The following is a 72,089-nucleotide window of genomic DNA, read 5'->3' as shown; positions in this document are numbered from 1 at the left end:
ATGTCCATGTTTGCATTCCATGTTTTCAAAATATATGGATTGTAGTCATTATTATACTTTGACTGTTCTGATATTTTTAAGTTGTACATATTCTTCAGAGATTTCAGACTTATTGTATGCCTTGCCGCAGACATAAAAGAATTTACTCTTCATTTAGAAATTACTGGACGTGGGAATCCAAACCTACACTTGGTATAAAAGTTTCCTTTAGACTTGTATTTTCTTTTTTAAATTTTTTTATTGAGAGTTCAAATATAGCAATACAATACAATTGAAATCCAATTAATACAGTACGAGGAAGGAGAATACTGAAAACATTCATACAATTTGTAATTTTAACATTTAAATTATGAAGTGCAAGGTTGTGTAAAAGCAAACAATTAATAGACTGATGCGGATAACAAAAAGATTTTGTTAGAATTGAAAGAGTACGTAGCATACAAATGTAATAAGCGTCTTCACAGTTAATATTCCAAGGCTGAATTCTAAAGTGCAGCGTGCGGAGGCAAAACCGTCATAATAGACTAATAAATATTTTCAATAAAGTGTAAATCAGTTTAAGTAATAGCAAGACGAACCTAAACATCAAACACACTCCAATATTTAGCATATTTTTTGAGAGCCCCTGATCTAAGGGCATATTTTCTTCAAAGTTAAAACCTACATGTCTTTCTATTAGAATGGAAACTCCTCTCTGGGCCATCCCGGCAGGAGCAGATATGTTATAGCCCGCCCAGTTTTTAAAGAGTTTAGCTGACTCTGCCTGATCTCTGTGGTGGGTTTCTTGCAAATAGATGACATCAGGTATCAGATTTTTTAACCAGCACTCAATAGCGTTCCTTTTACGAATGTTATTCAGACCATTAACCTTTAGCGAAATAAATTTCACCATGTCATTTGATGTTCAAGATATTGGACGTAGCCCTCAACTAAAGTGCAAGTGTGCAGAATGAGCAAATATGCAAACAGCAGCAACAACATAAATAACTGATAAATAATACAAATATATGACAATGAAGAACAAAAGTAGCAGATATTCATGGAAATTATCATGAAAAAGCTAAATTTCAATGTGCAAATATGCAAGCGAGCAGCAAAAAAGTGTAAAGTGCTATTTGAGGACACCTATCATTCATTGCACAAGACATTGAGATAGATGGCACATTATAAAAACTTATCTAATGTGTAAGAAAAAAAAATAGACCATGTAGAGATATAATATATCATCAGATAGAAAAATAGAATACCATTGTCTGTGCAAATATGCAAATGAGCAGCCAAGTAGTACAAAAATAGCAGCTCGGACTTGAAAGTTTAGATGTTCAAGATATTGGACGTAGCCCCCAGTTAAAGTGCAAGTGTGCAGAATGAGCAAGCGTATAAGCAGTGGCAACAACATAGATAAATGATAAATAATAAAAATATATAACAATGAAAAGCAATAGCAGCAGATATGCATAGAGATTTTCATAAAAAATCAGAATTTCAATGTGCAAATATGCAAGCGAGCGGCAAAAGTGGAAAGTGATATATGAGGAGACATATCAATTATTGTGCAAGTCATGGAGATAGATAACGCATTGTAAAATCTTATCTTATATGTAAAAAAAAATAGACCGTATAGATATATAATAACATCTGATACAAATAGAATACTCTTGTCTGTGCAAATATGCAAATAAGCAGCCAAATAATAAAAAAATAGCAGTTCGGACTTGAAAGTTTAGAGCACCTCCTAGTGCAAAATGGGCAGCTATGCTTATATGGTCTTGTCAACTTATCATTATCCAAAATGTCAAGAAGTGACATGTGCGAGAAATCAATGAATAACCTTGCTCATACCGTAATCATGAAAGTATGAAAAAACATATTGCATTTGAACTCTCTTTTTTCCCCCATGCAACACCCCCCTTCACCCCCCTTCCCTCCCCCCTTGAGTAGAGGGAGACCCCAGTGTCCCACTTCCGTCCTTCTCTGTTGCTTCTTCTTTTTGGATGCCATCTCATTGCATCCTTGTGTGCTTCCTGTTTCCAACAAGTATCCGCCGTGCATTAGTGGTAGATTCAGCAGAATTCATCAACTTGATTTGTTATCCACCGAGGCCATCAAGAAGTGTCTGGGCTTCATGTAGGGCCGTGAATATTAAGAATTTTCCTTTAGCCAAAACTTTAAGTTTTGATTGCTGCACTATCATGGCTTGGGCTCTCTTGCTCTTAAAGGAGTCTATGAGCTTCACAAAGTCTTTGCGTCTGTGAGCAGATGCAGCCGACATGTCACCAAAAATCCTGAAATTATTCACCCCCTCTACATTAAAAGTTCTTTTAGAAAATGCGGTATTTAGGATTTTTTCTTTTACCCTAAAGTCTGAAAAGTTGAGGAGGATTGTACGGGGGTATTTCAAATTATTAGGTTTATGTGCAGGGACTCTGTGCGCCCTTGTTATAGTCAAGTCACCTTGTAGCTCAGGGATAGTTTTTTTCAATAAAGAATCTGACCAGCTAACTACATCCTTGTCTTCAAGCCCCTCTGGTATGCCTACTAGCCGTAGATTCAATCTCCTTTTGTAATTCTCAAGGTCCTGGAGCTTTTCCTCTAAATGGGATTTCTCTCTATTAGGCTCCGCAAGATTTTTCTGAATTGTAATCTAGAGTCCTCTAGAGATGATATCCGAACTTCGGTTTCAGAGACCCTCAGAGGAATGTTCCCAAGGCACTCCTCCATCTTCGTGAGCCTGCTGTGCAAAAGTGAGATTTCCTGAGCCTGAGATAATTTGAAATCTCTTAGTTCCTGGAGAATCGTAACTAAGATATCTTCCATCGTATTTGCTTTTGCAGCACTCGGGAGAGCAAGCAAGACGTCATCCTGGGAGGTCAAGGAGGCCTCTAAACTTAGGGCTTGACTTGGAGCTGTCGTAGTTTGCTTATTGCCTGGGGCTGAACTAGAGCTTGCGCTTGTGGTTGGCAACAACAGGGGGTGCAAGGGATGGGCTGCATCTGAAGAGATGGCGGAAACCGTTGGTGTGGGTAATGCTGCTACTCCTTCTAGCCTTGTTGCCCCTGCGATGTTTGGCGCCAGAGTCTTCTCTGGTGACTTTTGCGTTGTGGGACTGCTTGCTTTCCCTACCGTGTTGGAGACCACCTGTTCTGAAGTGCTACTTGTGCCCCCTTGTTTTCTCTCCCCTCGTGTAGGAGTGCTCGAAAGTTGTCCCTGCTGCAAAAGGGGTTTTGAAAAGAGAGGGTATTGTTTGGGAGTGGATCGACTCTCAGGACGCGAAGAAGGGGACGTATTAGCAGCCATAACCTGTTTGTCCAAGTTGACAACATTTCCCTCCCCCTGGTCCGTTTTTGTTCCCTTAACTTTCCCATCCTCCTCACCCTTGTTGCCAACAGCAAGCAAGCTCAATTCTGCTGACAGTTCAAACAAAGTCAGGCTCTCTGCCTCTTCATCCTCTTCGCCCTCTTCTTGTTCATTGTCCTCGTTGATATCATTATCTTCCTCCATCTGTTTCCTTAGTACATTATACTTATTTTTTCTAATTTGATCATTAAGTTCCATTGCTTTCTGTTTTAGAGCTTCTTTTTGTTGATTTTTCCTTTTGTTTTTTCTCTCTCCCCTTATAGTTGATGGAGAGCTGATCGGAATAGGGAGTTTCACCTCCTTTCATAGTTCTGGCTTGGGCTGTTTGCCCCTCCCTCTTGCCACCATCAGGATTCGTAGTTCGCAACGTGGGTTTTTTAAGGCGCACTGGACTTTGCTCTAAGAAAGTAGAAATTTGAACAAGAGGATTTTTCTCAGCAATAAGTCAATGACCAGCCCCCCTCAATACAAATGTAAGGGTGTAGGGAAATCACAATATTACAGAAGCCAGCCTAGCTCCTTTACGCTCCTTTACGCCTTCAAAAGCTCAAAAGTTCAAAGAATAAAACTCAGCTAACTCGCAGATCTGCGAGTAAAAGGATATAGAATAGGATGTTTTTTTTCCCAGCAGCGCGCTGGTTGATAAAGGGTCGCCGGGGACGCGGTACAAACAAAGAGAGTGCGAGCTGGGTAGAGCCCTGCCCAGCGCGCCTTACCTCGCAGAGCAGATCAGACCAGCGATCCCCCCGATTCCCGGTACCTCGCCTTCCATTGTGCGGGACCCCAGCGGCATTTGCGGGTGCTCTGGCTCACTTCCGGATATTCCAAATGCTGAGCGGGCTAAGTCAGGTCACCGGGCTGCACTCTTTCCTGCCCATGGCGCTTGGAGGCTCTTGCCGCAACCTCCGCAGCACTTTCCACCCCTTCAGGCGCCGGGGGTGGTATCTCGGTCCAGCGTGCTCCTCCTTCCGTAAGTTCCAGGGTCTCAGTTAGCGGCTGCCCCGCTGTTGCGGGGAAAGCAGGGGAAGCCCGCGCACCTCTCTGTGCGGAGCCCAGGCAGTGTAAGAGTCAGCGTTGCTACAGCCCGGTATGCCTTGCGGAATCCCCGGAAGCGCCGAAAATCATGAGGCAGCTAGCGAAGACGCATCGGGAGCGGCAGCGTTGCGGCTTGCAAGGGCGTGTCTGGGGACGGAAATCAAAAACAGGAAACAGGAAGCACAGCGGCGGCGCGGGTGGGTCCGTGTCAGCCGTTCATCCCACCTTTAGACTTGTATTTTTGTCAACAGTACTTTCCACAACGGTGACTTAGGAAACATAAAACTTGTTGTCTCATGCTTTTTTCTCCTTCTCTTGGAATCTCACAGGTAAAATACAGTTCGATGAACGTCAATTCTATTTCATCAGTATTCGTTCCAAATTTTGGAGCACTCCTCCTCCGTAATAGCATGTGTATATGTGGAGCACCTCTCGCTTGATACTCCTTTCGCCCAAAAAAATCACTAACAATTATTTTTATTGCAGATAAAAGAAATCATAGCTTGAAACCTATGATTAAAATACCTGCACACATTTACAGGATCCAAAGAACACAGTTCTCCAGGTGTCTTCATTTCAATATTTTTGTATATTGGAATTTGCTTTTCGTAGAAATTCAAGTAACTTTTCCCATGCATACTCCGCACAGTGTTACAAACCATGTTAGCGTACCTAAGTTTCTTAACATACACTTAAGTTCACCATGACGATGAAACCAATATTCATCGGTTCCATGTTGACATGCCATCAAATTAATTACCTGTGCTTCTAAATTTGTATCTGTTGGTTGAACTTTGTCCATGAATTCTTTGGCTGATACAAGTGATTGATGAACTCCCATTTTAAGTATGTGGTTTACTGCATACGAAAGAGACGACAATTCACTTTCAAACAAAAGGTGAAATATATATGGACTGCTCTGGCGAAATCTAGGATCTTCAGAGTATAATCTTGTTGAGTTATATTCTGAAGCTAGAATCCATACAGGTCGATCATCAAATCATCCACCTTGTCCAGAGGGTGAACAGCTGTGGGAAACAACGAGCTTCTAAACTTTACTCCCATACACTCATTGGAGCTCCCTTTGTTTTTTTATTTAAAATAACTCAATGCTGTTTCCTATTACTTCTTTTGAATGTAGAGGACCTATTGTGTAATGTTCATAAATCTCTTCACTCCTCGGCTTGTCCACTTTCTCTATTGACGATTTGAAATTTCTGATTTATCTTCTAAGATTATTACCTGTTCATCAACATTTACAGTTTTATAATAAATATTGTTCTGTACAAGATATACTGTGGCCTTTTGAAGTTTATTAACATCGACACACTCTTGCCATATTTTCTGACTCTTTGTTGGTACACTGTTTACTAGAATAACTACTGGCTCATTTTCCTCTGTCTCCACCAACAGTTTCAAAATCTAAAAGTAAGTGCACAACTCTTCCTTTCAGACCGCTTTGTAAGCCTCTTGGTGGCGGTTTACCTGTTTTAGGCTCCATGTGAATTATAGCTTGAAATGGGTGAACAGATTGAAGAAGAACTGACTCATATGTATTAAAATCTGCCAGTTCCTCTGGAATAGGTACTAATTCTAAATTGGTATGTACTCCTCTAACTGGCATTTTATTCTCTTCTAATTTGTTGTAGCAACATTTAAAAATAAGTTGATCAATACCCAACTCAAATAGACCTTCTACGAACAAGTAACCTCCAAATCGTTGCCTCCAATCATTGTGCTCCTTTTCACTTTTTAAATATAAATTAACATTCCTAGTTTGACTTTAATAATAAGTACGTCAACAACAAATTCAAAAAAAGTTTGGTTTTTCAGAACACACTATCTTAAACTTTCCAATTTCTTCTTCAAAATGATCAATGCTAATCTCTTTTCCATGCTCTTCAACATCTGCAGAAGTCAAGCTCTCAGTTTCTGCACACTGCTGTTCTGAACCAAAAAAACTAAATTCTATTTCATCACACATTTTTTCTACATCTGATACACAACCGTTTAAAAGAGCTGTGTTCAGTTCACTTAAACATAATGCAGGAGTCTTTACATAATACACTTTTCTTACAAACTTCTGCATTCCTGAGTGGTATACTGCTAACTTTCTTAAGTGATGAAAAGTACTTTTACACACTTTTCTTGAAAGACAAGCCAGAGAATGTCCGTGCTTCTTAGTATATTGTCTTACATTACATGGATCTAGTCCTTGTAACAACCTAATCTTCTGTTTAACATTTTTCTGTGCATATTGTCGTAAAACATTTCGCATTATGTCAATAGATTCCTGTTGAATACCGCAAATACTGGTATTATCCCAATTATATACAGGAGCTTGTGTGCTTTTCCCTTGCACTTCTTCAGCTATTATTTCTTTTGCATTCATAACAACTATTTCTTCTTTTGAAGTGTGACAACCATTCCGAACTTTGTAACAGCCACCTCGAGTATCAACTGCAAATGTTATATTATTTTCTTGAAAGTAGCTTTCTTCATTAAAGAAAGGCTCACTAGTAGAAGTGTGTTTCCATTCACCACTGAAACGTTTACAAAAAGTTAGTTCTATTAACAAGTCTTTTTCTTCTGCATTTGTCTTTCAGAAACTTCATTATTTTTTTTAAAGATTTCATTCTTTTTAAAATCAAAATAAATCTTTTTCGTTTCAACTTAAAAGCAGTATCAACTGCAGTTTCAATCTGCTGCTTCTGTGTGTAAACTAGTAATCTTTTATACTTCTTACAAAGTTTAAATAATTTCTGAATTACTCTACTTCAAAAGAGTTGTTGTCGAATCTCTTGAAATTGTTTTTGTCTTTGTGTAACTTGTGTTTTTTCCTTATTTCTTTTTTTCCATTTGAAGTGCAATTCTCCTTCTCCTTTGTTGAAAAACGCTTCTTCTTCCTTTCATTCCTATTGTTCTCATATAATTTCTCCACAACTTTTTAAGAAACTGTTTAGTGGTCTTACCTAAACAAACTTCATCCTTTGTAACATTCTCATTTGTTTCTAACACATTTTGTTTCTTTTTATTTAAGTAGATCACTTTTTTTGTTTCTTTTCATCTTGTCTTGCCGTCTAAAATTTGTGATACAAACAAAATAATTTTCTGAAAAACAAAGAACAGTTTCCATAATTTCTTACATCTATTTTTTATTTTTAAATAATTACATATGATATCTAATATTAACTTATTTTATGGATTTCAAATTTCAAAACACTACTCATTCCACTTAAATATATAGTGCGTACTTCAACAATACCTTTCCAAATACTTATATAAAGTACCATATTCACAAATTCCTTTCCTATCATGCCTTAAACCTCATTTGCATCATGCATCTCACTACTCAGCAACTACTAACAATGTTGGGCCTACCAAAATGCAAACCAGAAAACCTTTCCATGTCACAGTTGAAAGTCTCACCATAATATTGAAAGGATGCATGCATCTCCCTGTCCCTTTTCCTAGTGGCATCATACTTAAAACAAACGTACAAATAGATCTATACCTGTGTTTTATAGGTATCAGATATTCCTATACATAACTTGTGTGAAAATACATGTTGAAGCATAGACATGCCTCAGCAAAGTTAAACTATTAAGACAAATCATTGAGCAATGTAAATTGGGGCGCTATTTAAGTTGCAATCATGTGCGTTTTTTTCTATAGCATAGAAGTCCATTCCGACTTTCTCTGTGCTCGTCACATGTCCCCAGAAGGCCAGTGAGGGTCAACACAGACGGGCGTCTGTTACCTTCCTTTTACAAACAAGTGGAGAGGTACTATAAGAGACTGTGATCACAGAGGACGGGGGTCAAGGGATGTGTCAATCCCAGTCTCTCTATCTGCTGCCCCTGTGATATAGGCAGCTTCAGCATGAGCAGGAAGCCTGACAATTACCTTAACATATATTCACCTGTGCTTCACCAGTGTGTGCAAACCCTTGCACCAAGTGTGCAGGCAACATTTCATTTTTTCATCTCCCTGAAGTTATCATGTCCCTGTTAAAGCCCCTCCCCAGTATTTTCGCACAAGGTTCAATCTGCAGAAGACCATTTCTTGTACATTTCCCTGGCCGATTTTGCACCCCAATTCATCCCTGTACCTTTATCACAAGACCATGTAGTCCTTGCAACATGATACGCAGCACTTGTGTAGCATTCAACCGATTGTGACTTTCTCTGTGCTGTACAGATGGCACCAACAGGTCAGTGAAGGTGTAAGTGCTATTTTTCACGGTAGATGGGCCTCTCTTACCTTCCTTTTACAAACAACGGGAGAAGAACCATTAGAGAGCGGGACAAAGGAAGGGGGGCTCAAGGGGTGTGTCACTGCCGGTCTCTCGATCTGTCACCCCTGTGATGTACACATGTTTAGCATGAACAGGAAGCTTGACAGAACCTTAACTTAAATTCATGTGTACATCACAACTGTGCACAAACCAATGCAAGAAGTGTGCAAACACCAGTCCATTTCTTTCATCTCACTGAAGTTAATAAAGCATGTCTGAGTTAAAGCCTCCCCACCAGTATTTTCCCACAAGATTCAATCTGCAGAAGGAAATTTCTTGTACATTACCCCAACCGAATATTGACCCCTATTCATCCCTGTACCTTGGACACAAGACCATGTAACCCTTGCACCATCATACACTACATTTGTGTAGCACTGAAACCGATTAAATCTTTCTCTGCTCTGTACAGATGCTACCAACAAGCCAGTGAAGGTCTAAGTGCTTCAGCGGGACGAAGGAAGGGGGGCTCAAGGGATGTGTCACTGCCAGTCTCTAGATCTGTCACCCCTGTGATGTACGCAGGTTTAGCATGAACAGGAAGCTTGACAGTACCTTAATATATTCACATGTACTTCACAACTATGCACAAACCAATGCAAGAAATGTGCAAACAACATTCCATTTCTTTCATCTCACTGAAGTTAATAAAGCATAAAGCATGTCTGAGTTAAAGCCTCCCCACCAGTATTTTCCCACAAGATTCAAACTGCAGAAGAAAATTTCTTGTACACTACCCCGGCTGATTATTTACCCCTATTCATCCCTGTACCTTAGACACAAGACCATGTAACCCTTGCACCATCATACACTACACTTGTGTAGCACTGAAACCGATTAAATCTTTCTCTGTTCTGTACAGATGCCACCAACAAGCCAGTGAAGGTCTAAGTGCTATTTTTCATGGTAGATGGGCCTCTCGATGGGCCTATCTTACCTTTCTTTTACAAATGATGGGCGAAGAAACGTTAGAGAGTGGGAGGAAGGAGGGGCTCAAGGGATGTGTCATTCCCAGTCTTTCGATTGGTCGCCCCTGTGATGTACGCAGGTTCAGCATGAGCAGGACGCTTGACAATACCTTAACTTATATTCACATGCGCTTCACAAGTGTGCAAAAACCAATGCACGAAGTGTGCAAACAGCATTTCTTTTTTTTCATCTCACTGAAGTTAATAAAGCATGTCTGTGTTAAAGCCCCCGCAGTATTTTCCCACAAGCTTCAATCTGAAGAAGTCAATTTCTTGTACATTATCCCCGTCAATTTTGAACCCTAATTTTTCCCTGTACCTTAGACACAAGACCACGTAACCCTTGCAACATCACACACCGCACTCATAGACCACTGAAACTGAATGCAACTTTCTCTGCATTGTACAGATGCCACCAAAAAGTCAGTGAAGGTCTAAGTGCTATTTTTCACGGTAGATGGGCCTCTGTTACCTTCCTTTTACAAATGATGGGAGAAGAACCGTTAGAGAGCCGGAGGAAGGAGGAGAGGCTAAAGGGACGTGTAAATCCCAGTCTCTCGATCTGCTGCCCCTGTGATGTACGCAGGTTCAGCACAAGCAGAAAGCTTGACAATACCTTAACTTTTATTCATGTGTGCTTCACAAGTGTGCACAAACCAATGCATGAAGTGTGCAAACACATTTTATTTTTTCCATGTCACTGAAGTTAACAAAGCATGTCCGTGTTAAAGCCCCCCGTATTTTCCACAAGCTTCAATCTGCAGAAGGTCGTTTCTTGTACATTGCCCTGGCCGATTTTGGACCCGAATTCATTCCTGTATCTTAGACACAGGACCATGTATGCCTTGCAACATCACACAATGCTCTTGTGTACCACTGAAACACATTTGAATTTTCTGATGTACAGATGCCACCAACAAGCAAGTGAAGGTCTAAGTGCTATTTTTAATGGTAGATGGGCCTCTTTTACCTTTCTTTTACAAACGGCTGTAGAAGAGCCGTTAGAGAGCAGGAAGAAGGAGGAGGAGTCAAGGGACATGTCATTCCCACACCCTTGATCTGCCGGCCCTCTAACATATGCAGATTCAGCACAGGGAAAGACGCTGACAATACCCTCCATTTATATTCACATGTACTTCACCAGTGTGAACAAATTCATACTCAAAATATGCTCAGAACATTTCCATTTCTTTTTTATCTCTCACACATTCATAAAACATATATCTTATAAACAAACAACCCCCACCTGTATTAACCAACAAGGCACAATCTAGAAACATCCCTATTTCTCTTACATTGACCGGACCAATTTTCAATATTAATTCAATCCTGTACCTTACTCGCAAACCATGCAGACCTTTGAACATAAGGGACTGCATTCCTAATTTCACTAAACCATTTTTATATATACAGCACACTTCAACAATACCTTCCCAAACACTCATACTAAGTACCATAATCACTAATCCCTTAACCGCCATATATTTCACCTCGTCTGTCTTTACATTCTTCACTACTCAGCAACTAATAACAGTGTTGATTCTATACAAATGCAAAGCATAAACCCTTTCCATATCACAGTTGACAGTGTCACCATATCACTGAAAGCATGCGTACATGGAGCTGTATCTTTTCCTAGTAGCACATACTAAAAAGAAACATAGAAATTGATATATACCACTGATATATAGTTATCAAATTTTCCGATGCATAACACGTGTAAGAATACATATTGAAAGGGACGTGTCATTCTTTGTTTCTCAATCTGCCGACCTTCTAATTGTCAGCATTCCATCCAACATTTGTTTGCTGTAACACTTTTCGCCGTAAGTGGGATGGGTTTGCCCAGACATTGGTCCCTTGCTCACTGTGCCACTGGTTTCAAGCTAGCCTGGCTGAAGAAGAGTGACATACCCTGAAACCGGTCCCAGGATACTTGTTTCTGGTCCAGGGAGGACCTGGCCTGGCAGTTTGGTCTGGACTGTTTCCATGGGGCACAGGGTCAAGACTGATTTGCATATGGCTCGATCCAAACTGGGGGGCGTAGTGGGCAACAGAACGATGGATTTAACTCAGATCTTCTGACTGGGGGAGAATGTTTGCATTATCAGCATTCCGTCCATCATTTGTTTGCTGTAACGCTATTTGCCCTAGGTGGGATGGGTATGCCCATACTTGGGTCCCTTGCTCACTGTGCCACTGGATTTTGCTAGCCTGGCTGAAGAAGGGTGACATACTCTGAAACCGGTCCCCGGATGCTTGTTTCCAGTCCAGGGAGGACCTGGCCTGGCAGTTCGGTCTGGACTGTTCCCATGGGGAACATGGTCAAGACTGTTTTGATTATGGCTGGGTACAAACTGGGGTGGCATAGTGGGCAAAAGAACATTGGTTTAACCCACATCCTTTGACTGGGGGAGAATGTTTCCATTATCAGCATTCCGTCCAACATTTGCTTGCTGTAACACTTTTCGCCCTAAGTGTCATGGGGATGCCCAGATGTGGGACCCTTGCTCACTGTGCCACTGGATTCAAACTAGCCTGGCTGAAGCATTCTGTCCAACATTTGTTTGCTGTAACGGTTCCCTGATATCTGCACATTCAGCACGGCCAGGGACTGTGACAGTTGCCTACATCTGCATGCAACATTTTTTGTTTTGTTATTTCCCTCAAGTTAATAAAAGATGCCTCTTCTAATACCCCACCACTATTTTTCAACAAGTAACAATGTGCAGAAATGCCACATTTTCTTTATGTTGCCCGACTCCATTTTGGAACCCAAATTAACCGTGTACCTCACTTTCAAAACCATATACTCCTATATACATGGCAAACTACACTTCTTCTTCGTCGAAAAACTCCTAAATATATATGGGGACTTGTTCACTAATTACTCACACTCTATGCACATTTCGTAACAAATGAGAAACAGCACACTTCGGCAACACTATGGGGCATATTATCAAGACAGGCAATAAAATTACTGCCACTAAAGCGACAGAAAACTGCTTCTAAAACGGCGATAATTTGCTTGATAATATGCTCTATAGAATTCCAATTGAAGCCCGTGTTAGACATGAAGGACATGGACTTCACTTGGAAATCCATAGAGCATATTATCAAGCCCATTATTGCCGTTTTAGCAGCCGTTTGTTGCCGCTAAAGCGACGATAATTTTATCGCCTGTCTTGATAATATGCCCCCAAATTATTTTAAAAGTAATATTTTCAAACTTAAAAATATCGCCTCAAAGACTTAACCACTACTACACAATATATAACACACTTTAATAATTTGTAACTCACCTCTTTAGTTGGTATGCTGATTTCGAATTTCACAAACGCATGCAATATTTTCCTTCTCAGACAATAAAGGTAATTCTAGACTCTATAACAAATTCAAATCCTTCCTATTGATTACTCATATTACCCTCTCTAACTCTCTTTTAAAACGCCCCAAACTGGTTGTCTTAGTTTGTGGATTGGACAATCCCCCACACGGCTGCATCGCCATACAGCCCCGCACTCTTACAACAATTCAGAAGCCTATATCTAATATTACTGCACATTTTAAAGAACACACTTCTTCTAGACATACTACTCATTTTCAAAAATTAACTTTAATAGCTTACCAGTTGTAAATAGTTTTGCATTTCATATTGTAATACCACAGTTATTTCTACTCCTCCCCCAATCGCCTTTTCGCCAATTTCCATACCAACAGTTTCAGCAACATTCAACGAAAGGCTGCAGGTCACAAGTTCACCAAATTTCATCCTAACAGTTTCTGCAACATTCAACGCCATGTGCAGGTCATAAGCTCACCATACTTCATCCTAACAGTTTCTGGAACATTCAACAGCAGGTGCAGGTCACAAGTTCACCCTTTTTTTAAGTACAGAACACTACCTTCCAAATGAAAATAGCAGGTGTGGTTGCGCTCTGCACGTCTGATTGTATCCTATGTAGTGTATATTTCAAAGATTTTTTATTAACCAATCAGACACATACTTTTTCACGAAAGTAACATCCACCCTAGTTTTCACTACACAATGTTCTTCATCACCTAATCAGTTATTGTCTTCTAAAAAAAAGCTTCTTCTCCACCTTTCAACATATCTCTCATTCTACCAATGGACTACATGAGCTACAAATATATTTTGTTTCCATCCAACTACCTTTAAAATGCTATTATGGATCGTAGGACATAGCTATGTTTTCTGGTGCAAAATGTATGCTGAACACAGACGTATTGACAAAGACCTAGGTCTACAAAATGTGGGCATTAAATGGTTTACACAGAGAGAATTAAAGTGGCACCAATTGTTGCCGTTGGTTAAAAACTCTTTTCATTTCCAACCCCCTGACCTCATGATTGTGCACTGTGGTGGCAATCACCTAGGCACATTGACTGGGGTGGTAGGTAAATGGTCATGAAGGATACCTTTGGACAATTGATGTTGCTTTTGCCTCATACTGTCTTTGTATACTCCAATATATGCCAAAGAGAGAAGTGGAAATGGTCAACTCAATTCTGTCCTCAGATTGAGAAAGCTAGGAAGAATGTCAATAAATCTGTGTCTGCATACCTCAGAGATCACACTTGAATTTTACGTATACCTCCAAACACATGCTGCTCCTCGGAGCAGAGAGGGAGGGAAGACGCCTATCCCCCGTATCATTATATTTGCTCCTAGAAAGTGGTGGTCCACATGACAGAAGTAAACCCTTCATCATAACTAAACATTACTCCTGGGAAATGGGCCACATGGGGGCCTAATTAAACGAAGCAGTCAACACCATGCTTCGTTTTTCTTTTTCCCGCTGTGATTTCCAGTCCCTATGTGAATCCCGCTGAAAACATATACATTGCTGCTCCTCTGAGCTGAGAGGAAGAGAAGACGCATCCCCCCATATAATTATATTAGCTCCAAGGAAGTGCCGGTCCCTGTGACAGAAGTAAACCCTGCATCATAACTAAACATTGCTCCCAGGGACTGGCCCACCGGGGGCCTAATTAAACGAAGCACTCAACACCGTTCTTCGTTTTTCTTCTTCCCGCCGTGATTTCCAGTCCCTTCGCAAAACCCGCCAAAACATATAAAAATGTTTCTTTATGTTCTGACTCCCTGTGACACCCCATGAGCACCCTAGGAAGGTCACAGTGTACCTACCCTACCCTCTTCTACTTTTTCTGCCTTTTCCCCCAATTCGTTTCAACCGACAAAATGGCTGCCAACGCTTCCTACTTTGAAGAGTTAGCAGCCAGGCAATCTCGTGCTCTGAACGCCTTAGCCAATCAGATCTCAAAATTCTCAAATATTGAGATATGAAAATCTTTAAATATCTCAAAAACAACTGAATGGATTTTTACCATATAAACAAAAGCATGCTTTCTGGACCAAGAGTTATCTCTCTGCCGAATTTGGTGTAATTCCGTTCAGCAGTTTGGGGCTGTAGCAGTGTCTAAAGTTTCCTATGGAAATTAACATGGAGAACACACGTTTTGTGACCCCCACCTATTTTCTCAGCCCCCCTTGATGAATCAAGACAGGAGCTGACCTGACAGAACAATTCGTTTTGAGAATTTCGTGAAGATTCGTCAAACGGCGCCTAAATTATTGGCAAAACAAAAAACGCTTTTCATATGGAAACAAGGTTCTAACTATAACTACCTACATGTGGCTGCCAGTAGGTTTTTGTGTATATATCTAGATTGCTTTGTGAGGCAATCTTCGTGTGGATATTTTGCGCGCTAGCCCCTGGCGCACTTTGGGGGACCCGCCTCAAGATGTGGCCGGAGCGTCATGGGCAAATGCTTCACAGCTAATTCGTCTCCAAGGTATTGGAAAAGCTCTGGCCCCGCATCCCAAAGACAGTGATTTACTGCTGTACAATCAGTCCGTGACTTCACGCAGAGGCAAACTCACTGCAGAAACGTCTCCAGTATCACAGAACTTTGGATAATGACGGTGAGGCGGACGGGGGCCAGCGAGAAGAATTCTGCACAACAGGGAAACCGAGACAGTTTAACTGCACCCATTCACGTTTTGTCACGATCACCAGCACTCACTTTGGGGATTTAATAAGTCGATCACGTACGCTTACCTGGCCAGCTGTGATGATGCTTGCTGGGAAACGTAGTCTAAAGATGTAGGCTGCGTTATGCACGTGACTAATAGACTTTGCTGGACTTCCACCAATGGAAGAAGATGGATCAGGTGAAAAGCGGCTGGTGTTGGTTTCCGGTAAAAGGCATATGATTAAGGCACTCCAGCCGAAACGCGTCATGCCCTCCATGTTGCTAATAAATGATTCTTCCTGGCTCCCTGCTGTGTCCCTCTGGTTCCTTGCTTTGTGAGGCAATCTTCATGTGGATATTGTGCGCGCTAGCCCCTGGCGCGCTTTGGGGGACCCGCCTCAAGATGTGGCCGGAGCGTCATGGGCAAATGCTTCACAGCTAATTCGTCTCCAAGGTATTGGAAAAGCTCTGGCCCCCGCATCCCAAAGACAGTGATTTACTGCTGTACAATCAGTCCGTGACTTCACGCAGAGGCAAACTCACTGCAGAAACGTCTCCAGTATCACAGAACTTTGGATAATGACGGTGAGGCGGACGGGGGCCAGGGAGAAGAATTCTGCACAACAGGGAAACCGAGACATTTTAACTGCACCCATTCACGTTTTGTCACGCTCACCAGCACTCACTTTGGGGATTTAATAAGTCGATCATGTACGCTTACCTGGCCAGCTGTGATGATGCTTGCTGGGAAACGTAGTCTAAAGATGTAGGCTGCGTTATGCACGTGACTAATAGACTTTGCTGGACTTCCACCAATGGAAGAAGATGGATCAGGTGAAAAGCGGCTGGTGTTGGTTTCCGGTAAAAGGCATATGATTAAGGCACTCCAGCCGAAACGCGTCATGCCCTCCATGTTGCTAATAAATGATTCTTCCTGGCTCCCTGCTGTGTCCCTCTGGTTCCTTGCTTTGTGAGGCAATCTTCGTGTGGATATATATATATATATATATATATATATATATATATATATATATATAAGAATCCACGATCCTGAAGCGCCGAAACAGCAAACGGACACAGCCAGGTACAGACCACAAACCAAGGATTTTAGAAGAAAATAATGTGCTTTATTCCATCAATGGGGATGGCAGCATGACGCGTTTCGTCCGGGAAACCAGGACTTGATCACATGACAAGACCCAGAGACATAAGTGGTTAAATACTGGTAGACAAACGAAACTCCTCCCACAAAATAATAGACATAAAGGAACTATCCTTCAGTATATAAAGCGGACAATCCAAATGCAATGTACAGTGCAATTAAGTGCATGAATGCAACAATATTAAATTCACTATACAATTCTAACAATTTAAAAAATTAAATCTGTTGAAAGCATGAAGGGCAAGTGCCCAATGGATGACCACAGTATTAAAATGTATATTGTAACTGAACAATATAAACCAGTGTCAGTGGGACATGTTATCTAACCAGTAAATTGATGTCAAAACCACAAATAGAATTATAGTGCAACAAAGAAAAGTGCAGGGTGCATAATCCCAGAAGTTGGGAGCAAACATGGTATATCCAGGTAAAAACCTGGAGCAGAATGAAAATTTAGTGATAAAGTGCAAAGTGCCAAAAAAGTGCAAAAATGCGGCAGTGCATATATCTAAATTGGGGGGAGAAAAAGGCAATCACACCTTATTGGATTCATATATAGCAGCAAGTAATCGGGCATACCCATAATTTCATAATAATACAGCTGGATAATGGGTAAAAAGTATAGAAATCAATAGTATCAATAAATTGATTATCAGAGTAAACAATGTAAATCTTCATAGACCATCCTCAACATGGATAAATAGATTAAAACCATATAAATAGGTATAAAATCCATTATAAAAAAAGTCATGCATATGATGGAATAACATATTTACAAAAAGTTATTAAGATCTTCTCCCATGTTCAGGCCATTAGGGATCTTACTGTTTAACCTCAAAATGTATTGACTTTCCAATTGTCTAAGTCTCTTCTCTCTGTCTCCACCCCTTTTGTTCGGGAGGACTGCGTCAATAACAAAGTATTGCAGGTCATTAAGATTGTTATTGTGCACCAGCTTGAAATGGCGTGCCACTGGATAATTAGGGTCAGAATTACCAATGGCACGGAGATGCTGTAAGATTCGATTATATACCTGCAACTTAGTGCTGCCAACATATTGTAACTCGCACGTACATTTGAGAACATAGACCGCATGGTCAGTTTTGCAAGTATACACATTCTTAATAGGAATCACAGCATCCGTTAGACCCTCAACAAACTCGCTGGTGTTCACACCAAATTTGCATGCCCGGCATGAACTACACTTCCGGAAACCTGTTTTGTTAGAGAACCAGTTAGATTTAGTAATGGTTTCAGGGCTAGTTTTAACCAGAGCATCCCTCATGGAGGGTGCTCGTCGGAAAGTAATATTGGACATGTCTCCCAACAAAGGGCCCACCACAATGTCTGTTTTTAAGATGGGCCAGTTAGATTTAATGATTTGCCTCATCTTTTTGTGTTGATTGTTAAAAGTGGTGATTAGGCCAATGGAAGATTTTTCAGTTGTAGCAACAGCCTCTTCTGGAGTAACTGAAGCAGGTTGTTCTACCATTGCAACTGTTTGAGTTGATAAAGCCCTTTTAAGAGAGTTAGTGAGGTTAATAACTTCATAGCCTCTTCGTAAGAATCTCTGGTAAGATCCATTCAAACAATTCATGAGGTCAATCTCATTGTTGCATATGCGTCTAATTCTTAAAAACTCCCCATAAGGGATGCTTTTAATAAGATGATGTGGATGGTTACTCTGGGCATGTAAAATTGAATTTCCAGCTGTGGACTTTCTGTACATCCTAGTCATGATCTCGTTATTTTTAATGTAGACCTCCACATCTAAGAGGTTGACACTTACATTGCTAATGTTGGCACAAAATTCTAGATTAAGAGAATTGTTGTTGATGTTACTAACAAATTCTTCAGCTGATGATCTACACCCTTGCCAGATTATAAAAACATCATCAATGAAGCGCCACATCTTTACAATGCCAGTTTCATCCTCCTCCAAACAACTGCGGATCCCACCCAGGGCGTGCCTCTCCCACCAGCCCACGTGTAAACACGCGTAGCTGGGGGAGAAGCACGCACCCATGGCGACACCACGCAGCTGCTGGACGACTTCATTATTGAAAAGAAAAAAGTTATTTTTAAGGCACAAATCAATCATGCTGATGAGCATTTTACTATGTTCATAATACTTGATGTCTCTAGTAGACAAGAAGTATTCAATCGCATTTAAACCATCAACATGATTAATAGAGGTGTACAATGATGTAATATCCATGACTAGAAAGAGATAGTTAGGTTTCCACACAACTTCTTTCAATTTCATCAAAAAGTCACCAGTGTCTTTTAGGTAACTAGGCAAGGCCTCCATATATTCATGTAAATAGAAATCAACGTATTTGGAGAGGGGTTCCAATAGGCTATTTTGGGCGGAAATATTTGGTCGCCCTGGTATCGGTGTTGTGCCTTTATGGATCTTTGGTAAAAGATACAACGTCGGAGTAATGGGAAAATCCTTTTTCAAGAAATCAAATTCCTTCTTGCTAATCAGTCCTTCCCTCTTCCAAGATGCCAGATTAGAATGTACAAGAGTTTTTATTTTGTTGAGTTCATTAAAAGAGGCCTTCCTGTAACAAGCTGGGTCATTTAATTGTCTTTCTGCTTCCTCTAGATACAAAGTACGTGGCCACAAGACAATATTTCCACCTTTGTCCGCTTTATTGACAATGATGTCGCCTTTTGACTTGATTTTTCGCATAAGCAGAGAATATTGTTAGTCTCTAAAGCTTCTTCTTTTCTTGTTCTTAGCCACAGTTTTATTCAATTCTTTTAAGTCTTCCACAACCCTATCATTAAAGATGTCGATGGCATCCCGAGGCATCACCGGGACAAACGTAGATTTAGGACAAAAAGGACTATTACCAGCACTGCCACTACTGATTCCCATAGCACCTAATACATCCTGGGTGTTATTTGGGGCATCGTCATCATTGGCAAGAGAATGAGCAGTCTTAAGAGCCAATGTGTCAGCAATGTTATTGGTGGTGTGGAATTTCAGAAGCTTCAGTTTCCTTATAAATTTAAAGGTGTCTATTCTGGCTTGTACATACTTGAATCTATTATTAGGGCAGTAGGAGAGACCCAATGAAAGAAGCTGAGTTTCTGCTGCAGTAAGATCAAGTTCCGTCAGATTGATCACCGTATTTTCTACATCGGAGTTGCCTGAATGGCAAATAGTACTCATAGGATTTTTATCTTTTTCTTGTGAGATTTTTCTTTAGTGTTTTTTTCTTCTTTTTCTTTTTTTTTTCATTTATATTGTATTCATGTGCTGCGATTTTTACATTTTTATCATAATTGTTATCGGTTTCCATAGATAACATTGAATCATCACACGATGATGTGGTGGGTAATTTCAACAAATTGCTTATCATTTCTTTTGGGCATTCCCCCTTCCTCTTTTCTTTTTCCCGTAGCTGTTGGCGTTTCCTCCTCTCTTTGCGGGATTTGTTTCACCTCTTCCTCCTGTTGGCTGTGTCCCTCTCGACCTCAGGGTGTTCCGCCGATCTTCCACCATAAAAACCGATTCCTCAGATGGAGTGAAACTGCTGGTCCCAAGATGCTGCACATTTGTTTCATCGTCAGACCCCCCACTGCTGTAGATGGAGCTCATGTCGGTGTCTGATCCCTCAGGGACTCCCACTTGTTGGTTTTGAGAAGTTTGCGATGTTATTGCTGACACTGGCACAGATGTAGTTAAAGCTTGCCTTTTAGCAGATTCAAATTTCCTTGAGAAGGTAAAAATTCTGCCATTTTCATAGTCAGCCTTGTCTCTGGCAAATTTGAAGGCTTTACGGGTTTTTATGGTCTCTTCGTACTTGTCAAGACGTTTTTTAATATCTTCCCGCCCTTTGATAATTGCCTCTTGTTGTTCCATGGCATTCAACTCGAGATTAAGTTTCTCAATCTGAGTCATTAGTTCGACTCTATCGATCACGGCGTATTTAATTAATATGCATACCATGCCCATGGATGCATCGAGGTTGTGCTGAGCCCATTCTTTCAGCATCAGGGGATTGGGATTTTCGAAAGATGGGGCTATTAAGACTCTTAAGCCTCGAGGAACCCTTTTGGCTTCCTTGTATTTTTCAAGGCTCTTTTGTTCCCACCATTTAGTAAGCTCCGTCCAGAGCAGTTTTTCCAGTTTTTTAAGTTTTATTTAACATCGACTCCTTCAGTAGTTTGTTCTTTGCGTTTCTCCCCTAAATTAGCAACTGCCGGCAAATTAAAAAAAAGAGCATCTGCTGCTTGCTCCCTGTCTCGGAAAATGTCAGCTGCCATCGCAATTATGATTACGGAAAGTCAATGATACTTAGCACAAGTTCAAAAAGTCTTTTTCACGTGTAATGTTAACCACGTCTGTAAAAAGGATGAACGATAATATCCTCGTATCTCGTCAAACCCACGTGTCTCCCAACGGTAGCCTCAAACGTCAAGGGCTCACCTTAATTCACCGCCAGCGAGGAAAGATTCGGGTCCTCCGAGCCAAATGATTCCTCACGGAAACCAGCAAACCGTCGGTGGGCCGCGACGCGAAGCAATTCCGTGTAGACTTCCGGTCGTGGGGGGCTGGCAACGCTGTACTCCTTCCGGGTAGAAACAATCGCCGAAGGCGAGGGCGGCCAAAACTGCAAACCAGCCACAATGTGATAGACGACTGGGTTTGTAGAAGACGAATTCAGCCAATTCGCCAAATGAATAAGAATCCACGATCCTGAAGCGCCGAAACAGCAAACGGACACAGCCAGGTACAGACCACAAACCAAGGATTTTAGAAGAAAATAATGTGCTTTATTCCATCAATGGGGATGGCAGCATGACGCGTTTCGTCCGGGAAACCCGGACTTGATCACATGACAAGACCCAGAGACATAAGTGGTTAAATACTGGTAGACAAATGAAACTCCTCCCACAAAATAATAGACATAAAGGAAATATCCTTCAGTATATAAAGCGGACAATCCAAATGCAATGTACAGTGCAATTAAGTGCATGAATGCAACAATATTAAATTCACTATACAATTCTAACAATTTAAAAAATTAAATCTGTTGTAAGCATGAAGGGCAAGTGCCCAATGGATGACCACAATATTAAAATGTATATTGTAACTGAACAATATAAACCAGTGTCAGTGGGACATGTTATCTAACCAGTAAATTGATGTCAAAACCAGAAATAGAATTATAGTGCAACAAAGAAAAGTGCAGGGTGCATAATCCCAGAAGTTGGGAGCAAACATGGTATATCCAGGTAAAAACCTGGAGCAGAATGAAAATTTAGTGATAAAGTGCAAAGTGCCAAAAAAGTGCAAAAATGCGGCAGTGCATATATCTAAATTGGGGGGAGAAAAAGGCAATCACACCTTATTGGATTCATATATAGCAGCAAGTAATCGGGCATACCCATAATTTCATAATAATACAGCTGGATAATGGGTAAAAAGTATAGAAATCAATAGTATCAATAAATTGATTATCAGAGTAAACAATGTAAATCTTCATAGACCATCCTCAACATGGATAAATAGATTAAAACCATATAAATAGGAATAAAATCCATTATAAAAAAAGTCATGCATATGATGAAATAAAATATTTACAAAAAGGTATTAAGATCTTCTCCCATGTTCAGGCCATTAGGGATCTTACTGTTTAACCTCAAAATGTATTGACTTTCCAATTGTCTAAGTCTCTTCTCTCTGTCTCCACCCCTTTTGTTCGGGGGGACTGCGTCAATAACAAAGTATTGCAGGTCATTAAGATTGTTATTGTGCACCAGCTTGAAATGGCGTGCCACTGGATAATTAGGGTCAGAATTAACAATGGCACGGAGATGCTGTAAGATTCGATTATATACCTGTAACTTAGTGCTGCCAACATATTGTAACTCGCACATACATTTGAGAACATAGACCGCATGGTCAGTTTTGCAAGTATACACATTCTTAATAGGAATCACAGCATCCGTTAGACCCTCAACAAACTCGCTGGTGTTCACACCAAATTTGCATGCCCGGCATGAACTACACTTCCGGAAACCTGTTTTGTTAGAGAACCAGTTAGATTTAGTAATGGTTTCAGGGCTAGTTTTAACCAGAGCATCCCTCATGGTCACCTTCTCTCAAGGAAACCCAGGGACTCAGCCGAGTACTTGTTGGAAGCTTTTAATCACCAAACCAAACAGCATGATGCATTTCAGCTGTTTTGCCTTCCTCAGATGCTGTATCGTTCGTGGGTGTCACCTCCTCCCTCCTTTACAATTGCCAGGGCATTCCTATTGGTGGGAGCTCAGCTGATCCTGCCGCCTGGGAATGCTGCAGTACGGAAAACAACTACAACTCCCAACATGCACCAGTTCTAATCCATCTGGCAGCTGGATCCGATGTTGCTCGCATGAGTGCTGAGATGTGCCTCGCATAGGGGGGCCGTGTAGCAGCTGGTGGCCCCATAGTTCAAGTGTATAAAGCTCCCTCGGGTCCCCAATGTCCAAAGCATCAAGAAAAAGGAACCAAGCCGGGCCGTGAGGCAGGAGTGCATCAACCCACCTCCCGGTAAAGTTACAAGCTGCCGTTTGACAGCGGCCACTTGCAATGGCCCGTTCCCGAGGCGGTCCTGGAAACCATCAGTACCTTGATGAAAGAACCAAATTGCCAGAAAATTCCAGGACCCTTGCTTGGGCGGGTCCTTGTATCGCGCTCCTGGCAAGCACAAAATATATACCACACGATCACCTTCTCTCAAGGAAATCCAAGGACTCAGCGTGGTACTTGTTGGAAGCTTTTAATCATCAAACCAAACAGCATGATGCATTTTGGCTGTTTTGCCTTCCTCAGATGCTGTATCGTTCGTGGGTGTCACCTCCTCTCCCCTTTATAATTGCCAGAGCACTCCCATTGGTGGGAGCTCAGCTGATCCTGACGCCTGGGAATGCTGCAATATGGTAAACAACTACAGCTCGCAGCATGCACCAGTTTTAATCCATCTGGCAGCTGGTTCCGATGTTGCTGCTCCGAGGATTTGGCGGTAAATTACTTTATCGAAGATAAATAAATTTTGGGTAAGGCATTTGATGTGATATGATGTACAAATGCCTTACCCAAAATGTATTTATCTTTGATAAAGTAATTTACCTCCAAATCCTCGGAACAGCAATGGGGACCTGCTTCACCCCTAGCTTCCCGGGTCTCTAACTGGGCTGATGCGAGGAGCAGATCGCCACCGCAATGCCCACGTACCAAGAAAATGTTGTTCAGTGGGTAAGATATATAGACAACATTTTCTGTGTTTGGAAAGGCACATATGAACAGGCCACTCAATTTGTAGACACTCTTAACATTAATTCCTTTAATCTTAAGTCATAAAGTAGCCAACAGTCCACAAACTGCAGGACCACATTGCACACATACACAACTAGAGAATATGATGGCCAAGATTCCTCCAAGGAACGTTAAGATCTTCCATCCCCAAGCTGACAATATTCCCCAAAACCATCCCATAAAAGACTAATCTCCTTTGTCCTGATGAATCGACTCGGAGACTGTGTGCAATTTGAAAATGGCTTGGTATACTGCCGGAGCGTCGTCTGGAATATAAATGCAGCAACTAGATCAGATCAATCTACAGACACCGCCTCGGTCTGCTAAGATCACGTCTAATGCAATTCAATTTTGCAACGTCATGAGACGGTCAGCCTGAAGCTCCGCTGTAATGTTACCTATCGCACCTGCAGTAACATTAATAGTGGTCTCAACCACTCGAACCAGTTGCCTAATATGTCTGCTGTTAATCATCGGGCCCCAAAAGAGAAGGAATCCTTTAAGAAAGTCTCCTCCCTCTTGTTCTGCCGTATCTTTGGCATCAATTACACCTCTGCTATGCCTAAATCTGAGATGGTCTGACAGAGCCGTATATGTAGGGGGAGGGAGGAAAGCAATGTAACAAGTTCCGGAAAACTTGGAAGGGAGCCAAGTATGAGCTCGGTCATTCCAGACAAAATATGTTCCTTGAGACGAAACCAATGGAGGATAATCAAGGGACGAAAAGAAGTATGTGTATGCACATTTCTGCTGCACGTCAGCTTTATTGCTATTCACTTGGAGACAAAAATTACCTTGATGGGGCACAGTCCATACTGGGGAAGACTCACCCTTCTTAGTTGTGTCACCAAGAATAGAGATATAGTGGGTAACACTCCCTCCGTCGTAAGATCCCTTCTCATCTAATGGAATCTTATTCTTCTATACGATTTTAGCCATTATCACTATGCCTTTTATCAGAGAGCTATGACTGAAATCTAGTCCATTCCCAGAAGTTCTTACAGGGCTTCTAAGTCTGTTGTGGTATGCAGCTGAGAACATCGTCAGATAAGCCCAAACGGAACCTTCATATGAGAAGGGAAGAACCAGATATGGCATTCCCTTTTGCGCATTATGTGGCATAAGACCGCACTCCCAACAGTCAGTCATGTTAATAGCCAACTGATGTTGGTGCAATAATCGAATGAACGTATTGTTCATATACTCGGCTCTCCTTATATGCTCATGAGGGGGTAGAGCATGCATTTTATGTGAAAAGACAGAAAGACGAGAAGGCAAAGAAGATGTAGAATTAGCAACATTTCTTGTTTGCAAAACATGTACGATCCATCCTGTGCAAGCTAATAAAATACACAAAACCGTCAAAGCACACAAAGTTACGCCAAATCGACTACGCAGTAATTTACAATACTTTGATCTCATTTCCTGCTTCCTATTTTCCCTACCTATGGTTGTGCCATCCATCTTTGTCTAAAAAAAATGTCGCTCACGGCAATCTTCCTTAATCACTCAGCTACTTACTTCTGTATATCCTGAGGCACTAGCCACTTACTAAAGGATCAAAAATCAGGTTACAGTCTTAGACTCCTACTGTGACCCTGCGACGGAGACAGATGGCACATCTAAAACTAAAATTGTATCCAAGGAATCAAAAAGAGTTCAAAAAGAAATGTCTTTAAGTAGAAAATGTTCAAAAAATTGTAGTTCTCTTTATTTCTTCTTGGTCTTAAATTGTAACGTGTTTTCCTTGGCACGGTCTGGTCCTGGAATAGAGCTTTTGGATTTGTAGTGTCTATCCGACGATGCAAATGCACAGCGGCTTGAAGAATATCATCATCCACTTTTTCAGACTGAGTCCCATAGATTTGAGCGTCACTGAAAGGAACGAAACAAGGAATCGCTGCAGTGTCCGATTCTCTCACACCACTACGAATCCACTGGTCAAAGGGCAATGGCAGTGGCACTTTTTTACAGTGCACGCCGTGGACCCAATTGCGCTTGCCCACCATCTTTACAGCCGTGCGAGTGACGAGCAAAACTTGCGTAGGCGTAGACTAGCGATGCTCCAGATTCTTGGTCCATTGAAAGTTCTTCACACAAACCCAGTCGCCAGGTTGGATTTTATGACCTGGGTCTGTGGCGAACTCCGGCAAAACACTTTGCACCTGTTGGCGAATAATACTTAATTTAGTAGTCAAATCGTGCAAATAATCAATCAACAAAGGATATGGTATGTCAGAATATCTTTTAGGACGAGGGACGCCCCAAACATTAGCCGGGCGTCCAAATACCACCTCATAGGAGATAAGTCCCATACGAGAGTGCACAGTAGTTCTGGTAGACAAAAGAGCGAGGGGCAAAGCATAAGGCCAAGCAAGGCCCGTGCTGGCTTGAATCTTGGCTAGCTTCAGTTTGAGTGTACCATTGTAACACTCAACCAAACCTGCTGACTGTGGATGGTTTGCCGCATGGAATTTCTGTCTAATACCAAGACCAGAACATACTTTCTGCATAATCTTGCCCACAAATTCACTTCTATTGTCACTCCGGACAATGCGCGGCAAACCAAATCTAAGGAAGAATTCCTTAATTAGTACTTTAGCAGTCGACAGAGCAGTATTATCTTTCAAGGGGTAGGCCTCTATCCAACGGGAAAAAGCACATACCACTACCAGAACATACTTGAGGTTGTTGCAGCGATCCATATGAATGTAATCAATCTGCAACACCTCAAAAGGATATGACGGGGGAGCAAAATGACCTGCCAAAGTTGGGGTACCCTTTCCTGGGTTATGCATTAGACAAACAATGCAATGCTTAACCACATTTTCGGCACATTTCGGAATTCCTTTATTCTACCATACCGGGGCCAAAAGCTTACATATGCCCTTTGCACTAATATGAGCTGGACCATGGGCCATAGTTACGACAGGTAACACATAAGCGTCCGGTAACAGCCATCGCTGATGTTCCGACAACTCTGTCCAACAGCTCATTGAATCTAACATTCCCGTACTTTCCTTCCATGGTGGGAGCTCAGCTGATCCTGACGCCTGGGAATGCTGCAATATGGTAAACAACTACAGCTCGCAGCATGCACCAGTTTTAATCCATCTGGCAGCTGGTTCCGATGTTGCTGCTCCGAGGATTTGGCGGTAAATTACTTTATCGAAGATAAATAAATTTTGGGTAAGGCATTTGATGTGATATGATGTACAAATGCCTTACCCAAAATGTATTTATCTTTGATAAAGTAATTTACCTCCAAATCCTCGGAACAGCAATGGGGACCTGCTTCACCCCTAGCTTCCCGGGTCTCTAACTGGGCTGATGCGAGGAGCAGATCGCCACCGCAATGCCCACGTACCAAGAAAATGTTGTTCAGTGGGTAAGATATATAGACAACATTTTCTGTGTTTGGAAAGGCACATATGAACAGGCCACTCAATTTGTAGACACTCTTAACATTAATTCCTTTAATCTTAAGTCATAAAGTAGCCAACAGTCCACAAACTGCAGGACCACATTGCACACATACACAACTAGAGAATATGATGGCCAAGATTCCTCCAAGGAACGTTAAGATCTTCCATCCCCAAGCTGACAATATTCCCCAAAACCATCCCATAAAAGACTAATCTCCTTTGTCCTGATGAATCGACTCGGAGACTGTGTGCAATTTGAAAATGGCTTGGTATACTGCCGGAGCGTCGTCTGGAATATAAATGCAGCAACTAGATCAGATCAATCTACAGACACCGCCTCGGTCTGCTAAGATCACGTCTAATGCAATTCAATTTTGCAACGTCATGAGACGGTCAGCCTGAAGCTCCGCTGTAATGTTACCTATCGCACCTGCAGTAACATTAATAGTGGTCTCAACCACTCGAACCAGTTGCCTAATATGTCTGCTGTTAATCATCGGGCCCCAAAAGAGAAGGAATCCTTTAAGAAAGTCTCCTCCCTCTTGTTCTGCCGTATCTTTGGCATCAATTACACCTCTGCTATGCCTAAATCTGAGATGGTCTGACAGAGCCGTATATGTAGGGGGAGGGAGGAAAGCAATGTAACAAGTTCCGGAAAACTTGGAAGGGAGCCAAGTATGAGCTCGGTCATTCCAGACAAAATATGTTCCTTGAGACGAAACCAATGGAGGATAATCAAGGGACGAAAAGAAGTATGTGTATGCACATTTCTGCTGCACGTCAGCTTTATTGCTATTCACTTGGAGACAAAAATTACCTTGATGGGGCACAGTCCATACTGGGGAAGACTCACCCTTCTTAGTTGTGTCACCAAGAATAGAGATATAGTGGGTAACACTCCCTCCGTCGTAAGATCCCTTCTCATCTAATGGAATCTTATTCTTCTATACGATTTTAGCCATTATCACTATGCCTTTTATCAGAGAGCTATGACTGAAATCTAGTCCATTCCCAGAAGTTCTTACAGGGCTTCTAAGTCTGTTGTGGTATGCAGCTGAGAACATCGTCAGATAAGCCCAAACGGAACCTTCATATGAGAAGGGAAGAACCAGATATGGCATTCCCTTTTGCGCATTATGTGGCATAAGACCGCACTCCCAACAGTCAGTCATGTTAATAGCCAACTGATGTTGGTGCAATAATCGAATGAACGTATTGTTCATATACTCGGCTCTCCTTATATGCTCATGAGGGGGTAGAGCATGCATTTTATGTGAAAAGACAGAAAGACGAGAAGGCAAAGAAGATGTAGAATTAGCAACATTTCTTGTTTGCAAAACATGTACGATCCATCCTGTGCAAGCTAATAAAATACACAAAACCGTCAAAGCACACAAAGTTACGCCAAATCGACTACGCAGTAATTTACAATACTTTGATCTCATTTCCTGCTTCCTATTTTCCCTACCTATGGTTGTGCCATCCATCTTTGTCTAAAAAAAATGTCGCTCACGGCAATCTTCCTTAATCACTCAGCTACTTACTTCTGTATATCCTGAGGCACTAGCCACTTACTAAAGGATCAAAAATCAGGTTACAGTCTTAGACTCCTACTGTGACCCTGCGACGGAGACAGATGGCACATCTAAAACTAAAATTGTATCCAAGGAATCAAAAAGAGTTCAAAAAGAAATGTCTTTAAGTAGAAAATGTTCAAAAAATTGTAGTTCTCTTTATTTCTTCTTGGTCTTAAATTGTAACGTGTTTTCCTCGGCACGGTCTGGTCCTGGAATAGAGCTTTTGGATTTGTAGTGTCTATCCGACGATGCAAATGCACAGCGGCTTGAAGAATATCATCATCCACTTTTTCAGACTGAGTCCCATAGATTTGAGCGTCACTGAAAGGAACGAAACAAGGAATCGCTGCAGTGTCCGATTCTCTCACACCACTACGAATCCACTGGTCAAAGGGCAATGGCAGTGGCACTTTTTTACAGTGCACGCCGTGGACCCAATTGCGCTTGCCCACCATCTTTACAGCCGTGCGAGTGACGAGCAAAACTTGCGTAGGCGTAGACTAGCGATGCTCCAGATTCTTGGTCCATTGAAAGTTCTTCACACAAACCCAGTCGCCAGGTTGGATTTTATGACCTGGGTCTGTGGCGAACTCCGGCAAAACACTTTGCACCTGTTGGCGAATAATACTTAATTTAGTAGTCAAATCGTGCAAATAATCAATCAACAAAGGATATGGTATGTCAGAATATCTTTTAGGACGAGGGACGCCCCAAACATTAGCCGGGCGTCCAAATACCACCTCATAGGAGATAAGTCCCATACGAGAGTGCACAGTAGTTCTGGTAGACAAAAGAGCGAGGGGCAAAGCATAAGGCCAAGCAAGGCCCGTGCTGGCTTGAATCTTGGCTAGCTTCAGTTTGAGTGTACCATTGTAACACTCAACCAAACCTGCTGACTGTGGATGGTTTGCCGCATGGAATTTCTGTCTAATACCAAGACCAGAACATACTTTCTGCATAATCTTGCCCACAAATTCACTTCTATTGTCACTCCGGACAATGCGCGGCAAACCAAATCTAAGGAAGAATTCCTTAATTAGTACTTTAGCAGTCGACAGAGCAGTATTATCTTTCAAGGGGTAGGCCTCTATCCAACGGGAAAAAGCACATACCACTACCAGAACATACTTGAGGTTGTTGCAGCGATCCATATGAATGTAATCAATCTGCAACACCTCAAAAGGATATGACGGGGGAGCAAAATGACCTGCCAAAGTTGGGGTACCCTTTCCTGGGTTATGCATTAGACAAACAATGCAATGCTTAACCACATTTTCGGCACATTTCGGAATTCCTTTATTCTACCATACCGGGGCCAAAAGCTTACATATGCCCTTTGCACTAATATGAGCTGGACCATGGGCCATAGTTACGACAGGTAACACATAAGCGTCCGGTAACAGCCATCGCTGATGTTCCGACAACTCTGTCCAACAGCTCATTGAATCTAACATTCCCGTACTTTCCTTCCATGTACTCAATTCCTTTTAAGTAGCCTCTCCCTGAATCGTTTTCACACTCTCAACCGTGTCTTCACACATTCCAATTTCCCTAACCCAATTTGCAGGGCCTGCCACATACATTCGGCTTGTGGTGTTTCTGGCTGTTGCTTTCGCTACCTCATCTGCAAACGCATTTCCACGATCCACATCTTCTGTAACTTTCTTATGTGCACTGCACTTTATGATCGCTATTTGTGTAGGTAAGGTAAGTGACTCAAGAAGATCAGTCACTAACTGGCCATGCTGAATCTTCATCCCATGGGAGGTGAAGAATCCTCTCTCCCTCCACAACTTACCAAAACTATGTGCAACGCCAAAGGCTTACTGGCTATCCGTGTACACATTCACTCTCTTTCCCTTTGACAACACACACGCTCTAGTCAAGGCTTTTAATTCAGCTGCTTGGGCTGAATTATGTCCAATACGTGCCGTCTCAACAATTGTGCATAAGGTAGTGACAGCATAGGCAGAAGTGGTTTCTCCATTCGGAAGCTTAAAACAAGAACCGTCCACCCAAAGGATCCTATCGGGGTCCTTGAGCGGAGTGTCCTTTAGATCAATCCTACCCTTCGTTTCTTCTTCTGTTCGGAGAAAACAATCATGCTTTTCCTGATCATCTTTCTCATCTGGGAGTGGCAACGGCGTAGCTGGATTTAACATGTTACATCTTTTGATATGTACATGACTCGCTAAAAGTGTCAGCTCGTAACCAGACAAACGAGCACTCGTGAGATGCTGCGTCTTAGTTCTGTTCAACAAGGTATCCACTGCATGTGGAACCATAACGATGAGTGTGTTATCCAATACTAATCCAGCAGACTGTCTAATAGAGATTGCGGCAGCTGCTGTAGCTCTGAGACAACTGGGCAAAGCTTTAGCTACTGGTCTAATGTAGCTGAGAAATAGGCACATGGCCTTTGCTTATCTCCAAATTGCTGTGTCAGAACTGACAATGCGCAACCTTCTCTCTCGTGTATGTACAGTGTAAAGGACTTGCTATAATCTGGGGTACCCAACACCGGAGCAGAACACCGGGCAGTTTGTATATCAACAAAACTTTTCTGACATTCATCCGTCCAAAGGAGCGGATGGGGCGTGTCTTTCAACGTTAGTGCCACCAATGGTTTCGCCAAAAGAGAAAAATTGGGAATACATTGTCTACAGTAGGAAGTGATACCCAAAAAGGCGCGCACTTCTCTCTGTGTGGTAGGTACAGACATCTGTGAAATAGCATAAATACGTTCTGGGGTCAATCGCCTTCCCTCCTTCGACAAGAGATGACCTAAATAGGTCCCTTCTTGGCGGGCATATTGCAGCTTAGAGGGTGACTCCTTATAATTTAAAGCAAATGACGCAACAATGCAACAGTCACACTCTTACACACATCTTCAGCAGCCACCAGTAAGTCATCCACATACTGAATAAGTGTAGCACCTGGAGGCAAAGAAAAAGCATCAAGCTGGGACTTAAGAGCTTTACTGTAAATAGAAGGACTTTCACAATAGCCTTGAGGAGCTCTCTTAAAGCGGAAACTTCGACCACCTAAAGAAAAACCAAAGATGTCCCTACTTTCTTCAGCAATAGGAATGGTAAAGAAAGCATTCTTTAGATCAATCACAGAAAACCAAACTGCCGAAGCAGGGATCATTGTTAACAAAGCTGTAATGTCTGGAACAACAGGGAACTGTGGCACCACTATTTTATTGACCTCCCTCAGGTCGATAACAAATCGATAGACAGGAGGCTGTGAAGGATCCGTTCTTTTAAGGATCGGAAGAACAGGACTGTTGCAAACATTGCCTCTCGTTTCTTCAATCGCACCTTTCTGAACAAAGGCATCAACAATAGCCAATAGCGCTCTTTCTCCATCACTTGAAATGCGATATTGGGGAATACGTGGCATCCTAATATTCTCCTTAACTGTAACAACATACGTGGGATCGCAAGGCGACCCACGTCATTCGGACCCGTGGCCCAAAGACTTTCCGGGAGAGAAAGCAACTCAGGTGGAAACTGATCTCGGGACAAGCACATAGAAGACATCAATTTCTTTCCCAATGTAAGATGCACACCAGAAGGAGAACAATACAACGTTGCATGTAACCTTTTTAACAAATCCAAGCCCAGCAAATTCTCGCCACAACCAGTTGTCAGGATAAGGGAAGCTTCCAAATCATAAGGACCAATCGAGACAGGCAAGGGGCAAGAAACCGGATTACGGACTGGGGCGCCAGAAAGTCCCACAGAGGTATTCATAATGCCAGACAAAGGTGCCCCAGGGAGTTTAGAATGTATGATAGAACTTCTCATCGCACCAGTATCCAAAAGAAACAGTTCTAAAACGCCCATACTATTGATAATGACATATGGCCCATTTTGATCTACTGGAATCGACACAACTCCCTTACTTTGTCCATGGCTGTCCTATTCAATCTGAAAATCATCGACCCTATTCTCAACATGATAATCATCATTGTAATATTGTGTGGACGGAACTGCCTGTTGGTCAAAGTAATTCGAAGTAGATGAAGAAAAAGAACGTTGCTCCTGGGAGGACGCACCCCTTCCTCTACCTCTAGATCCTGCCTGAAAATTACCACGACCTCGGGGAGCAGACATCCCATTAGTACACTGTAATAGAACCGGACAACTATTCTTGAAATGCCCTTCTTCCCCACAATATGCACATTGATTAGGACCTAACGAAGGTTGTGGCACATAATACTCGGGCTTTTGCAACAATCTCTGAAACTGTGGAGGCTGCTGAAGCTGGGAAGATTGCTGATGCTGATTCGAGCGAGGCGGATACGCCTGCTGCAAAAGAACCTTTGTTTTTAAATCTCTATTTTTCTTCTCTTGTTTCTCCTTTTCCTCCTTATCTCTGTTCTCACAATACTGTGCAGGAGCCAATATTTTAGCAGGAGAAGAGACAGCCCATGCACTTTCAGAACTCTTTAATTTATTTGATAACTCGGGAAGCAAATTGTATACAAACTTGTCCACAAATAACTGCTGACCACCCTCTACACTCAAATCCTGACCACTGTGGTCTATAAACGTCTCTTCAAAGCGAGTGAAGAAATCCAAGACACTTTCATCTTTCTTTTGCTTGCATGCGGCCAGCTTATCCCAATTTACTCGCACCGCAGGCATTATTGTCTTCATCAATTCAATTATTCTACCTGGTAGAGCCGTAATCAAATCCTCAGGTTTCGCATCGCCCACCTGATTCGCATCCGCGGCTCTAATAGCAGCCCAATCGCCACCTAATTCAGCCAAGTGATTTTCCTTACGAATCCGCGCCCATATGCCTTGCGGAACCACATTTCCAAATAGCATATCAATGTCGGCCAAATTCTTAATGCAAGCTCCGACTGTTTGGGACAATTCTTTGTAATATCCAGCAGGATTTTTACAGGGGTCCGGAAGAGTGTTCTTAAGCGCCAACACTTCAGACCTCTTCCAGGCTTCATGGCCCCACTACGCTGGAAATGAGCGGGGACTAGAGGTGGACCAATCACCTCTTCTCTCCATACAGGAGGAGCTTCATGCAGCGGATAATTCTTACTACCTTGTTTATTGGTGGGATTAGTCTCGGAAACAGACAAGGACAAAAACATTGTGCAAAGCGCAATGAGTTTATTCACTGCCTCTTCAAACCGATGTCCTACAATAATGCCTTTATTAAAGTCAGCCTGCAACTTCAGCAATTCCGAAGGAACTGTATCTGACTCCATATCTTCGCAACCTCAAATAAGGGTTTGACACATAACGTTAAAAACATATCTCTGCGTAGGTTCTGGCCATTGATAGAAGTTACTCATAATATCTGCGGTACTATATTCTAATCCCTGCTCAATCCATCTACAAACGAGAGAGCCCAAAACTACTTTCTCGTCCGTAAGAGGAAGCTGGAAACGAGATTGTCGTCTCGAGAAAGCTGGAGACAGATTAAAGGACTCAAGGAGAGGAGAAAAAAAACTTGAAACAGCATCCGCTATCCTCCTCTGCGAAGTAGGAGAATCCTTCAAGAGAATAGGAGGCATGACAGATGTAGAAGGCAGCGGAGACTGAAACATAGCAGGCTGAAGAGTAGGAGCACGAGAAGGCGGAGGCTGAATTACAGACTGTGAGGATGGAGCAGAAGCAGGCAACGAAGTATTAATAGGCTGAGCCTGTTGCTGAACAATTGGCAACTGAGCAACCACTTTCTGAGCAACAGGAGGGGGTAACGGAGGTGCGGTAGCATTTTGGACATAGGGCGGAGGGGAATTCAATAAACAAGTCACTAGGGCATCTTCTTCTAATTCCTTACTTTTATCTGAAGAGGAAATAGGCAGCATCGGATAGCATCTATCGCCATACGATGTTGTCTCCCTGATACCTCCTTTGCACCATCTACTTCATTATCTTTAAACTGTTGGGCAGCCTGTAAAATCGACATGTCTTGTGCTTTCTTATCCTTTTTGCTTGTTTAATTTCTTTCTGTTTGGCTTCTTTACGCCAAAGGCGAAAGGAGTCGAACATAGCCGGGCTTTTCTTTTAAACAAAATCGTTTCTAAATTGTCTAATATAGTGGGATCAAAACTACCATTTTGGGTCCATCTTAAAACTCCACTATTTTTCGTATATCGGACCCATGTCTCGTTAAAGGTAATGGGAGCAATTTCGTCTTTCGAATAGAGCTCATAAGTGGGAGTTCCAACCGGAGGGATCGGGCACGATTCCTTTAACTGGGAATCCCTCGTACAACCTAAACAACAAAATCTCTGAAACTTACTCAGCCCAGGCATAGTAACTTCTCTAGACTGATCACAAATGACAAGGGGTATAGATCAGTGAAATAGTACAATCGTACTAACCCCTTGGATTCAGCTATTGCAATACCTGAATGTACCAAAAACAAAACAAAACAAAGGTCTGTGGGAGCGACCCACCAAATACTTAACTAAGGATCGTTCTACACCAGCGAAGGTCCGTCTATCATCTCGCTTTACCAAGCATCATCAGAAGGGTCCAAGGCAGGGCGACAGTCAGGGCAGCAGTCGTCAGCAGCCGTTGGAGAGGAGTAGCCGCGCTGTCAAAGACCTTCGGCCCACTTCCGTCATACAGGGGTCGATCAGGTGGTGCTCTTCCTCCAGAGTTTTCTTGCGGGGCTCCTCACGACCCTCGGGCTCAATCGCTACCGCTGAAGTCGCCCCACGTTGGGCACCAGTTGGAGAACCGCAGCCTTATGGCATGGCGGCGCATGGTACGCCTAAATCCCCGGAGTTCACCTGCCTTATCAAATACAGAGACACGGACTCTTCGTCTGGCGTAGAAGATGGTATTTATTAGCTGCAGCTAGTACAGTGGTCTTAGAAGTCGTCAGTGCAACGAGGTTCAAAAGAGACTGCCACTTAACTGGCGCACAGGTTTATGTAAGTTATAATACAATGCAAAAAGGCAATCACATACAAGCATGAGCTATAGGCAAATGTTAGAGACAATGTTTTATGACTAAGGCAACTCAAATTCCCTGTTCAGTTTGTCACTCGACCCCTTAAGTAAATTACAAAATGAATCCACATTATTCGATTTACAAGCAGAGAAAACACAGCTGTGTGTCGTAGAAGGACAGTCGTGAAACAGGAGAATGCAGGAGACATGTAGCGAAGGACAGTAGATAAGATAACTTAAAGGAAACAATGGTGTGAACCAACATGTAGTCCGGACGGGGATTAATCAGCTCAGACAGGAATTAGTGTACTCGGCCAGACCATGACACTCGCCCGTAAACATAAGCAGAGAAACCACCTGACACGCCAAGGCAGAAACGACAAAACATCGCGTTCGCCGAGCTGCCTGAGTGAGGGCAACATAAAATGGTGGCAATCACAAAATGGAGGCTGAGTACAAACGAATTCGTAATTTTCAGAACCTCAGTAGGCTTTCCTTGTTGGCAGTCTGATCTCCACAATGATAAGGTCAGTGATAGTCAAGCCAACTGTGTGTGAACAAGGCCGCTGTGCCAGCTGAAACACGCTGTGGCTTTCGCTAATTAAATATTCTGAAACCGCATTGGAGTCAACTCTGTTTGTTGAGAAGGATACCAAACGTCATGGTGAGGTATATATATATTACCTACTGGCGCTCGCCAGTAGGTAGTTATAATTAGGACCTAGTTTCCATTGGAAGAGCCTTTTTTGTTTTGCTTATAACTTTAGCGTCATTTGATGAATCTTCATGAAATTTTCAAAATTAATTCTTTGTTGATATCAGCGCCTATGTTAAAAGTGTGGGGATGATTCGTCAAGGGGGGGCCGAGAAAAAAGGGGGTCCCAAAACGTGTTTTCTCCATGTTAATTTCCATAGGAACCTTTAGACAAGGCTACAGGTTGAACGGGTGAACGGAGTTACCCCAAATCTGACAGGGAGAAGGGTCTTGGTCTTGAAAGTATACTTTTGTTTATTTGGTGTAAATTCATTCAGTAGTTTTGGAGAAATATTGAAATTTACAGATATCAATATTTGGGAATTCTGCCATCTGATTGACGGAGGCATTACGAGCACGAGCTTGCTGCTTATTGGTTGCGAGCGCTGCAAGCGGTTGCAATAAGGAAGTGTTGGCCACCTTTTTGTGATTGCGTTGAATCGGGTATGGGGAAAAAAGGGCAAAAAAATTAGGAAAGGAGGTTAGGAGCACTGTAAACTCTGTGGGGGAGTGCGAAGCGAAGTAGTCACTCCTCCCGGTCTGAAAGTGCGGTGTTGCTTAGAGTGACATGGTGCTGAGATGATATACTACTAAACTCGGGTATGAAACGAGAGCTTAAACCGTGAGCTCATTGCTGTAAAGTGATGTTCTCTGGTCTTTGTAGCATACGTGTGCAAGTAGTGTTAGTAGCGGGTTATACCATACAGGGAGTGGGAAGTGAACTGCTGACCCCTACCCTGCATTTATACTATACTGGAAGTGAAGTACTCATGCCTACTAGTTTGAATACTCGGGGATCAAACTGAGCTGATTGCTGTAAAGTGATGGGCTCTGGGCACTATAGCATACTGGCCGCTGTAGTATAACTATGTAAGTAGTGTTAGTATGAGTTTATACCGTACTGGGAGTGGGAAGTGAACTACTGACCGCTATTGTGAACCCCCAAAAAACAGAAATCATTCTTTTCACCCCCAAAAACAATACCCTCCCCATCCAAATCTGGATCAATGATATCAAAGCTCTCAATTGCTCCCTCTCCACCTCTAACTCTGTTAAATCCCTTGGCATCAGCATCGACCAGAATCTCAACCTCATCCCCCACATTAATAATGCCGCCAAAAGTGCCCTTTTCACCCTTCTCCACCTCAAAAAAAAATCAAACCTTTCATTCCAGCCGATGATTTCAAAATCGTTGTCCAATCGCTAGTCCTCTCCAGGATTGACTATGCTAACGCCACCCTTGCCGGCACCCCTAAAATCCATCTTGCACCAATTAAATCTGTCCTCAATCTAGCTGCCCGACTTATCTCTGACTGTAAAAGATTTGACCACATATCGCCCGCCCTCAAAAATCTTAATTGGCTCCCTATTAAAGGAAGATCCTCTTACAAGACTGCATGTATCACCCACAAAGCTCTTCATCAAAACACCCCCGCCTACCTTGCAACCAAACTAAAAAAAGCAGGCTGCACCAGGTCCCTGAGAAGCACCAACTCCCTTCTCCTGATCCCACCCAGACTTAATTGTCAAAAAACCCAATCCCGTGCATTCTCTGGTAATTCTCCTACCATTTGGAACTCACTCCCCAAAAACCTTCGCTGCAACCCCTCCTACTCTCTTTTCAAAAAAGAACTCAAACTACTTCTCCACAACAAATATTGGGGTACCTAACATGTCCACTCTATCTACTCTTATACCCTCCCCCCACCTTGTCTGAATTCAACATCTTCTCACCTGTTAACTGTTTCGCCTATTTTTAATTTGTACCTGTCTCTTACTCCCCCCCTTATCATATACTTTTTGCAATACTGTTTCCCGTTGCTAAGTCCGCATATATTGCTACTTTATCTTTTTGTTTCTAACTCTGTTTTAAAGCGCTCCGATTACTCCAGGGTCCAGCAGCGCTATATAAAACCCTTGAAATAAATAAATAAAATAAATAATTAAATGTATACTATACCGGAAGCGGAAAGCGAAGTACTCACGCCTACCAGTGTGAAGCCTCGGGGATCAAACCGAGTGTGCTCTGGTCTTTGTAATATAAGTGTGCAAGTAGTGTTAGTAGGCGTTTATACAATACAGGGAGTGGGAAGCGAACTACTGACCCCTACTGTGCTTTTATACTATACCGGAAGCAAAGTACTCACGTCTACCGGTGTGAAGACTCAGGGATCAAACCAAGCTGTTTGCTGTAAAGTGATGGGCTCTGGGTGCTGTAGGATATGAGCCGCTGTAGTATAACAGTGTAAGTAGTGTTAGTATGCGTTTATAGTATATAGGGAGTGGGTAACAAACTACTTTGTCCTACTGGTCCTGAATACTTCTGGATTAATCCGTGAGCCTAAATCGGGAGCTCATTGTTGTAAAGTGATGTGCTCTGAGTGCTGTAGTATACCTGTGGAACTAGTGTTAGTTTGCGTTTATATGATACAGGAAGTGGGAAGCGAACTACTCACCCCTTCCGGTCTTAAGACTGCTGGATGAAACCATGAGCTAATTGCTGTAAAGTCATGTGTAGTATTCCAATGTAAGACAAACTAGAATGTTAGAATGTAATTCTACTAGAATGTAAGTATGTAATGTTAGAATGTAGGGCTGTCATGAGGGGAACCTTGGGGAGTTTGTACACGGTGCTGGAGAAGACGGTTGCCTTGCTGTCAGCTCCTGTTGGTGGGTGTTTAAGATGTCTTGTTTTCCTGCAATAAATCTACTTATCTGATCCACTGCTGTCTGTCTCTTCACTACATAATTTTGGCGACGAGCGGGAGAAGGTAAAAAGAAGGCAGCACTCACCAATACTTCAAAGTTGCTTGTGTTGTGCTGAAGACCCATTTTTTCATGTAGTTGTTTCTACTCATCCCAGGGTTGTCGGCTCATTGAACTATGTCATCAGAACTCTGGTAGAATTTGTATTTTGAGAGTTTGCGCTTCCTCTGCCTCTTCACTACACTCTGGTCGCTGTACTACATGTGTGTAAGTAGTGTTAGTATGCGTTCAAAATTACCAATGCATCATGGTCCTAGGGAGCGCGACCTCCCAGGCGCAGCTCATATAATGTCCCGGGGTGTGCATCTGCGGGAAATTTATGTTTGCTATTAGAGGGCGGTTGCATGGCTTCTATCCTGTGATAGCAAATCCTTGTTTTACTTTTTGAAGCGAGAGGAGGAAAATCTCGTATCGCTTTAAAAGAGCGAATCTGGGTGGTAAAAAAGGAGGGAAAAAAAGCGGGTCTCACTCGTTTATTTAAATTAGGCTCCTGGTGGGTAATGTTCCGTGGCTAGTCCTATTATTATATTGTGGGGTCTCTGTAGGACTGGGGATCTTAATGTCACATGTAAATTAGGCGCAGAAGGGCACAGAGACCTTTCATAGCCTAGGGGATCGCCACCTTATCGGGTATTGTTTACTAATTGTTCGGAGGGCTTCGAGGCCAACTTCAGTCCAGGGATCTTCAGTAGGTAGTTATAGTTATTACCTATTTTCCATAGGAAATCCACAACATTCTATTTGGAATAACTACAGCGCCGGTTGGCGAATCTTCGTGAAATTTTCAAACTTGGTGGGGTGCTCCAGTCCATTTCTATCCTGAAAATCTTGGGGTGATTTGTGAAGCGAGGGCTGAAAAAAAAGAGGGTCCCAAAACATGTTTTCCCCATGCAATTTTCCATAGGTACCATTCACTGCGGCTACAGCCCGAACGGCTGAACGGAATTACACCAAATTTGGCAAAGTTATAGTCCTCGGTTCAGACTCGTTCCTGGTGTAAATTTGTTCAGTAGTTCCTGAGAAAAGGACAATAAAAAGTACATAAATATCTATGGCCTCGGTCGATCCACGCATCTTGCGCAGACTATAAGCGCACCGTCCCGATCATGTGCTGAATGCTGAATGACTGTCAAGTGGTTGTAAACATTCTAAAACAGGAAGCCAGGAAGTGTTGGCAGCCATTGTGTGCCTTGGTAGAAGCGAGGATCTAGAAATTTGTGGAACAAGTGTTCAAAATGTATAACGTGGGCAGGTAAGTAATATTTTGTCCCTCTAGACATGCTGAGGAGGTCCCACAAGGACCCCTAGGGCCCCAAAAATTATTAATATATATTTTTTTTAATCGGATAAATGTGCGCTGGGTGCATGGATTGTCCGTAAAAAAAATAAAAACAAAGCGCGGGCTCCTGTGCTTGTTTAAAAATTAGCTATCTGGGAAGGACAAATCCTGTGGTCTAAAATATTGCCTTTGAAGCGGGGGCAGAGAAAAAAGGGGGTCCCAAAATGTGTTTTCCCCATGCAATTTTCCATAGGAACCGTTCTTTGCTGCTGCAGCCCGAAACTACTAAACGGAATTACACCAAATTTGGCAAAGAGGTAGTCCTCGCTTCCAACTCATGCTTTTTGCTTAAATGGTATAAATTCGTTCAGTAGTTTCTCAGGAAATTACAAGTAAAAGTACATATATATCTATGGCCTCAGTGGATACGCATATCCTGCGTACACACTAAGCGCACCATCCCGGTCACACGCTGAATGCTAATTAGCTGTCAAGTGGTTGTCAACATTCAAAACCAGGAAGTGTTGGCAGACATTTTGTGCCTCGGTAGAAGCGAAGATCTTGAAATTTGTGGAACAAGTGTTCAAAATGTATAAAGGGGGAAGGTAAGAAATATTTTGACCCTCTCAACATGCTCATGGGGGTCCTTAAAAAACAAAAAAATTCAATTTTTTTTAAAAAAAGGTGAAATGTGCGTTGGATGCATGGATCCACCATAATAAAAATAAAAACAAAGTGGGGGCTCCTGTGCTTGTTTAAAAATTAGCTACCTGGGAGGGCCATGTCCCGGGGTTTAAAATATTACATTTGATGGGGGTTCTGAGGGGTCCTGTAGCCCGGGGCCCGCCATTCCTCGGTGCTAGAAAATAAATGGGTGAGGGAGCTCAAAGGTCAGTCTAAACCAGGGGATAACCACCCTCCGTGGCTTTTTATATTTTGAGAGGGGGGGGCTGCGTGGTCTCCATTCTGGAACAGTCGAAAGCCTTATGGAACACCGCCTCCTAGAAACGGCTCCTGCTGTGTCTCGGGGTGCCTACCTCCGGGACGCTGCTGTTTGTTATGGCAGGGCAGAGGCAAGGTTCCCGCTGTGTCATAGGAAGGTTGAGGGCATATTAACAAGAGCTGAAATTACTTTGTGGCAATCTTCCGTGACCTTACCTGCCATGACGGGGGTGTCCTGCCTCGTTGTCCACCTCCGTTGGAACCACTGCCTGCGTTGTTGAGCCCACCCACCTCCCGCCGCCGCACAACTACTACATCTAAGTGGGGCCGTTGTGTGGAGGGTGGACGTGGCGCACAGAGCTACATCTACCAGCAGTCTATGCGGCCGGAAGCCGCCCACGGGTGAAGCACGCCAGGAGGCGCATAAATAACAGCGTCATCCTCGGGGGATTGGGGAGCTGAAATTACTTTGTGGCAATCTTCAGTGACCTTACCTGCCGTGACGGGGTGTCCTGCCTCGTTGTCCACCTTCGTTGGTCCCACTGCCTGCGTTGTTGAGCCCGTCCACCTCCCGCCGCCGCACAACTACTACATCTAAGTGCGTCCGCTGTGTGGAGGGGGGACGTGGCGCACAGAACTACATATACCAGCAGCCTATGCGGCCGGAAGCCGCCCAAGGGTGAAGCACGCCAGGAGGCTCATAAATAACAGCATCATCCTCGGGGGAGTGGGGAGCTGAAATTACTTTGTGGCAATCTCCCATGACCTTACCTGCCGTGATGGGGGTGTCCTGCCTCGTTGTCCACCTCCTTTGGAACCACTGCCTGCGTTGATGAGCCCACCCACCTCCCGCCGCCGCACAACTACTACATCTAAGTGGGGCCGCTGTGTGGAGGGTGGACGTGGCGCACAGAGCTACATCTACCAGCAGCCTATGCGGACGGAAGCCGCCCACGGGTGAAGCACGCCAGGAGGCGCATAAATAACAGCGTCATCCTTGGGGGAGTGGGGAGCTGAAATTACTTTGTGGCAATCTTCAGTGACCTTACCTGCCGTGACGGGGTTGTCCTGTCTCATTGTCCACCTTCGTTGGTCCCACTGCCTGCGTTGTTGAGCCCGTCCACCTCCCGCCGCCGCACAACTACTACATCTAAGTGCGGCCGCTGTGTGGAGGGGGGACGTGGTGCACAGAACTACATCTACCAGCAGCCTATGCGGACGGAAGCCGCCCACGGGTGAAGCGCACCAGGAGGCGCATAAATAACAGCGTCATCCTCCGCGTCGCGGGACCGCCCGCGGGAGCGCCCCAGGAGAAGCTCAGGCAAAGGGCGGGCCGTCTGTGGCCATCCGGGGCTGGCCAGGCTGGGCTGGGCCACCCCCCTTTGGTCTGACTTCCATTTAGGTCCACGAAGCAAGACTCTAAGCACCATTAGTAAGGCTTTTTGCTTCTTATTTACTGTCCATTGTATTGTATTTACTGTACATATCATGACTAATATCTTGAACTTAGGCCGAAGATCTTTAACATGAGGCTCTGTCCAAGGGACCCTGGACGCGTTTATTACAAGGGCTACCTTAGTTTTAAAAAAATAAATTGTGTTAACTGAGCGGTGTAAAGCCTTAGAATGGCAGAGAAAACGCTCATCTTTAGTGACTATTCAATCAGCAAAGACCCCCACGTATGCCAGTACTTGTTCCGAACCAACTAGTGTTATAGGCATACCCCTACAATTACAAGATCTCCCAGCAACCTTACCGACTCAACGGGACCTCTCTAGTACTGACATAAGTCTGGGTTCGAAATCTCCTTCTTCGTCGGAAGATTCATTACTAATAATTTTTGGTAATCAAGTCCCAGAAAAGCCTACCAGTATTAGAAAAATAGGGCCGGCCATTCCCACGAAAAGAAAGAGGGGTGTGGCAAAGCATAAAGGAAGCCGAGCTAAAGCTTGCCGGGCAGACAGGACTCCTAATACAGCTAAAGGCCCAGAAATAAGTGAAGCCACTCAACGCCATTTAAATACACGCCTTGAGCAAGTATTAACCGCATGCGCGCTAGCGGTTTTCCCGCTGCGCGCTGAAAATTCGAAAATCGCGCGTTACGTGACAAAGCCAGCTCGACATGCGCGTAGCGCAGGTAACGCCCATGACGAGCTGGCTTTGTCATCAGCACTGAAGGGGTTAATGAACAACATCGAGCAACTAATTAAATTGCTGCTCCTGCCTCTAATCGAGAGGGTTAAACGTATGACTGAGCAGTTAGGATCCATCTCAGACATGGGGATTGCCAACTCAAATCTACTTAAAGAGATGGCAAATAAAAGACATACCCCGAACATATTAGAGCCAAGGACAGCGCCCAAGACCCCTAATAATGTAACCAATAGTAAGTCGCAGCCTAAAGCCTATGATAATATTACTATGGGTAAACACACTACAAATATTGCTCCTGACTTCACTAATCCTAGGGAAACATTAGACAAAAGGTGAGAAAACACAAAAGGTCAGGAGATACTGGGTAACTTACAGAGAACTACCCACAAATATAAACATATCACAGGGCCTGCCCAGCATATAGATCTCCCACCCGAGGCTGAACCTTTCGTCATTGTTTTAACAGGGGTACCAGAGTTGACAGCAGGAACATTCGAAAGCTACCAGACCCTTAAGAATAAGGTCATGCACTGGCTAAGAGTTAACAGGCCATTACCTCCCATTCTAGACGGTGAAATTTTACATGTTAGAAGGTTAGATTGGGTAGGAAGAAGACAGAAGGATGTACCTGGGGACACAATTATTATAAATTTCAGGGATCGTGGGGCAAGAAATTATATCCGAGACTGGTTCACGGGGGATTATGAGGGAGGTATAACCACCAAACATTTAAAAAAGTTTCATCCAAAAGCGCTGGTGGGTAACCCCCGGAGACTGGGAAATCAAAGTACATGTATTGATGTGCCTCTCATGTTTAACATTGCCACCATAAATCGCTTCTCTACACTCATGGGGATGGAGGGGGTCGACTGACTGCCACCCGGTAGTAATAAGATTGTGAGGGATTGTGAATTTTTTCCAATCCCAGGTTATAGGAATTCAAATAAGATAAAAAATCAAATTGATAAAAATAGTACCATGGGAAGTGCTGACACCACTGACAAGAGTACACAAAAGGTCAACTAGTTATTTCCTGGAACATTGCGGGCCTAAGCAATAAAATGGATGATCTTGAATGGCAAGAAACAATATTTAAATATAACATTGTGTGTTTCCAAGAAACATGGCTGGTCCATGAGTTACACCTGAAGGGCTATCGAACCTTCAATACACCAGCCACTCCAAGTAAAAATGGTAAAAATGGTGGAAACAAAGGTTATGCACTTACATCTCAAATGCATCTGACATAACAGTTCTCAAATTCACCTCAGCAAAGTATTACCAAGTCTTATTAGTTATGTGGCCGGGACTAAAAAACCAACCTTCATACATTTTTATAATAATGCCCATGCACCCTTATGGGATGGCATTATCTTTAACTTCCAAAGGCACATAAAAACATTAGAGCAATTAGGTGGTGGAGATTTGACTCTCCTATGGGTGGGCGATTTTAATTTGCACTGGTAATAACACGGGTACATGTCCTCTGAAGGAAAACAGGGAAGAAGCGCTGACCCACTTTACTCATTCAGGGATAGGGGATTTGCTAAATACCTTGATTTATGAGTTTGATATGGGCTTTATTAATGAATTTTGTACCCTAACGGTGGACTTTAAACCGACCTTTAATTGTAGAGGGGTGAACTCTACAATTGATTTTACTCTTCTGTCCTGCAGGCATAGGCTATTAGTTCGGTCCTGGGAGACATTAGACCTTGCCTTTAGTGATCATTACCCAATAATGGTCTCTTTGACATCGCAGGCACAGGTACAACCCAATGAGGTAATTTACCGCATGCCTATAAGCCTAGGCAGTACAAATGGTTACTCCATCAAATGGGAGAGAGTAGACCCAAAAATCTTCTTGAACAAATTGGCGACTAAAGTTCTTGATCATTTACTAATTTGTTTGTCTGTAACTGAAAGCCACAAACAAGTTCTTTATTCCTTTGCGGAGATCATGGGTGAGATAAAGAAACTGTTGACTACTGCCCATAAAATTCACTCCGGTAAAAGGAAAGGTTGGTTCAACAAAGATTGCTCAAAGGCACACAAACAATTAATATCCGCCCTACATAAATCTCCAAGATCATTGGAACTGGTTAGACAGACACGAAAATCCTATTGAGACGCTGTAGCCAACAGGAAGTTAGAATTAAAAAATGAAATTTGGCAGAGCCTCCATGAAGCCTGTCTAAAAAATGATAATACTGCATTCTGGAGGGCAGTAAACGCTCCCTTCCTATCAGAAAGAGATATAGACATCATCAATGTAGTTGTCCCAGGAGATGTTTGGGTTAAACATTTCTCTAACTTGTACAAAAACCCTAATATTAGGGGGAACATAAATTTCATTGACAGTCAGGAGAGCCCAGAGTCGTTCCCTTTGGGGAGTGTCTTTGACTACAAGGAGGTAACGAGGGCCGTTAAAGAAAGCGCCCCAGGGAAGGCACCGGGACCGGACAGTGTCCCGATTGACATATACAAATCTGAACCAGTGTTGTGGGGACCTCTTTTAACAAATGTTTTAAATAGTGTTAACGCCTCAAGCTTTATTCCAACTTGGCCAGAGGCTATAGTGGTGCCGATTTTTAAACAGGGGGACAGAAACGATCCTGCCTGCTACCGACCAATATCCCTTCTGGATGCTTTAATGAAAGTATCAGGCAGGATCGTCCTTAACAGGCTACAGGCATGGGCGGATGAAAATCAGATTATCTCCTCCCTACTATACGGTTTCCACTCAGGTAAGGGGACAATAGAACAGGGCCTCAACCTAGCATTGCTGACCGCAAAATACACCCAAGCAAAAAATTAAACCCTTTTTGTAATGTTCGTGGATCTAAGCTCCGCATTCGACTGTGTAGACCACGCCATGCTATGGGAGACACTAGCTGACATAGTAATGGAGTGGCAGATTATAACATTCATTAAAGAACTATACAGGGACACAGGAGCGAGGGTAAGGTACGGGAGGGAAAGGGCATTTTCTGATAAATTTGTCATCAAAAGAGGAGTAAGGGAAGGGTACATCTTGGCACCCTTTCTTTTTATCCTATATATCAATAGCGTGGGACGGCACCTCAAGTCCTTTCAGTGTGATTACCCGGCGGTGCGGGGAAGTCACATCCCATCCTCCTATACGCAGACGACGCTGCAATTATATCACGCACAGTCATTGGTTTGCAAAGGGCGGTGGTTAAATTTTCAGACTACATGAGCGCGCGGGGGCTAGAGATCAATGTCTCGAAAACATATTCCATGAGATGTGGCAACTCCTTAAAAACTAACAAGGCAATCTTCTTAAATAAGAAAACAAATGAAAATACAACTAGCTGTATATATTTAGGAGCAAACTTTGATAGCAGGGGAAACTGGTCTAAGGCAGTACAGGTCAGAAACCTGGCAATCAGCAGAGCAAAGGGAGCCTTGAAAAACTTCTCGAGGAAGTTAGGCAGTCGACCAGTAAAAGAACTCTTGCAAATATACAAAGCCAAATGTATCCCTACTGGCACCTATGGTGCGGGCATCTAGGGTTCCGTTAAAACCGACCAGATACAACGTACGGAAAATGATTTTATCCGTTATTTATTGGCGACACCGAAATCCATGTCTATGTTTTTCAGCCATAGAGATCTGGGGATTGCATATATAGAGGACACGATTAAATCTTCCTCACTTCTCTTGTAGCACAAGATCTGGGTTACCCCAGAGACATCGCTTAATAGAGATGGTATTTCAGATTGCTTACAGTTAGATGGAGTGAGAAATATTAAATGGCTGCAATATATAAAAACCATGGCAATAGACATTGGTCATATAGAATATTTTGAGAACCCAACGTGCTTAGAATCTGTCCCAAGGCGTGTGCTTAAAAACCTGGTTATGGATTTTTTAGATAATAAAAGATGGCTCACTGTAAAAGATAAATTTACTGCCAAGATGGGCCTGGCTTTTACTTTTCATACAGGCACCCAGCCATATTTACTGCTGGACCCTAGCCCTTTTTCGAGAATGTTACTGACTAGGTTTCAGGCGGACACTTTTTTCCGCCTGGTAACATTCCCCCCACCGTAATGATTGGTCAAAACATCTGGTGAAATGTCCTTTTGACGGCCTATCAGACCAATCGAACATTCATTCAATTCTTTTCTGTAAATTTTTTGAGGCACCCAGGAAATTGTTTTTGAAACCAATCTTCATTAAATGGGGAATCAGAGGATGTAGGGCAGCGTATTGCAAACTAAAGCGGCTGGAAACAGTTCTGGAGGTCAAAGCAGTAGTTTCTTACTTAAGAATTTTAATCGTTTTGAGGAAGACCATGTAATGTATGGGAACCGCCTGTAGAGCCTAAAAATTGATGACTGTAAATTGATCTTTTTAACTTTATCCTCCTACACACTAGAAAATGTTAAGGATTTTGTGAAATGTAATGGATTTTCTCTGTTTATACTATTTGTCAATTGAATCATTTTATTTGTGCACCACCTGATCTGCCAATTTTTAAATATGGTTTGTTACTTATAACACAATGCCTTTATTAATATCTCTTTTATGATTGCATCACATTTTATGAACTTTGGTGCTTAAATGATTTTATTAAATGTATCACATGTCTGTGCTTTTATGATTTTGTATAAAAATCGAATAAAGCGAAATAAACTGAAACTGAAACTGAAACAAGTGCCATTTTGCCGCAGTTTAAAAAAAAGGCAAAAATGAGGTAAAAATTATATTATATTGCCCTATTTACTACCCGACGCTAAGATGCATTAATGCATGTTAGCAGTCGGTTTGCTAAGGGCTCGCCTTGTATCTATAATGAGTTGCAATGTAGGTGTTCTCAGTGGCAAGGTAGGTGTTTCTATGAGAATATGAAAAGGAAGAGGTAGGTATGACAATAGAGTTGTATTTACAAGGCGGCCCTGGTTTTGGGGGCCAATAGGAAAACTCTCGCTAATTTCAATTTTAACACCGTCCTTGTAAATATGCCCCTAAATTTTGTAATGTCGATAATCCTGTCTCCCATTTAAATAGGCATGAAGTATTTGGTGAAGTGCCTTGTGAATCATGTAGCAACACTGTCTAATTGTGATCAATAAAGAATTCGAAGAGTTGTGTACTTCTTTTGCAAGTAATGTGCACAGGGACGGATTTACAAGTTCTTTGCGTCACTATTGCATAACTTTTAACATGGGAAAAGTGATGCGAAGGTGGTGCAAGGGGCTTGTAAATCTGCTGCACAGTGTTCTGTCTTATTTTGCTTTCCTTTCTGTCATGTAGAGAATCCTGGGTAAATATAACCGTTTCTGTACAGCCAGTACCTTTCTATCCTACCCCCAAACTGCTTACTGCATGTTACCATAGTAAGAGTTCATGGAACACTGAAGTGAGCACACAGGTTAAAAGTTCACAGCATAATGTTGCTAATCGAAACAGTTACTGTGCTGGAGTTTTTAAAAATGTTCATAGGAACCGTTAATGATAGGTACAGAGTCTGGTAAAGAGTTGTAAAGAGTTAGCTACAGTATATTACTTCTAGTTATAAACATCATTTCTATTTTTAATCTTAAGTATGATAATCACACTAAATAATAGTGAAAAGAAGGCGTATATACTTTTTTTATTAACTTTTATTAAAACAACAATAAATACCTAGAAACATAACTTTAATATAACAATTCAATAAACAAAATGTGATATGGTGTCCAATGGAAGGAGAGTAGGTAAATGCAAAAACCACAGTTGATGGACAGAATGCAGAACAATGTCATACACTCACCCCATTACAGAGATCTGGGCCTAAATCCATCGTTTTTTTGCACTCCACACCACCCCAGTTCAGACATGGCCATATGCAAATCAGTCTGACCCTTTGCCTCATGGGAACTGTCCAGCCCGAACTGCCAAGCCATGCCTTCCCTGGACCGGAAACAAGCTTTCGAGGACCGGTTTCTGGCATTCCAGCCGTCTTCAGCCCGGCTTGCTTGAATCAAATGGTGTGGAGTGCATGGGACTCACGTCTGAGCATACCAATCCCACTCGGGTGACAAATGCCACGTGCCGGGACGTAATGCACCCTGAAGCTTTACATCTAAAAGACAGTAAAAGAAATATTTTATGATTGGTAATTGTTGCTAACTTAATGTGGAGTGGAATGACATCGCCCTTTCACACACCTTCCCTCCCGCATTTAAAAAACAACTATTTGTACAGTTCCACTTTGTTTAATAGGCTTGGATTTTTGATAAATTGCTATAACAGTAATGTTCTTATCCGGTTGTGAAAGCAAGTAGTGCTAAGTGATACACAAGTTTTTAATCATCACGAGCGCCAGACATTTGACCGATTATAAAGACTTTTCTGCTATTGAAAAAAAAATGCAATAAGATATGGTATATAGGACTGCGTAGGCCTAAATTGCTGCGTTGCCTTTTTGTATCCAGTCTTCTGCACCCCATCTACTCCCTCCACTGTGCACCCAGGCCTCACTGCTCACCTTTTCACTGATAGGGCCCCTTTTACATCAAGCAGTCCCGCTCTTCCACCAAGAAGTCTCACATATGGTGCTGAGTCTTGATATTGCTATGGCTAACAACATACTCGTACTCCCATCATCATCGCAGGTTCTTCACCCACTCAGTCCTTGTGGTACCACTAACTTAGTGGCCAAAGAGGCCATGCACCTAGTGGTGGGCCCCCTACTCAGTGGTTTGGGCCTACATGAGGCGTCCGAAACACTAGGATGGGCCATCTCAGCGCTTGGGATTGGAGCAACTCTAAAATGGTGTAGAGCACATGCGCCCTGTCTTTTTTATTGGTAGGGTCATGTGTGTAGTGACGCTTGTGGTGGATGGGTGTGGTGTGGGTGAATATCAGGCATGAGGCAGTGTGTTTGTGTGTGTGCCGTTCTGACAACTAGACCTGGAACTAAGCAATCACTACAATGGAAATCTGGGCAATGTTACATTTTTGTCTTTTCCTAGAAGTGTAAGCGGAGTGGGCGGGACTGATGTATGCCAGTGCTGCGTGCGGCTCAGACCCATGATTCCAGAGCTATGGGCGTGGTTCCGTTGTGAGTTATATGAGAAATCAAGTGACTCGGGTGTCCGTCTTGTAGTGCTGACTTCACTAGAGTCTTAAACGCAAATGTGTCATTATATCTGTAAAGTCCTACAACATGGCCAACATAGAAGGTACGGGATATCACTGACTCTATTTTCATTCATAGTTGCATACATAAAAGATGGTGGACATAACGCATTTCTGCGTATATGAATGTTTGTTGTACATTCAGTGGAGTGTTGTAGCTGTAGTAATACAGGGCTATGAAAGCTTTAGGATACAGTTTTTGGCACATCATGTGCAACTAATATATACACGCAGGTAGTCATTCGGGTATACTGTTGGAGTTGGTGCTGGAAATCAGTGTTCGAGCCTCTGAGTCACGTCCGCATTCTGTTATTGAAGAGAAATGACGTAATACACGAATCATCAGTTTCTGATTTAATTTGTACAAAATTTTTAACATAATTTGAGATTTTCTATATGCAGTATCTATTTGAAAATGGCTTCGGACAGGGTAGTAGCTACAACAAAAAGGCTTGATAAAGGGCCTGCACTTTGAATAGAAATATCAAATAGAAGAATAGTTGTTAACCAAAGCCAAGAAAGGCAGCAAGTAGGTGTGTGTACGTGTAGATGATGATGATGTGTTGATTGAGTGGTAGATGAATAATGTAAAAAATATGAAAGTGTCCAAATTAACTACTGCCATTCAAGGGTAGTAGTTTGCAAAAAGGTTCAATAAAGGGCCTGTACTTTGAATTACAACAACAAACAGAAGATTTGATAACCATAGACTATACTGTCTCTTTTTTAATATTGTTAGACTTTTAGGCTTTTGTTTATACATGAACGGTATGAAGTGCGCAAATTACCCACTGCCATTCACGAGTAATAGTTACCAAGAAGGCTAAATAAAGGGCCTGCACTTTGAATTTGTATTACCAGAAGGACAATTGACAACCTCAGCCAAGAAAAGCAGCAAGTGTGCAAATTTTTTACTGCCTTCGGCCGGGGTAGTAGGTACAACAGAAAGGCTCGATAAAGGTTTGAATCAGAATATCAAATTCAAGAATAATTGGTAACCCCAGCCAAGAAAGGCAGTAAGTGTCCAAATTTACCACTGCCTTTGGCCGGGGTAGTTTTTACAACACAAAAGCTTGATAAATGTCTAATAACTAATGTTGAGGACAGCGCTGCTCCTGTTTCTTGATTTTGATGAGGTTGATATAGTGTTTGCATAACACAAAAGATCATCACAATAAATGCATAGTAATTTAAGTTTACGAAACTCAAGATCAATATGCGGGTATGGACTGTTTCCGAAAGATGGTGTTGCAGCTGTTGATGTGCTTGGTGCTGCAGCAAGTGGTTGTCCTGCAATCTCTGTGTTGCAGCTCAAGCAAAGTTGTTGAGGTGCAAGTATATGTGTTTTGTACTATATTTGATGTGCCAAAGGAGGACTTTTTGGATTGATCACACCTTGAAAGAGTTGTTTGGCAAATTTTACAGGTTACTATTGGTTGGTGTGTTTCAGTTAGTTTGTGTTTGGACTTCGCTTGAATGTTTATGGGATGCATTAGGGATTCCATAATACAGAAATACTTTGTACTTAGTGACATCCAATTCTATTTTATGAAGAACGGTTACATTCTACATCCAGCTCTAGGACTAGTGGGAGGGTAGTACTTCAAAGTGTTTGACAGGTACACTACATGTAGCTAAAGAAAAGTTAGCTTGGTTATGTATGGACATGCTCTCACACAAAACTCAGCAGTCAGCATTCAGGATTGTAAAGGCTTACCATAGGAGTGACTGATGAGTTCACATATATCAGTTTACAAAAGAGAAAACAAGTACGATTGTTTTACTTTAGAGATATACAGACCTGATGCATGTAAATTCATGAAATATTTTTTGAAGGTTTAGAAGAAAGCAGTGAAAGGGTGTTTAGAAGCAATAATGTCCAGCATAAAAAGTGCAAGTATTTGGACACTCCTGCAGGCTACTCTTGTGTCCAAATTATCTTAAAAAGTAATGTTGAAACACTTTTTTTCACCTGTTACGATTTGCACGATGCTTTTAGAGTTGGAGTAGGCTTCGTCTAACATTCCTACTTAATTCTCTTTTTGAAATTGAGTAATTATTTTGTTTATCTGATGAAATATAAATTTAAATCTTCCTCTTTGAAGGTGAAGAAGCAACACCGCTCATCTACACATTATTGTTGACTAAAAAGTAGTGGTAATTCCACTTTCACCAAGGTAGATATCTGACAATAGAATGATTTATATTTTTATACCACTATTCCATAGTCCTAATTAAAAAGGTGTGTTTTTTTACATATACAGGAAGTAAAAGGTAAGTATGATTTACATTTGCTATTGTGAATTGAAGGTTCAGTCATCTGCTGCATTTGGAACATCGGGCCTGTTGAGAAGAAAGTAAAAAGTATGTTGTAATTAATGTTGCATTGTTTAAAGGTGAATAGCTTTTTGAAATAAAAACGTTATATGTATTTACATGGTAAACATAGTTCCAAGGTCAGAATGGTCTTTTGAGTCTGTGCAAAGCCACTAACTTCCAAGTTTTATGCGCTTTTAAGAACTCTTCTCTAATCTTTTGTTATAGTGAAGAATGTTGGAAATTTCTTTCCGACAATGGCAGACATCAACCTTCTTCCTGAGTTGGGAAAAAAGGTGTTAGAGGAAAAGTGAATTTGTAAACATTCAGATTTTCGCATGAGCAAATCTACACATGCAAATCTGCTCATGTTAAAATGTATTTCACAAATATTTTCTAGGAGTACTATTTCCTGTCCTACTTGTGTACATTTTTGGGAATTCACAAAAGCTGTATAGCTGCACTTAATGCTTTGACATATTCAGTGGGTGCACTTTTGAGACTTTCTTGAATAATTGGGCCCCTAATTTGGTCTGGCATTAACCGTGACCTTTTGCGTTTTTAACATCTCTCTCTCTCTCTCTCTGTTCCCTCCACTCTCATCCACTCTGCTCTCTCTCCTGTCTCTCTCTCTTTCTCTCGGTCTCTGTCTTTGTATCGGATGGCTTCAATGTGAGTCACAGCATTATGCTGTTTCACAAGGAGCATATCAGCACACAAAGTAGTTTTGTTCAGTGCCAGTAACTACTGTGGAAGTTTGTGCTTTTTAAAACCAAAACTATTTTTTGCTTTTGCCAAAGATTGTTATAATAGTGAGTGCGCAGCAGCTTACATGCCAATAACGTTTTACAAACACGATGCCAAAACGAGTCACACAATGACAAAAGTAAAAAGGTGACCATCAATTTCAGACCTACCGTGTTTGCCAATGCTTGTTGAATTTTGTTTCCCATAATCTTATTGAAAGTAGTTACGGAGATTTTCCATAATGAATATTTTTGGGAAATACTAGCATGGATTAACACGTTATTAAATGATGCTGCAAAAAAATGGTAACAGAAATTTTATAGTAGTTTAGCAAAATGTTTTTTTCCTGCTTTCTCTTTTTCATGATCTTTTTAGTTTGAAAGCAAAGTATTATCAAAATTGCTTTTAAGCTTCTGCAATTATTTGGGTCAAATCGCAGAGTATTCTGGGAGCAGTATACATAGCCTCATAGTGCTAAACTTTGGAAGTGTGTGTACACTTTTTTACTACAGAAACTGTCAGTAGTGCAGTCTGAGTTTACAACATTTATTTGGAAGAGTCACTCTAACTAATAATAATGACTGCATCAATGTTGTAAAGTTTGAAGGTCTTTAACATATGGACACAAATATTAACTCGGCAGCAGACATTTCTGATAAGCATACTTGGGTCAGGAGTGTTTCAGAGCTGCACGCTTTTGTATACTGGAGCTACTGACAGTTGTGCACTCAGAGGTTACAACATTTACTTAGAGTGCGCGCCCGAGTAATAAATGCATTCAATAAATGAACCATGACTACAGGTTTGAACAGCATTAACATATGGGCAAACATATTACGTTAACTACAGATAGTGCCCTTTTCTGACCCCTTAAGTGATACTGTTAACTCTCAGCCAGAGGGTTTGTGCTGGTGGGAGTTGGGCCTACTTGTCCCAAGGACACAATACACATGAAAACTTGTTGCCCTTGACCTCAAACAACATGTGCTGTGCATCGGGCTATAGGAATTACACATCCTTGATGGTGCATAGTCAGCTTTCAAATATAGTGCACGCAGCTCAGAAAAGATTCTTACCATAAAGTTTTCTGTATAAGTTGCTGAAGCTTTTTGGTTACACACACCACAATACTTTTCAATGGACTGTAAATGTAAAAAAGATGTATAGTAGAGAATCATAATAGCAATGCTAACCATTGAAAAGGTAGTTTGCAAAATAAATGTTATCCTTGAAAACCCTCTTTGGTATTTACGAGTATTTTAAAGAAGTTGGATAAAGCAAAAAAACGGTTGCAAACGGGCAGATTCTCAGAATCTTTCCATTTGTGACCGGTATTTTTGCACTTGGGATGCATCATCACATTTACTGCCTTTCACATATGTAGTTACTCAGAAATATACCATTAAGACATCCATTCAATTAATCAGCACAGCCATGTGAACAATCACTCACCCATATAGCCCCTCGAAGATGCAAGCATAAATCCATTCACCCAGTTAATTACCAACTCACACTTCCATGCAAAGAGTGGCACACGCCCCCACTCACCCACACAGACACTTGGGCATCCATCAAGGTACTCAAACAACCAATCGTTAACCCATACATATACTCATGTAGCTATTCACCAACCCATGCACTCTCTTACACACCAACTGATAGGCTGATACAAGCATTCACACAGATTAGTCATTCACTCATACATTCACTAAGACATGTTTAATCACTCACTTATACAGTCACTTAAGCACCCACTAATTCATCCAAACACCCACTCATTCTTTGAATACACGTTGGCGTATATACATAACATTCTGAAACTTTTTAGAAACACTCACACTCACAGGATGATGTCATCAGTGATGTCATTTGAGATGTCATCAATGATGTCATGAGTGATGTAATATGTGACGTCATCAGCAGTGCATTATGGCGGCATGAGTTATAGTTAGCGCAGCGAACTATAACGCCTGAATTTCTCTGCTTTTTATGAGGGAAATGCCAGCCTAACTATAACGTCCCTGAAACCTGTGTTTTTTTTCAGTGAAAATCTACGAATGTTTCCAATGCTAATTCCTAACTATAACATCCCTGAAACCGGTGTTTTTTTCAGTGAATATATAAATATATATTTTTCTATATTGCTAAATAAATATATATTTATATAGAAATATATATATATAGAAATGTTTTGTATGATTACATATATATATATATTTTCTAATACCCCCTAAAACCCAAAATTACCTTTACTACCCCAATAACAATTCCACCCTAAAATCATATAATTACCCTTACCACCCCAATACCCATAACCCATAAACCCTAAAATTACCCTTCCCCTCCCAAACCCCATACGTACCCTGAACCCTAAAATTACCCTTGGCACGCCCAAACCCATACCCACCCTGAACCCTAAATGTACCCTTCCTACCATAAAACCCATACACAACCTAAAACTTTCAATTACCCTTGGTACCCTAACACCCAAACCAACCCTGAACCCTAAAATTACACATGACACCCCAAAACCCAAAAACATCATCAACCCTAACATTACCCTTGACACCCCGAAACCCATACCCACCCTGAACCCGAAAATTACTCTTGGCACCCCAAAACCCATACAAACCGTGAACCCTAAAATTACTCTTGCACCCCAATGCCCATACCAACCTTAAAACTTAAAATTTCCCTTGGCATCCCAAAACCAGTACCCACCTTAAAACTTAAATTACCCTTGGCACCCCAAAAGCCATACCCACCCTGAACCTTAAATTTACCCTTGGCACTCCAAAACCCATTCCCACCCTGAACACTCGACTTACTCTTGGCACCCCAAAACCCATACTCTCCCTGAATCATAAAATTGCTCTTGGCACTCCAAACCCCATACCCACCCTGAACCCTAAAATTACCCATTGCACCCCAAAACCCATAAACACTCTAAAACTTAAAATTACCCGTGGCATTCCAAAACCAATACTCACCCTGAACCCTAAAATTACCCTTGGCACCCCAAACCCATACCCACACTGAACACTAAAATTACCCCTGGCACTCCAAAACCCATACCCACCCTGAACCCTAAAGTTACACTTGGCACCCCAAACCCCATACCCACCATAAAACTTAAAATTACCCTCAGGACACCAAAACCCATACCGACCTAAAAATTTAAATCACCCTTGGCACCCAAAAAACCCATACAGACCCTGAAACCTAAAAGTACCCTTGGCACCCCAAAACCCATACCCACCATGAACTCTAAAATTACCCAAACACTCAAAACCCAAACCCACCCTAAACCTTATACTTACCTAATACTTACATGTAAAACACATATGCATTTACCATTACCAGGTAGGTCGCTCCCCCTCCGCACAGCACCGCCTGTGTGTCCCTGCCACAGCTGCCGCGGCTGAAGACATTCGAGGCACTCCACCACCCGCAGGCTACCACCTGCCCCTCATCCGTCGTGGCCAGTGGTAGCCATAGGTAGGTTTGTTCATCCTATGCTTTATTGCTTTTGTTGTATTGTCTGTATTTTCACAGTTCTGTCTGTGACTGTTATTGTCTGTATTTCCCTCCTGCCTGTAGGTGGTCCGTGCCCCTTTTTCTTCCCTATGTTCCCCTCGCTGTCCCCGTGCTCTCTCGGCCCGGTCTTTCCTTGTGTACCGCTCGCTGCCCCCATGTCTCTGCCCTGTTTTCCCTTCTGTTCCCCTCGCTGCCCCCGTGCCTCTCTGCCCGTTCTGCCTTCTGTGTCAGCTGTCCCTGTATTTCTGTATTCTGTATTTTGCCTCTGTGACACTCGTTTTTCCGGTATTTCTGTGCCCTTTTTGCCTTCTGTGCCACTCGTTTTTCTCTCGTTTTTATGCCCCTTTTGCCTTTTGTTCCACTTGTTTTTTGCATACGAAAAAAGGGTTTTTAGTATTTCAGAGTTTGACAGGGCGCTCTACTAGATGTGGACGCTAAAGTAGTCAAGTGGACTGAGTAAATAATGTGCAAACAGGCAAGCGGAGAAGACCCCCTAACCGCTCAACAGTATGTTAAGCGAGCAAACATACAAAACAGTTACTACAGTTTGCTTATGCACACTTTAAGAAAAATTCATTCCCAGTCGTGTAAAGTATGACACACAGTATAGAAAGAAAAGGGCCAAAGTCAACAGAATAACACGCCAAATCTTTAACGCAAAGGTGCTTAATGAAGTTTTGATAGTTCCACAACCAGCCTTTTCTTTTTTTTTTAACACAAAGGTGCTTTATGAAGCTTTGATAGTTCCACAACCAGCCGACACGTGTTTCGTCGCGTGGGAACAGTGTCTTTGCGACTCTTCAGCGCTAGGAAAATACAAGAATATATACATGGAACAAACTGTTGGTACATTTAGTTTTTATAGTTTTTTTAGTTTTGTCAAGGCAAAAAGAGGCAAAAAAAGTAAGAAAACGCACACGGCATCCTAAATAAGGTGTGATAGCCCATAAAGTACCATTCTCCGGTGTTCATTTTTTCAAAATGACTAGTCACTCTTTGTGAGGAATAGTGAGTCGGTGAGAGTGGACAAAAATCAATTCACTACAATATGATCGCATGCTGCACCAGAGAAAGGAGACACACATAATCAAATAAACCACAGGAAGATAGTGACTTCGTGTAACAGTGTGAAGTTTGACGGAACGGGTCAAAACCCACACATATAAAGAAACCTTATATCCCGAGTTGGAACCACACCATACTTGTAAATAATAGTAATACCCCTTCCACTCATACCTGTGATAATGGTATACTCAGCAATAGGTCTGTACAGTTTGGAGAGGGGTAAGAATCAGAAAAAGACAAAACCAAAGGAAAAGACGTAAGGGTTAAAATGCTAAGTCCAAAAAAGGGACTAATAAACTTAATCTATATTTGCTTCCTCACGTGAGGACACAAGAGCAAAAGAGTGGTAACAATTAGCTCATCACTCTACCCGTGATACTTCCGCCCCGGCAGGGCCCGTGACCATGTAGAATAATGTCTTTCGTGTGTATTATTCTAAGCGGAAACAAGAAATGGTACAAGAACGACACAGATCAGGACATGACTCTAACGGTCCCCCAAATACAACACATTCTACCACCATTAGGGTAACGTAAAAAACATACCACGTCAAGAAAATAGGTTCTCCTTCAAAGATTATAAACCGCTCCAATGTAAAAATTACATCTCTGCGTCTGTTTATGTTAGATAAGCTAAAACAAAGAAAAAGAAAAAATGCAAAAGACTCACTTAAAACCCATGTGTACTGGCGTATAAACGACAAAATAGTACATTGCCCTTAACAAGACTCAAGCTGGTTCCCCAAATGTAGGCGTGGCTTATCATAACATAAAATGTTTACCTCCACTTGAGTAAAAGTGAGCCTAAGTCCCGGGAGAGGATCCAAAAGGGTTTCCAATAGCGCAAGTGGGCAGCAAGTGGTCCTGGTATCTGTTACGAAGAAAACCAGGCATCAATCTCAATCACACTATCTCTTGTCTAAATTACATAAAAGCATCAGAAGCCGAAAACCCCCGAGTCCCCGGAACTTACGTGTGTGTAAGGAATCTCTTGTTTGATGCTCCCGGGTCACCGTAATACAAGTATAGGACACGTGACCGGAAGTTAGGCGAGCTTAAATGCTCCACGCAATCCAATTGGCATAGAGGCCCTAGAAGAACTAGATCGTAAACCTCTGGCGTAGTGTTGCGATGAGTTTCAGATCTACCCCGTGATTGGCCCCCTTTGACCACATGCTTTCTACTAAAAATAAACAAGGGGTTCTTGTAAAAAAATTAATGAAATGGATGTTAAAGGAGAACCTGGACTATCGTTTAAAGAAGCCAACTAATTGTCATCTCTGTCTAGTTGCGGGATCGACAATAACAGTAATGCACCAAAAAATAAAACTGCTGGTAAACACTCTCAAAAACGTCGATCATGTAAAGAATGGTAAGAGTTCCAAAATTGTAATGAACTGTCTGGGACCCGCCGTAAAGACTGAAATTGTGAGTGTCCGTGTGAGGACAAATTTTAAAACACCCAGAAAAAGTGACATTCTGGCATTCTGATGTAAAAAAGGGGGTACAACAACCTTAAACATCATGTCTTTACAAATTGCTGAATACATTAGTATTTCTAAAACAGTGGATTGTATAACCTTCCTTATGGCACCCCAAAAGCAAATATAGTAATTCTGGCCGATATGATATTTTCAAACAGTATTTGCATTCTAATAACATTTCTGATACCATAATACATAGTCAAGAGTTACACTATTAACATATTACAATTTTTTTTATGAACTTGTGTCACAAAGCTGCCCATGGAGGTTATAAAGCGTAGTCATCACATTTGGAAATTATCAGGTATTACACTTGTGAGCATATTGAAAACTTGTGTTATGTACTTGTGTCACAAAGCTGCCCATGGAGGTTATAAAACATAGTCATCACATTTGGAGATTATCTCTCAGTACAAATCTCCGCCTAATATGGCATTCATGGCATAGATAAAGTGGTATACAGAGCCCCTGTTCAGTTGTCATTCTCACAACCACTCGTAGCATTGTTACGACAAAAACTACTGGCTTCCGTAGTCACTTCCACTGTTTGTGGACAGTCAGATATGTCCAGTATCCATGTAAAAGACCTAGGTCACATCAATGGAATATGAAAGCATTACATTACACTAATCACCCAGGAAAAATTGTAACTCCTGATCATAATTAAGCCCATGCTCCACACTGCGCAAGCGCATGATCCACATGGCCTCTTTCCGTCGTAACTTCAATTCTCGATTGCCCCCTCTAATACTCGGAGGTACTAAATCTATGCCAAAGAAACGGACCTTGATGTCATCATCTTGTGTGTGGCACATAGCTACATGTAGGGCTACCGGATATCTGGGGTCTTGTTTCTGTATAGCTCTCATGTGCTCAGCCATTCTATCCTTAAGTGCTCTAATGGTACTTACTACATAGTATTTACCACAATGGCACTCAATTATGTAAATAACAAATTTGGTAGTATAGTTGATATTATGTCTAATGGTGACATTTTCATTGTCAAAGCCTGTGAAGCTTTTGGTCCCTTGTTTTCCCCATCTGCACATAGAACAGAAATCGCACTTGAAAAAAACAGTGCTGTGTTGAGACATCCATGTGGTGGTTCTGGTGTTGTGTGGAACTGTGGGGCTAAGCCTGTTCTTGAGAGTCCTCCCACTCATGAACGTTATATGTGGTGTTATAGGGATCAATTCCCTGATGGATGGATCCGCCATCAATAATTTCCAGTGTTTAGACATACTTTTTCGAATAGTGCAGTGCAAAGCACTAAAGTCTGTAATTAGACGAACAGAATTATCAATTGGTAAAGGGGTGGTCCGTGTCTTCAAAATGTCTGATCTTTTAATCTTCTTAAGTCTTTTATTGGCTTTTACCAAGGTTGCCTCAGATTATCCTCTCCTACAGAATCTGTCTGTCATGTTGTCTACACATTTAGTAAACTCAGCCTCTTCACTACAATTACGCCTGGCCCTTAAGAATTCTCCATAGGGAATGGAGCGTATCTGGTGTGGTGGATGCAAACTGGATGCGTGAAGGATTGCGTTGCAGGAAGTAGGTTTTCTAAAAAGTCTGCTGTGCAGGGTACTGTGTTTTAAATAAAACTCCTCATCTTGAAACTCAAAACTTGTATTACTATGTTGCATAGTGAACTTAATCTCCCAAGTCTTAGCATTTAGATGTTGAAAAAACTTTAGCAGATGTTCTTGTGCACCAGACCATAAAAGGATACAGTCATCAATATACTGACCTCAAAAAATAATGGAGTCAATATATTCAGATCCCTATTGTCCCCAAATTAGATCCGCCTCTAGTGCGCCCATGAAAAGATTGGCAAATGAGGGAGAAAATTTGGACCCCATAGCCACTCCCCTCTTTTGTCGGTACCACTTTCGATCAAAGATGAAACAGTTATTATTTAAGATCAAATCCATCATGGAAATAAGCATATTGGTATGTGCCCACAAAGAGGCAGGTCTGTTAAAAAGTGTTTTGCTGATAGCCTCCATGCCTAGTACAGGATTAATGCTGGTGTAGAGCGACACCACATCCATAGTTACTTGGGTGGTGCCAGGCTGCCACTCCACATCCGTCAACAGGCTCAGTATATGCTTAGTATCCTGTATGTAAGAGGGCAAATTTCTTACAAGAGGGCCTAAAAAGAGGTCTACATACTCGGCTAATCTTTCCGTGGGTCCCCCCATGCCAGAAACAATAGGTCTTCCTGGGGGGAATGGGAGATGTTTATCAATCTTAGGCAAAGTGTAGAGCCAAGGAAAGGATGGTCTGAAGACTTCAAGATACAGATATTCATCATTGTTCAATAGACCTGTTTGCTTCCAGGTCAGAAGCTTGTTATTGCTCTCTAAGGTCAGAGGTCCCATAAGGTTCTGTCAAGAAGGGTCTAGAAGTTGGTTAGAAATCTCTTCGTTGTAGTCGCTAATATTCATCACAATGACATTTCCCCCTTTATCTGCTTCCCTTATAATCATATTGGGATTGTTGGTCAATGTTAAGAGTGGTTTACATTCACCTTTAGTGAGGTTATCTTTATACTTGAATGCCCAATCTAGACATCTAGTATTAAGTTGATTTAAATCATCCAGAATATGGAGTCTCCTCATGATCAGTTAAAGAAAGAAGCAAATGTGTTGCTTGTATATCCTTTATTGACAATTGTTCAGATTCAACAGAAACAGGAATATTCTTGGTGTGTTGTCTACTCACATCTATGCAAGAGAAATGTTTCTTATATTTCAAATTTCTAACGAACTTGAAAATATCAATCTTTGTTTGACAAATGTCTCCTGTAGAATAGGGGTTGAAGTTAAGTCCCTTACTCAATAGAGAGGTCGTAGCAGGTGTAAGGGGAAAAGAGGAAAGATTAACCACTTGAACCTCAGTTTCCACTGGGGCTAATTCTTCATGGTTCCTGATCTTAGTTTCCTCTGATAGTCTTCGTTGTTTGCCCCTCCCGCCCCTACGGGTTTTGGATCTGGTTTGTCTCTTGGGACTTGGGCCCTGTTGCCCCTCCGTATGCATTGAACCTCAACTAAAAAAGAAGAACTACCTGGTCTTGTACTGTCTGTGATTTCAGTCTCTGATTCGCTAACTCCTGCAGTGCTCAAAGATGTGTTTCTAGAGGAAACAGAACTACCACCTGCTACATATTTGTCCGTTTTTTTTACCCCGTGACAGGTTTTGGATCATAGAATCATACTTACGGGCATAAGTAAAAACCCTGCCGTCTCTATAATCCACCTCATCCCTCTTAAATTGGCGCACTTTCCTATTTTTAATCTCTGATTGGTGTTTTAACAAAATATCATCGAGGATGGTGTAATTTTTTACGGTCACCTCAGGGAGATTGAGATCTTTAATCTCTTGTTCTAGCACAGAGATCTCTGCATGTAACTTTGAGGTTTTACATTCAGCACTCTCAATAAGGATATCCATAAGTACCATGGAGTTAACATTTAATGACTCTTCCCATTTGGATATGAGATCCGTGTCCAGGTTGTCATAAGTCAGGAAGATTTGGGCTCGGAATCCCCTAGGTATCCGTTTCAGTCTCATATATTGTTTTAGGGTGGTGCCGTCACACCACCTGCAGTTCTCCTGTTTTTTTAATCTCTCTAATTTAAGAAACTTATCCTTAAGTCCTTCTTTTCGTGGTGGACAATTGCTAACTGATGCCATGTGTGTCGACATGCCTTTGGCTAGATTATCAAAAAGCTCTTCCGCTGCTTTGTCTCGATCCATGGATAAGTGTCTATTGGTGCTAAATCAACCGTAGTTCGGTTGAAAGAATTGCAAGAGTGAAAGCGTAGAGGCTGCCCTTCCTGAATCAAATAACGTGCATACGAAAAAGGGTTTTTTAGTATTTCAGCGTTTGACAGGGCCCTCTACCAGATGTGGATGCTAAAGTAGTCAAGTGGACGGAGTAAATAAGGTGCAAACAGGCGAGTGGAGAGGAGCCCCTAACCGCTCAACAGTATGTTAAGCGAGCAAACATACAAAACAGTTACTAGAGTTTGTCTATGCACACTTTAAGAAAAATTCATTCACAGTCGTGTAAAGTATGACACACAGCATAGAAAGAAAAGGGCCAAAGTAAACAGAATCTTTAACACAAAGGTGCTTTATGAAGCTTTGATAGTTTTGTGCCCGTCTGCCTTCTGTGCCACTCGTTTTTTACCTCATTTTTTGTGCCCTTCTACCTTTTGTTCCACTCATTTTTTTGCCCTTCTGCCCTCTGTTCCACTTGTTTCTTCTGTGCCCTTCTGCCCTCTGTGCCACTCATTTTTCCCTTGTTTTTGTGCCCATTTTGCCTTCTGTTCCACTCGTTTTTTGTGCTCTTCAGCCCTCCGTTCCACTAGTTTTTTTGTGCCCTTCTGCCCTCTTTGCCACTCGGTTTTCCCTCGTTTTTTGTGCCCTTCTGCCTTCTGTTCCACTCGTTTTTTGTGCCCTTCTGCCCTCTGTTCCACTCGTTTTTTGTGTCCTTCTGACCTCTGTGCCACTCATTTTTCCCTCCTTTTTTGTGCCCTTCGGCCTTCTGTTCCACTCATTTTTTTGTGCCCTTCTGCCCTCTGTGCCACTTGTTTTTCTCTCGTGTTTTGTGCCCGTCTGCCTTCTGTTCCACTCATTGTTTGTGCCCTTCTGTCCTCTGTGCCACTCGTTCTTCCCTCATTTTTTGTGCCCTTCTGCCTTCTGTTCCACTAATTTTTTGCCCTTCTGCCCTCTGTGCAACTCATTTTTCCCTTGTTTTTGTACCCATTTTGGCTTCTGTTCCACTCGTTTTTTGTGCCCTTCTGCCCTCTGTTCCACTCGTTTTTTTGTGCCCTTCTGCCCTCTTTGCCACTCGGATTTCCCTCATTTTTTGTGCCCTTCTGCCTTCTGTTCCACTCGTTTTTTGTGCCCTTCTGCCCTCTGTTCCACTCATTTTTTTGTCCTTCTGCCCTCTGTGCCACTCATTTTTCCCTTCGTTTTTTGTGCCCCTCTGCCTTCTGTTCCACTCGTTTTTTGTGCCCTCTGTTCCACTCATTTTCCCCTCATTTTATGTGCCCTTCTGCCTTCTGTTCCACTCATTTTTTGTGCCCTTCTGCACTCTGTGCCACTTGTTTTTCTCTCGTTTTTTGTGCCCGTCTGCCTTCTGTTCCACTCGTTGTTTGTGCCCTTCTGCCCTCTGTCACAACGTAGAAGGGTGGGGCAACACATGTTACCCCAAACCAATCACACAGTAACAACAAGCCGATTTTGGATTCATTTAAACAGTACATAATTTCTCCACTTTTTGTCCATTATTTTAATCCATGTTTTCTGTCATTCATTCTGTGGCTATAACTGTTTGTAATTCCAACTCCAATCCACACATGGGGTTCCTTCTGCCGTTTTTCTAAGTTTCTACTGTTCAGACTGTGCCCTACGGACCTCAAGTTCAAACATGACATATGCAGAGGTTCATCCAAAGCAATGTTTATTAAAAGTCCAATGCATTTCGGGCACCACAATGCCCTTCGTCAGGGAACACTACAAAATGACAATAATAGAGGGATGATGAACACCACATGTACACATATACACATTATTCAACAATCCTGTCACTACTTCAAAACAGTTGGTAAATGTACACAATGGTACATCCATTCCTTAAATTTTGATTATACATAGCCAACTTCATGCGCAAATGTGAATAATAACCCTTCATTTTTGTAAGGAACAACCATCCCCTTTTCAACACTATTTCTTTTCTTCCTCCCCCATTATTCTCTTGGTCAAAGGTATCTGATCTTACTCTCCCAGCACTGTGTTATATAGCATCCTCTGTCGTCCACGTTCTCTCTCCCTCATCGTTAATACACACCTCATTACACCCCATGACCTCCCCGATGTTATTCCTCCCTAAACACGCTTACTTTGCTACAACTTTCCTGTCTGTGCTAACAAACCTCGTAAGTCATTCTAATGCTACACTCAATGTTCTCACTTTCCATATTACACTTTGCTTAATCTCACAGCGTTTCACGTACCTGCCTCGATGCTAAAAAGAATCCCTTCTCATCTCCATTTCAATGAGGAATGTGATGCCCTGTAACAACAGCTTTATATTTCATCTCATCCTCGCTAGTACCTTTTTCCTGATTAGCCCATTCCTCCCGCGGTCCCTGCTATCGGAACCACCTGTAAAATCATAGTATATATTAATCAACTACATAATAACTTCTGCCCTCTGTGCCACTCGTTTTTCCCTCATTTTTTGTGCCCTTCTGCCTTCTGTTCCACTAATTTTTTGTGTCCTTCTGCCCTCTGTTCCACTCGTTTTTGTGTGCCCTTCTGCCCTCTGTGCCACTTGTTTTTCCCTTGTTCCTATGCCCCTTTTTCCTTTGTTTTCCCTCACCGCCCTCGCCGCTGCGTCCCCTGCATCCCACCCCCTGACTGCCCACCGCCCATTCGCTGCACCCGCCTCCCGCCTCCCAGCTGCTCCTCCCTCCCACCTCCCCATATATGCCGCCGCTGCATGACCGCGCCGCTGGTGTGCCGAAGGTGCACCAAAGGCAAGCCATTCTGCACCTGTTCGCGTCTGGACCACGCCCAGCACCAGGACCCCTGGCACCCGCCACAACAACCGCTGCCACTATGACGCCAGCACTCTGCACGCTCTCATCTCCGGACAGAGCCACACCTGCTTCGAGGCCGCCCGAAACGTGCACACGGCCCCTTCACCTGCTGGAACTGCAGCTACACCATCCTCAGAGCCGATAAACTACCCACCAAGAAAGACCCCAACCTCCTCAGATGCATACTACTGAACACCCGCTCAGCACGCAAGCATGCCATCGAGCTCTGGGACCTGCTCGACACAACATCCCGGACCTTGCCTTCCTGACAGAGATCTGGTTTAACGACTCCTCCTGACATCGCCATAGCCATCCCAGACGGCAACCAGATAACCCTCAGAGACTGCATAAATGAAGTCAGAGGAGGAATCACCATCGTCCACAAGAACAGCATCAGGGTCTCAACTAGCACCGACGACGCACTCAGCACCGCTGAACACATGCATTTCCAGATCCACACAGACCCTAACTCCACCCTCAGAGGCACCCCCATATACCGACCCCCGGACCCTGCCCCCAGTTCAGCCACTCCATTGCCGACTTGATCAGCACGCACGCCCTGACCTCCACCGACTACATCCTCTTTGGAGACCTGAATTTTCACCTTGAGAACAACAACGACAACAACTCCACAACACTGATCGATAACCTCGCCAGCCTTGTTCTGAAGCAACTCGTCACAACGCCCACCCACTCCGCCAGCCACACGCTTGACCCCGTCTTCTCCTCATGCCTTCACGTCTCCGTCAGCCACACCACCAAACTCCTCTGGACCGACCACTGCTGCATCCACTTCGCCTTCCAGAAACCCACCACACACTACCGCACCCAACAGATCACCCACGGCTGCTGGAGCAAAATCACCGAAGACAAACTACACGCAAACCTCGCTCACAGCCCACCCACCGAACCCTCCAACACTGACGACGCTGCCCACAGCCTCAGATGCTGGATCGAGGACTGCACCAACACCATCTCCCCGCTGAAGAAATCCCCCATGGCACTGTGAACAAACTCCGGACAGCCACACAGCACACAAGGACACCATCCGCAACCACTACCTCCTCATCAGGGCGGCCAAGTGGACCTCCTTCAAAGACCGCCTCAACAACAACGCACACAATAGCAAGGAGCTCTTCAATATCGTGAAGGAACTCTCCAACCCCAGCTCCAACACCAATGACATCCCGCCGTCGCAAGCCGTGTGCAACTCCCTCACCACCTTCTTCCACCGCAAGATAGCACACATCCACAACAGCTTCAACATCCAGACAACCTCAACAGACAGCAACACAACGGACCCTCCGCACACCATCAACCACGACCCCCTGCTAGCCTGGGCCAGCGTGCGCATCGATGACACCATCAAGACCATGCACACAATCCACTCCGGCTCTCCGTCAGACCTATTCCTGCACCACGTCTTCAACAGAGCAAGCAGCTCCATCGCACCCCACCTGCACAATGTCATCAATCTCTCCCTCGAGACCGCGACTTTCCCAGAGATCTGGAAACATGTTGAGATCAACACCCTACCCAAAAACCCTAAGGTAGACCCAAGAGATCTCCGGAACTTCCAGCCCATCTCTCAGCTCCCCTTCCCGGCCAAAGTCATAGAGAAAACCGTCAACAGACAGCTAACCCGAAACCTCGAAGAAAACATAATCCTGGACCCTTCCCAGTCAGGGTTCTGCAGCAACCACAGCACCGAGACTGCCCTCATTGTCGCCACCGGCTCTGCTCGCACAAGTAGCCCGACAGCAGGACCTCAACATAATCTCCTACACCGACGACACACAGCTGATCCTCTCTCTCCCCAAGGACCCCATCCCCGCCAAAGCCAACCTCCGCGAAGGAATGAAGGCTGTCGCCGACTAGATGAAGACCAGCCGTCTGAAACTGAACTCGAACAAGACAGAGGTCCTCATCCTCGGCTCCAACCCTTCAGCCTGGGATGACTCCTGGTAGCTGACGGCACTGGGGGCAGCCCTGACACCCACCGACCATGCACGCAACCTGGGAATCATCCTCGGCTCAACGCTCTCAATGACCAAGCAAGTCAACGCCATCTCCTCCTCCTACTTCAACACCATTCGCATGCTCCGCAAGATCTACAGATGGATCCCAGCAGATAAAAGAAAGACAGTCACCCAGGCCCTCGTCAGCAGCAGACTGGACTACGGAAATGCCCTCTATGCGGGAACCCCGACCAAGCTCATCAAACGACTACAACACCTCCAAAATGCCTCGCCACGACTGATCCTCGATGTACCACGCCACGGCCACATTGCCCCCCACCTGAGAAACCTGCACTGGCTCCCCGTCAACAAGAGGATATCCTTCAATCTCCACACCCACTCACACAAGGCACTCCACAAGACCGGCCCAGCCTACCTCAACAGACGGCTCTCCTTCTACATCCCCAACTGCCAGCTACACTTCGCCGACCTCTGACTCGCCACCGTCCCGCGCATCTGGAGAACAACCACCGGTGGGAGATCCTTCTCCCACCTCACCGCCAAGACATGGAACACCCTCCCACTGAGCCTACGACAGACCCAAGACCTGCTGACCTTCAGGAGGATACTCAAGACTTGGCTGTTCGATCAGTAGCCCCCCCCCCAGCACCTTGAGACCCTCGCGCATATGTAGTGCGCTTTACAAATGAGTGATTGATTGATTGATTGATTGATTGATTGATTGATTCATGCCTTTAGAATGAAATTTGTTGTAAACGCATGTGTGGTAACGACATATGAATTGCAATTCCATGCATTGTAATGGTTGTTTCCCCCATAGGCATACTCTTTTGTGGGCAGGTGTATGTCCCTCCCTAAACCCTCCACTCACAACCTACAACCTGTTCTTACTCCTCTCTTAACCCCTCCACTTAAGCAACAGGTAGTCCCCATTTTCCAGCCACCCTCCTTTTTGCCTCCCACATTTACTATTGAAACATATACTTACATGTACAGATATCTCTGTAGTCGGGTAGAGATCTCTGTACACAAAGATAGGAGAGGAAGACACATACAGCCTGATTCATGTAGCTAAATTGCACTCGCAAAGGGCCAGATTCTCAGAATCTGGCCCTTTGCGAGCGCAATTTTTGCATTTGGTATTCATGATACCAAATGCAAAAATCGCTATTTAAGAATTCGCATATTTGCGTGGAATGGCATTTAAGGAATCTCTAATAGAGATTCCTTAAATGCTATTCATGACACACAACAAAATAGCGATATTGGACATTTGGGGCCGCTATTTACCGACAGGTCAGACCTGTCGGTAAATAGAAAAAACTCAGAAAAATGCTTTTAAAAGCATTTTTCAAAGTTGCATGTAGCACACACACATGTCCTTTGGACATGTGTGTGCGCAACACCTGTCCAAAAGTGCATTTTAGGGGTGCTACAGGGCGTCCTTTGGACACCCCTGTCACCCTTAAAATCGCTATCTCAGTTGCGAGTAGCAAATTGCTACTCGCAAATCCCCATTCATTCCAATGGGCCTCTTGGCCCATAGGAATGAATGGGGAGTATTTGCGAGTAGCAAATTTCTACTCGCAAATAAAGAACATGTAGGAATCGCTATTTAAGTAGCAATTCCTACATGAATGCCGTTTTGCGTGTCCTCAATAGCGAATCGCTATGATTCGCTATTAGGGACACGCAAAACGGCCCGTACATGAATCAGGCTGATAGACCCCCACATGTCAGCATGTAAATAGCATATTGCAATACTTTAGTACTACTACTAAACGTACTACTAAAAGCAGTTGGAGAATAGGTCCCCATGTATATAAAATTGATATTTGTTCTTCTACTTTTTCACAATGTTTTGTACAGCAATTTTTTTGCTGCTTATATTCTGCAGCATTCAGATTTTAATAGGTGCTTAGAACAAAGCAGCAGGCCATCTTAACATAATATGCATGACCAAGATGTGCCACCTAAATGGCAATTGATCCCTCCCTTAATGACACAGTAGTTCAGTGGGATAATGCACTAGCTGTATTAACAACATTGATTACAAAATTACCATGACACTGTAACTATTTGGAATATTCCATATCATAAAGTTAAAAGAAACATAAAGATGTGCATGTAGAGATCAACATTAAATTGGGATGTAATGCCCCATAGTTGTAATAATACTTTGATGTATTCTACTACCCAGTCAATATTTTTTTCTGGTACAAATAGGGTGAAACTGCAATAACCGTTACTACTTACTTGAGTACATTTCTGTCTGATCATTTACCATCAGCATTTTGCCACTAATCAGGGCTGTAGCTTGGTTGGTAAGATTAGGGGCATGGATGAGCTTCAAACTTTCCAACAATCATGCTGTCATATCTTGTTAACATACATTATTTGAAAAGCAGGACAAGATGGTGTGTAGGGGGCATAAAAAATTAAGAAGAGTGCTGATAGTTTGGGGTACTTAAAAAATAATATTTTCGAAACTGCCAAACATTTTTTTGGTGAGGACGAGGCATGTAAAAGTCCCAGGTGAAATCCAACACACATCTCACCATACCTGACCGATAGCACCAGTGCTCAACTATTTACTACAAAATACATTTTTAGGGGGTTGTTAAACCCCAAATAACCCCCAAAGCTGGGACCCTGGTGCTAGTTATGGTGCAAGGATTCTTGAGTGCTGTGCTGTGTTTTTTGTTATAATAAATAACACTGTAAAATAATATCACTCAAGCTATATTGCACAGGCTAATAATGCCTGCAAACTATAGTTTTTGTTGATACCAGGCTTTAAAGTGCCAGTATGTTAGATGAAGGGTAAACATCTCTGTATTGCAAGAATCCATTCAACTTGCCTATTATCTCTACAAAGTACAGCCATTTTAAGGTATATAATTGTGGGAGGGAATTGTAAATTAATATGTTAAATTATTCATCAAGCACAATGAAATGGGTGTATTTTGGTTTGTTTTGATCCCTCTAAATGACAGTTCTCATCATGCTTTCAATGAAGAGACAAACATCTTGACACAGGAGGGAGTAGGGTTTTGTCCTGGATTGTGATTCCAGCTAAAATACTGCATTTTCCTCCCACACAAATATTGCTGGGTAAGACTAGGTTGTAATTTATATCCAGAAATACTGCATTATTCTGAGTTTTGCAGCTTTAAATGTAAGGAAAGTGGCTTTGCTAT

Source organism: Lissotriton vulgaris, chromosome 1_1, assembly GCF_964263255.1.
Source record: "Lissotriton vulgaris chromosome 1_1, aLisVul1.2, whole genome shotgun sequence".
NCBI lineage: Eukaryota > Metazoa > Chordata > Amphibia > Caudata > Salamandridae > Lissotriton > Lissotriton vulgaris.
The sequence above is the reverse complement of the archived record's forward strand: the minus strand, read 5'-3'. Positions refer to the sequence as shown.